General features: G+C 37.0%; 2 protein-coding genes and 1 long non-coding RNA gene across 4 annotated transcripts; 1 reads left to right on the top strand and 2 right to left on the bottom strand.

The window, feature by feature from the left end:
• Positions 1–14,622: 14,622 nt before the first annotated feature.
• On the bottom strand, positions 14,623–18,000 carry LOC142162416 (uncharacterized). The gene is made up of 5 exons (XM_075218764.1): positions 17,899–18,000; positions 16,745–16,993; positions 15,367–16,485; positions 15,172–15,318; positions 14,623–14,889 (listed from the first exon to the last, which is right to left on the bottom strand). Exons 1-5 carry the CDS (start codon positions 17,998–18,000, stop codon positions 14,623–14,625), a joined length of 1,884 nt encoding a protein of 627 aa, XP_075074865.1.
• Positions 18,001–22,448: 4,448 nt separating this feature from the next.
• Positions 22,449–28,156, bottom strand: LOC107783994 (RNA pseudouridine synthase 4, mitochondrial). The gene is made up of 10 exons (XM_016605034.2): positions 27,693–28,156; positions 26,890–26,934; positions 26,600–26,740; positions 26,400–26,447; positions 26,239–26,319; positions 25,541–25,654; positions 25,334–25,435; positions 24,222–24,333; positions 23,440–23,486; positions 22,449–23,349 (listed from the first exon to the last, which is right to left on the bottom strand). The coding sequence occupies exons 1-10, from the start codon at positions 28,131–28,133 to the stop codon at positions 22,990–22,992; spliced, it is 1,491 nt and encodes a 496-aa protein (XP_016460520.1). The 5' UTR covers positions 28,134–28,156; the 3' UTR covers positions 22,449–22,989.
• A 12,566-nt stretch (positions 28,157–40,722) lies between these two features.
• On the top strand, positions 40,723–44,511 carry LOC107783992 (uncharacterized). 2 transcript variants are annotated; one of them, XR_001647594.2, is made up of 3 exons: positions 40,736–40,995; positions 42,382–42,846; positions 42,925–44,511. It is a non-coding gene; the product is annotated as an uncharacterized LOC107783992 (long non-coding RNA). The 2 variants fall into 2 exon arrangements; XR_012693688.1 differs by lacking the exon at positions 42,925–44,511 and having other exon boundaries at positions 40,723–40,995; positions 42,382–42,842.
• Positions 44,512–72,089: the final 27,578 nt, after the last annotated feature.

Below are 72,089 nucleotides of genomic sequence, written 5' to 3'. Positions count from 1 at the left end.
GAGTTTTTCCAATTAAAGGACAATCGAAATGGGATTTATTATTTAATTCAGAGTCGCCACTTGGGAAATTTATGGTGTCCCAAGTCACCGGTTGAATCCCGAATTGAGGAAAAGATTAACTCTGTATTACAGTCCGCGAACCAGAAATCCGGGTAAGGAATTTTGTTAACCCGGGAGAAAGTGTTAGCATTCTCGAGTTCCGTGGATCTAGCACGGTCGCTCAACTGTCATATTCGGCTTATTTATCTAATTTTAATTCATATTGAACCTATGTGCAAATTTAAAGTTTTTACTACTTTTATTATTGTTATTTTTTTTTCAACGAGAATTGCAGCGTCGTGAAAATACATCTCGAACCACGTCATATCAATACACCCGTGGTTGTTGACACATCTCGACTCCGTTGAGATTTGTATTTGGGTCACATAAGTGTGCACCCGAGTTTAAGAAAGTAAATTATTAAAGGCGTGCCTAAAGCGACTAGCGTATCATTATTTTGGGTAGCCGTGAAATTTTGCTATACGGCCTATCCCGAAGTCTAAGTAATTTTCCCAACACGTATAGAGGGCCCCACAGCTTGTGTATTTTTGTTTGTCGAGGCTCGTCTTACTCATTATTTTTAAAAGAATTTACAACGTCGGGGAAATGCATCTCGAACCACGTCACAATCAATGTACCCGTGATTAGAGACACATTTCGACTTTGTTGAGATTTGGATTTGGGTCACATAAATGTGCACCCGGGTTTAAGAAGGTAATGTTATTAAAGTACGCACCTAAAAAGACTAACACGTGATTATTTTTGGGAAGACCATGAAATTCGCTAAACGGCTCGCCCCGAAATCTAAATATTTCAAATATACATTTGATGAGGGCCCCGCAACTTATGTGTTCTATTTAGCGAGGCTCATCTCATTTCATTTATAGGTCCATCCTAAAGCAAACTAAGATTTTCTAATTAATTTGTCTCTAAAAATATGGAAAAATCCTAATCGATTTTGTCAAGGGCCTAAAACAATAATTGCAAACCAAATATGTCTCAGGGCTCAAGGATAAGCCCGAAAAATGTGAATTGGCACAACCAAAAGCCGGCCCGACGTAGTCTTTGGCCCAGGCCCATGCGAGTATACAAATAAGGTAAAACCCGGGCCATTCGTTAAAGCGCTAAAGCTTAGATGGCCTATAATTAGGCTGACCACTAGACCGACGCAGCTTCAGTTGAATCAAATCAAGTACCCATTGAAATTACTGCGTCCTTTTACTCAAATGAACAGAACATAGTTTGAAGATTAGATTATTTTAACTACTTAACTACTGGTCCGTTTTTACTAAAGGTGAAAGAGCAAATTAAGAGTTAGCTTTGAGTTCGACAACAAGATTGCATATCAAGCCTTCAAGGATTAGACTATTGGTCATACACTTCTACCAACGCTAGTTAACACCTATATATTAAAAACTAATCTGCATGATATGAGTTACTGCAATACAATACATGCTCAATTGAACATCAAACTCGATTCCAAATCCAACTGTTTCTGACTTTTCTTTTTAAACATAAATGAACACTAAACTACACATACACCCATTGTACTGAATTGCAGTTAGATACACGAATTTGAATTGGTTCGAAGCAGTTCAAAGGCAGTTTATTACAAGCTGTAGATTCAGCCATTCCAAATTACTTAAACAAACAGTCCTAATTACAATTCAAACCATTACATTCAATTATAAGGAAGATATAGTAGCTACTGAAGTTTTCCAATGAAGTTAGGTTTCCATTTCATTTTATTTCAACCAAACTCTACATGATGTGGAGATTTAACATGTACCTGGATTGGAAAACAGGACAAGAAAAAGGAGAAGTCAGCAGCAGGTAAGCATCAGACAATACAGCAGCAATGGGATTCAGAACAGCTCCAAAACCAGTTTTAAAACTAGAATAACACTCAACCACAACCCAGAATGAGTTTGTCAACCAACAGCAATACAAACACCCAAAACAGAACAAACTGAACTCGGATAAGTTCAGAAACAGAATCAATAGACTGCCAAATAGATTCAACAATCAAAAGGGGCAAGAACCAGTGCTTGGAATCTAAATTCTGCCTAGAACTCAATGGAACAGTATCCTTTCTTTTAAACTCTCTCTTAGAACTGATTCAAGACTCAAAAATGTTCTCTAATTTTTTTTTCAATGTCTCTACTGATCTCTATATTTATACCAAAACATTAAACCCTTTCCAGCCCCTCTCTCTTTTTTACAGTTGTAAAAGAAAACCTTTTATTATTACCCCTACTCCTTTTTACTTTCCAGCCTTAAATATTCTTCTACTATGTGAACATTTTTAACCTTTCATCATTACTTACTATTTCTGATTTCCAATATAGTAAAAAGCATTCAACAGATTATTACTCTCATAACCCATTAGATCCCTACTTATTACTTTGTGGCCCCCCTATTAATAAACTAAAGCATTAGTTTAAAGGTACATCAGGACCCTACTAGACAGACTACCCAGTTAAACCCATTTTAAAACCTTTGAACTCCCAAATTACCCCCTGAAAACTCCTGTGATTTACCCTAGAATCTCCTACTGTAAACCCTTTAATCTATATTACATCTTTCAACTATAACCAATTCAATTCGAGTTCAAATAACTGTTCGAACTAGAATTTAAATCAAATCAAATGGCATCAACATAAGAACAATGATTCAGGACGAACTCCTATTGAACTGTCAAGGTTACGGATACATAGAAATGAACTAACACAATCCTAAATTGAATCCATACAGAAACAAATGAATCATTGTAACGACACTGAATTCATATGCGACAAAAATGATAGACAACACAGATGAAACAATTTGAACCAAATAATAGCACCAAACCATTATAGGAATAATCATGGATTTATACCAGGCCTTATTGACACTGACTTTTACAACCAAATTAACGGACAAACATACTCAATTGATTCAGCATATGCCAACCAACCATATGAGAAAAACTGGACCAGAAAAAGGTCCGAAAAAGAAGAGAGAAATAAATTAAAAGATGATGAAATACCATGAAGCTTAAGCAGATAAATAACAACAAAAATAGAAAAGAAAAAGAAGAAAAATACCTCAAAATTACAGGCTAACTCCAAACAGTTCCCATTTTAGACTTCGACTCGAACTTTTGAGGTCCAAACGGACCTTAATCGAGTGTTCTCGACTGAAAACACTCGACTAAAATCGATTAAGAACCTCAAATTTCCCCTTTACTCGGACAGGTTCCAGGTTTTGGCTCTCTAGGGTTCTACAATTGATTTGAAACTCGACCAGTTCTAGCAAGATTCGAGCCAGACCAAGGGCATTTTAGGCACGAGGGAGGTCAGGTAGATAGCTGGTGTGAGTTTGGGGTTCATTAGATGAACTAGGGTTTTGGGTACTGAGCTTCGAGCGAAGATTCGAAAAATTCAGGGATGATTCGAGGACAACGGAGTGGGGATTTAGGTTGAGGGTGGTTAGGAGGCTTAGGGGTGTTAATTTCAGGGTCATCGGAGAAGGTGAGGTTTTAGGTTGATTCTGTGATTGAAGATTCGAGAAGTTGTGGCGTGATTCGAGGTTAATAGAGTATGGAATCGTGTTGAGGGAGGTTAGGAGGTTCAGGGGTGTTATTTGCGTGGCCGGCGGCGAAGGCATGGGGTGGCGGCTCTAGGGTTTTGAGAGGTCGTTTGGTCTGTGGTTTAGGAGACGAAGAAGAAGGGTCGGGAAATGAGGGGGGTAAGGGGTTTAGGAGTTTGGTATATTGAGATGGTGAGATTAATGTGGTCCGTTGGATCAATGAAGATTGACGGCCTGGATTAATTCCCTTAATGGGAACGGCGTTGTTTGGTGGTAACGGGGTCGGGGCGGGTATAGGAACAGGTAAGGGAAATGTTTTTGGACCGTTGATCAATTTAAATCAACAACCCTGATCAGGGCTTCCCCAAAACGATGTCGTTTGGGGTGTCTTTGAGATGGACTGGACCGGGGTCATTTGGGCCTGTTTGAACGGGCAAAACGGGGTGGGTCTAGGCCCAATCCGACTTTTTTTTTCTTTTTCTTGTTTTATTTGTTTCTTTTTCTTCTTAAACTAATTTTCTAAATTAAAAACCAAAATCCTACATTGATTTATAAATCAAATTAACTTATAAAAATGCTAATTAATTATCACACATAATTGACTAACAAATGGGAAAACAAAATAGCACAATCGGACATCAAATGCTAAAAATGCACAGTACATCATTTTTGTGATTTTCGTTCTCGCAAAGCCAAAATTGCTTTAATTAATTCCTAATTGTAACATTAAATCCTAAATGCACAGGCAACACATATTTTTGTATTTTTCATTAATTAAAATAGAATAAACATTGACACACAAAAATGCGAATAATTATCAAAAAATGTCACGCAAATCCTCAAAAATTGCACACAGAGGAAAATTATTTTATCTTGAATTTTTGGGAGTAATTCTCATAGGGCAAAAATCGCGTGCTCACACAAACGACATCGTTCCTCTTTAGTGAAGTGATCAAGGTCGTTGATCGTGAATGATCCAACGGCCAAGATCAAATCCCCACCCCACTATATATTCCTAAAAACCTCACCCCACGCCCCCTAAGCCATACCCCCCGGTCGTCTCCTTTGTCTCCAACCTAGAGACAGGCCCAACACCCTCCGCCTTCAACCACCGCCCTCCGCCCACTGGAAATCGCCTCACGACGGTTTTGGTGGTCCAAACAGGCCCAAAATTACACCACAACCTCCCCACGACTCCTCTTTCCAAATCCCGAATCAGTTTTCTTCGAATCAGTACCAGACGTTTCGAATCTTAGATCGAAGAATCGAACCAAACCCTAATCCGTTCAATAGCCACCAAGTTCACACCCCAGCTTCCCCTCGACCTCCCCAACCTAACCCCTCTAACCATCACCCTCGAATCGTGGCCGATTGCTTCGAATATCAGATCGAAGGCAAGACTTCAAACCTCAAACCTACCCAATCAGTCCCAAAGTTACACCATTGAACCACATAGCTACCCTCATCCCAAATCCTACCCCGGTTTTGTCCAAATCTTGTTAGAGCCTTTCAAATTTCAAATCGAAGGCAAACCCTAGAGGAACCAACTTCAGACTGTGTACGAAGTTAAAGGTTTGAGGTCTTAACCGACTTTAGTCGAGTGTTCTCAGGCGAGTACACTCGATTAAGGTCCGTTTTGGCTTCAAAATTTCAAGACGAAGTGTCAATGAGAACGGAGTTCATTTGGGTTTCTGATTTTTGAGGTATTTCTCCTCTTTTCCTTTTTATTTTTTGATTGTTGTTTGTTGTTTGCCTAATTAGGTTTCATCGCTATGTTTGTCAATTAATCCTCCTCCTCTTTCAGACCTTTTTTTGGTCCAGTTTTCTCATCTTGGTCGATTGGCATATGTTGAATCAATTAAATGGTCTCGTCGATTGACTCGTTCATGTACATAGTTCAGTTGTTCTCCTCAAGTTATTGGTTGTTGTTTTATCTTCCGACCTTGGTATTTTCAGCCTCATGGCTCATAGCCAGTATACTTGTTGTTCCAGCATTTTGTTCGAGGTTAATTTAGAGTTGTATTTGTTCCCAATATAGATAGCTTACTCTCATGCATCTGTATGAATCAATTTCTTGACCTTAATAGTCCAGTCTGACTATTGTCCTGAATCATTAGATCCCCATCTTGGTTGAAATGTTGTTGTTTTTTATTTAAGTTCAATTGTAAGTTTAATGATTCGAATCTACTTGTTTGTTCTATTAAGCTTGTTCTGATATGAATCTAACCTTGTTGAAATTGTCCTAATGTTGTTGATTGGGAGTTAGTTTCATGTATCTAATTAGTCAATTAATAGGCTTAAATTGGCTATAGCTAAGGTTTCATACAGGTTTGAAGTGATCGGGGTAGGACAGTAATCACAGAGGTTTAAGGGGATAATTTGGGACTTAAAAGTTTAAAAGTGGTTGGTTTAAGTGTTCTGTCCAGTAAATGCTAAGGTAACATTAAATTAATGCATTTGTTTAGTGCTAATGGGGAACAAAACATAATGGTACGGGGAGGCTTAAAAGGGATTGATAAAAATATGTTGCCCATACTTGTTTGAACTTTAAATAAAGAAAAGGGTTAATGGGGAATAAAACATACTTTAGTGGAGTGCTAAAGGTATCATGGGCAGAATTAGTTTCTTAAATCTGCCTAGTGCTCTTACGGGCTGGCAGGGTGAGTGTTTGGGTATAAAGGGAGGAGTCCGGGATCAGTCTAAGGGGGGAAGAAAAACAAAAAAAAGCAACCTGAAGGGAGGGAGGAGAGAGAGTTTTACTGTTTGATTACCTTAATTAACTTGTCAAAATCTCAGCCAATAATCCAGCTCCCTGAGAATCATAAACAGTTTTAAAATTCTCTGCTTCAAGTTTCAGAGATCACTTTTGAGAGTCTTTAATCAGTTAGAGAGGGTCCTGAAAATCAGTTTCTAAGGCTTAAAGATTGGAGAGCTTGTTTCCAGTTTCAAGCCTGTTTACTGGAGTGTTTGAGATTCACTGATTGGTTTTCTTGTTGAGTTTGAGGTCCAATTAGTTGCCCGGAGTTATTTGTTGTTGCTGTTTGGTTTTGTAACTGGTTAGGAGCTGTGGTCAAGTGTTTTTCTGATTTGAAACTGGGTTTGGAGCTGTTTCTGAATTCCAATTTGTGGTCTGCTAGTGTTATTTGCTGCTGTTGTTGTTTGCTGTGTTATCTGTTGCTGCTAATTATTCCTTCTCCTCTTCTTATATTGTCATTTCCAGGTACACAGCTTGATCCTGGTTAATTGTAAACTGAAAATGTGAAGAATGACATAGAAACTGAAGCACGAGATCATGCGATTTAGTCATTTGATTTATGTGTCAGAATGTTTGATTTCTTAATATATTAAGACCTTTGCTTGAAGTTGTACTAGTAAGACTAAAATTAGTTATGTAACAATAAACTGAAAAACTGTTGGTATTAGCACGGACTGTTAATCGTTTTGCCCCGAAATGTATGTAAGTTTTCTGCTTTAGTTTGAGTGTTAGTTGTAATTAGGTTCAATATAAGTTGGTATAATAAGTTAGGTTAGCTTCAGCCAGTTTCCTATCATGTGCTTCCTTTGTAAATATGTTTGAAAAGCCAAACCAACAATAAGATAAACTTTCAGTAGTTATCTTTCCTTTCATTTGTAATTAAAAGGAATTTGGGGTGTCTCATTTCACATCTACTCTAATAACTGGAAGCCGGAAAAAGAAAGTATAACTTACAAAGCGAAATGAGTCCATTGCTTAATTATGTCTGATTAAATGACGAACACATCGGTGAGCCATTTCGTGGCTTGCCCAGCTACAAGGGTTCGACTCCTTAACCTCGCCTGGGCGGTTCCGCCCCATCCAACTTGGGTCCCGTCCCAAGCCCGATATCATGCCTATTAATGAGACTAAGTTCAAACATCTTCTTAAACGAGACCTTAACCTTTGAGCGTTTTAATTAATTAGGTTTTTTTTCTTTTAGAGACAAAAGTAGAAAATCATAGTCACTTTAGGATCAACCTTTGAATAAAAATGAGACGAGCCTCGCCAATTAAAAATGCAACTTTGCGGGGCCCTCAATAAATGGTTTAAATAAAATATTTAGAATTCGGGACGGGCCGTTTAGTGAATTTTACGGCCTTCTCCAAAATAATAATGTGTTAGTCTCTTTAGGCGCGTATTTTAATAACATTATCTCCCTAAACTCGGGTGCACATTTATGTGACCCAAATCCAAATCTCAACGGAGTCGAGATGTGTCAATAACCACGGGTACATTGATGTGACGTGGTTCGAGACGCGTTTTTACGACATTGTAATTCTCTTTTTAAATAATAATAATAAAGCGGTAAAATGTTAGAATTTGCACATAGGTTCAACATGTATTAAAATAAGATAAATAAGCCGAATATGACAGTTGAGCGACCGTGCTAGAACCACGGAACTCGGGAATGCCTAACACCTTCTCCCGGGTTAACATAATTCCTTATCCGTATTTCTGGTTCGCAGACTGTAATATAGGGTTAATTTTTTCCTCGATTCGGGATTCAACCGGTGACTTGGGACACCATAAACCTCCCAAGTGGCGACTCTGAATTAAATAATAAATCCCGTTTCGATTGTCCTTTAATTGGAAAAACTCCCTTACGCCCTTTGCGGGCGCAGGTGAAAAAGGAGGTGTGATAGCTCCTACGCGTTGGGTCGGTACAGCCTCTTAATATAGGCTGGCAACAATGTATTTTATGCGTTGGGTCGGTACGACCTCTTAATATAGGCTGGCGACAGTGGCTCTTATGTGTTGGGTAGGTACAACCTCTAATATAGGCTTTATTTTTCCCTTGCTAAAGACTTTTTAAAGTTTTTGTGTTCGCCGAATCTTCGACGGCGTGATAAGAGCCTCGATTGTGAGTCATTATGTAGCGATAAATGAGCATCTCAGGAGGTTTCACTCGATGGCTGAATTGTTTCAAAGCCTATTGTTTGGAGCTGATATAATCGAAGCTCTTTTGCTTATGCCGAGGATAGCCTGATTAACCGATTCTTTTCGAAGTTTTTTCGAAGTAATTGAAGGCCTGTGATTTTATAGCGACGGTCGGGCATCCCCGAGTCGCGTGAGATTGGCCGGATCCTTGTGACCGGGGCATTTGGCTGGAGCCTTTCAGTCCCCGAGTGAAGTAGTTTCGGCGTTTACATCGAGGGTATGCCTTTTTAGGGGTCTTACAAGTTCGAATAAATAGCCTTAACTTTAAGATCGAGATTTATGGCTTTTGTAAGGTCTTATAATTTTTAACATGCCTTACTTGAGGTCTTACAGATTTGGTTACTTAGTACAAGTATAATTCACTCCTTGTTTGAGGTCTTACAGATTTGGTTACTTGGTACAACTATAATTCAAGCCTTGTTTGAGGTCTTTCAGATTTGGTATTGCCTTATGAAGTCCTTACGAGCTCGAGGTTGCCCACATGGGGTCTTATATTATTGATAATGCCTCATGGAGGTCTTACATTTTCTAGTATTGCCACATGGAGGGCTTTCAGGCTCGAGGTTGCCCACTTGAGGTCTTACGGCCTTGAGTTTCTGATAGCTCGATGGGGTGATAATCGACGACAGTCCCTAAAACGTCGAAAGTTTTTTGGCTTCTGGAGTCGTTCGTTGTAAACTTGGTGTTGCCTCATTGAGGGCTTATGAGTTCAAAGTTTCCGACCTGGAGGTCATGTGGTCTCGAGTTTTTGGCGTCAGTCCCCGAGTGTTTGGGAATTTTCTGGCTCTGGAGCTGTTTCTTGTAAAAAGTGGCATACTTATTTGAAGCGCAAAGCGTTTTGACGGAGGGGAAATATTCTTTGATTACTTGGTACAAGTATACATGTTTTTGCCTTCAAGGGCTCAATTATTCTATGCGGACACGGTTCATTCGACCGATTGACGCGATACATCATTTTCCTATTGAGACTCTTTTTGGCCCATCTTGACTTCTTTGGGAAGGTGATCTTCTGGGGGGATGCCCCCAGTGTTCGAGGTTGATTCAATAGAAGCCTTGAACACTTGTGAAATTCTCCTTAGGTAGCATATAGATGTTGCCTCGTTAAAAACCTTGTCGATAAAACCCCGATCGAAGGAAAAGAGTGCAACATGTGCTTTGAAACCTTAAGGTCTTCGAGCTGGACAGCGCTTCGACTGTTCTGATCGGACATCTGCACAAAGGTTAGTGTAAGATGTAAATAAAAAGGGAGATGGTTTTACCTTAGTGGTGATGGCACTTTGAGCCTCGATATGCTTCAAACATTTGCTTCAGGGACACGACACGGTCCTTTGCTTATTTTATTTGGGTATAGCCGAGAATGTGTCTCGTGATTGCTACTTCACTGTTTGCTTATCCTTTGACTCCTTCGATTTTGGAGGTGTTGATGTTGGTGCCATATTGTGCATTGCGAACATTTCCCTTGCTGCATATTGTCCCCCATACATATTTTTATTCTGTCCTTCATTGGGAACTTCATCATTTGATGAAAGGTTTATGGTACTTCTCTCATGCAGTGTATCCATGGCCTTCCGAGCAAGGCGTTGTACCTCATGTCTCCTTAGATGACATGGAATTTGACATTTTAGATCGTGCTGGCCACGTTGACTGGGAGGGTGATTTCCCCTTTCATTGTTTCGCTTGCCATGTTGAATCAATTGAGGGCTCGAGAGGCGGGCACGATCTGGTCGAGCAGTCTGAGCTGCTCCACCACCCTCGACCTAATAATGTTGGCCGAGCTACCTGGATCCACAAGCACACGTTTAATTTGAAATGTATTCACAAGAAAAGAAATTACCAAGGCATTGTTTTGAGGTTGAGACAGGGTCTCGATGTCCTCGTCGCTGAATGTGAGAGCATCTTCGGGTATGTAACCCCGAGTTCGCTTCCCCCTGGTGATGGATGTTTTTGTTCTTTTGACAATGGGTTACTGCGGGATGTCGATTCCTCCAACGATCATATAGATGACATGTTGCGGCTCATCTATTTCATTATTCCTGTTCGCCTCTCTTTCCCGGAACTGGTGTTGGATCGGTCGCTAAGGAACTCTCGGAGGTGCCCTTTGCTGAGTAGCCGGGCTACTTCTTCTCGGAGCTATCTGCAATCTTCGATCCTATGACCGTGTGCGCCATGGAATTCACACACTAAGTTGGGGTTCTTCTGCGATGGGTCTGATAGTACAGGTCTTGGCCACTTGGTGTCTCTGATTTTACTAATGGCAGATACGATGTCTGAAACGTCAACGTTGAAGTTGTATTCTGACAGGTAGGGTGCCTTTGTCGGTCCTCTATGTCTGTCGAATTCGGCTCTGCTCACGAGTCCCCGAGGATTCTGACCTCGATCTGTCCTTCGATTATTTCGGGGTATGTTACGCCTCAGGGCATTTCTCCTTTCTTCGGTTTATGGTTGGTACCTTTCCTTGTTTGGCTTTGGCTCCTTTTCCAGGAGTCTTCTTGGATATACCGAGCTCGAGAGGGCTCCCAATTGGTCATCCTCGACCCTAATCTTCGACTGATATCGGTTGTGGACATCCGACCAAGTCACGGCGGGGTATTCAACGAAATTATGCTTCAGCTGCTTCGAAGCCACCGAGCTTCGTTCGTTCAAGCCTTGGGTGAAGGCCTGTACTGCCCAGTCATCGAAGACCGGTGGTAATTCCATTTGCTCTATTTGAAAGCGGGATACGAACTCCTGCGGCATCTCATTTTCTCTCTGTTTGATTTTGAAGACGTTGGATTTCCTTGTAGCCACCTTGATGGCACCGGCATGCGCCTTTATGAAAGAGTCTGCCAGTATGGCAAATGATTCTATCAAATTTGGAGCTAGGTTGTGATACCATATCATGGCCCCTTTCAAAAGTGTTTCTCCGAACTTTTTTAGCGGGACCTATTCGATCTCGTCGTCCCTCAGGTCGTTGCCCTTCACCGCACGAGTGTAAGCAGTGATGTGCTCGTTGGGATCCGAGGTTCTGTTAAACTTCAGAAGGTCGGGCATTCTGAATTTCTTAGTGATGGGATTTGGAGCGGCATTTGACGGGAATGGCTTTTGTATTTTCTTTGAATCAACACCATTCAGGATCGGGGGTGCGCCCGGGATCTGGCCAACCCTTGAATTATAGGTCTCCACCTTTTTGTCATTATCTTTTATCATTTTTTCGCCCGATTCAATCCTCTTTGTGAGGTCCTCGAGCATCATCATAATAGAGGGGTCGGCTGCTGACCTGCTATTACTCGATCTTTCCAGTACCTGTTCGACTCGAGGAGTCATTTCCGGTGTCATTGTGCTTGGAGTTTTTTGGTGGCTTTGCATTTGAGAAATCGCCAGCTATTGTGCCTGTAACATCTCAAAAATAACGTGAAGGCTAACCTCTTGTTCGCCTCACGCTGGGATTTCCTGAGCTTCTTGTTGGTTTTCTTGGCGTATACTTTTGCCGGTATGGGAGTTGATGTCGATGTGTTGAGCATTGAGCGAGACCACGTCTACGGGAATTGGTTCTGGTGCATCCTCAAAGTTTCGCAGTGGTACACCAACACCTGAAATAGCTACATCATTCTCTCCATGGTCCTCAAGACTGTTGTTTTCATGTACGTTTACTGAGTTAGACATTTTGACCTGAAATCAAAGATTCTTGGACAAGAAAAAGCATGAAAGATAGCTTGTGTTATGTAGTAAACTAGCAAGAAAAAAACCACTATTATTTTTAGCCCCACGGTGGGCGCCAATCTGTTTACCTTGAAAATGGTAATTATAATTAGATTTGATTTTGTGGTTCTAAAAATATGTGATTTATTTTTATGCTAGTTGTTAAGCAGTAGATGCTAAGTGTGAGACTAGAAAATAAGATAAAAACTTGAAAGCAGTATGTTTAAGCAAATCGAGCGGTTGAGAATCGGGGCCTCGAGCCAGATTTAATAGGGCCTCGAGGTCGAGCTAGATACTAAGTTGCGGACAGCCGATGAAGGACTAACAGTTTTGAGAGCTTTGATGAAGGCTCTTCAAGATCAATAGTGAGTAATAAATGAAGAACAATTAAAGAAATACAATAAATGTAAGCAATAAATGTAAGTAATAGAATCAAGGGGGAATGTGTTTAAGTTAGAGAGCAGAGAATGTACTTGTTCTTGTATTAAATGTTGTATATATTTACAAAATGACAAGGGCTCCCTTTATATATGAGGGGGAATCCCAACCTAGTACTAATTAATTTATTACAAAGATATATGGCTGGTACAACCATTTAATGCAACGGTACGGGCTCATACTAGCCTAATAGACTTGGTCAGCCTAAATCACGTGCCTTGGGAACTTCCCATTTTTCCATCATAACTACCGATCTGCACTGCCCTGAGGTCAAACGTCAATAACCCCTCGGGGTTGAACCTCGACCATTATCTCGAGCCTTTGGAGACGTGCCTACAAAGCGTCATAATGACTATAAAATTAGACCCTCTGATTTTTACCGCATACATATACAATGTCATTTTCCCAATAAAATATGACAATCCTATTCTTAGGAACATTGAGCTTGTCTTAGGGCTTGATAGGGCGTCAACGCCAAGACTAGTGAAGAAGCCTTTCGTTATCCGATTAGAGAAAAATGTAGGAAATTTTACCTCTATAGCAAAGATATACACCATAATTATTATAAAACAATATGGCCTCCCGGCCACCTAAACTTGCATCGGATTTTAAAGTCGATATATGAACTTTTGATTCTCCCATTTTAGCACCTTAACTCAACTAATTGCTTATAAGTAAGCACATTTGACATTTGACATGCTTATGTGGAAATGGTACAGCTGGCGTAGTCAAAGTGCGTGCTAATCACGCAAAAAAAAGGGCGTGGTTCGAATTACCCTATGTAAAAAAAAATTAATCTGAATAAAAAAAGTTAAAGTAAATAAAAGATAAAAAAATAATAATAAATAAAAATCCTAAATCCCTCTGGTAAGCCCTGATCTTCTTCTTTACCTATCCCCCTCTCCTCCCTCTCCCTGTTAGATCACAGAGATTCAAGGTAGAGGTTGAAATTTGGAGGGAAACCCATAAGACTGAACAAAGAGGGAAATGAGCAAAGAGAGAAAAAGATATTTTCTATTTCTTGTAAAATGAATTGTCCTGTACAAAAATGTAATTAGTTGTTCTTTTATTTTCTACCATACAATGAATAATGAAATGTTCTTAAAACTAATTAGACTGGGTCAACACTTATTGTTGGGCTTGAATATTCTTTTGAGTCACATTCATGTTTACACCCCCTCTCCCAGCTTGGACAGAATATCCCGATGAACAACACCACACAAAGACTTAGTGAAGAGATCAACTAGCTGCCTGTCAGAAAGAACAAAGGTCAAAGAAATGAAGCCAGACTGAAGACAATCACGAACAAAATGGCGGTCAATATCGAAGTATTTTGCCCTCTCGTGAAAAACATGATTCTTTGCAATGTGGAGAGAAGCTTGACTGTCATAGTGAACAGAAACCGGAGATGAAATGAAGAAGCCAAGATCACCAAGTAGTCTACAAAGCCAAGACAGTTCAGCCACGACCATCTTCAAAGCCCTGTATTCTGTTTCAGCAGAGGAAAGAGAGATGATAGGTTGTTTCTTACTCTTCCAAGAAATAGGACTACCCCCAAGAGTGATGAAGAAACCGGTGACTAACTTTCTCGAGTTAGCACAGGCAACCCAATCAGAAACAAAATATGCCTTGAGAGAAAAATTTGCAGACTTGGAGAGAAGAATACCCTTATCAGGGTTAGACAATAATTACCTTAGGACATGAATCCCAGCCATCATATGAGGAACTTGAGGCTGTTGCACTTAAAATGAAATATCAAGCCTAGTATTCTGGAGGAAATTCAGCTTACCAACAAGCCACTTATAGGTGCTGACATCATCCAAAGGCTCACCCATGTCAACCAAAAACTTGGTAGAAGGGTCAAGAGGAGTGACAACGGGAGTAAAATGGTCACAATGGAATTCAGAAAACAAATCAGCAGTGTATTTTTGTTGGCTCATGAGTTACTCATCAGGATGTTGAGTAATCTCTAGCCCTAGAAAATAGTGAATAGTCCCCAAATCCTTTATTTTAAACTGGGCATCCAGAAACTCTTTTAAACCATTCATCGCAGAAAGATCATTACCAGCAAGTAGGATATCATTAACATACATATCCAAAACCACCAAAGAGCCATTAGAAGGCTTACTAAACAGGGTGTAATCATTTTTGTTGGATATGTAACCCCTAGCAAGTGCTTCAAAAAGTTTGGAGAACCACTGTCTAGAGGCCTGCCTAAAGCCATAAAAAGATTTTCTGAGTTTGCTAAGAGCAGGAAGAAATAACAAGGCCAGGAGGAACTTTTATGTAAACCTTTTCACGAAGATCCCCATGAAGGAATGCATTACTAACGTCAAGTTGAAAAAATGTCCAGTTTCCTTAACAGTCAAGGGAAAGTAAACATTTGATAGTGGCTAGTTTAACTACAGGGGAAAAAGTCTCGGTGTAGTCAATCCCTTCCTTTTGTGTGTCCCCTCTAATAACCGATTTAGCCTTGTATCTTTCAATAGTACCATCAGATCTTTGTTTGATCTGTAAACCCACTTACAAGGGATGGCCTTCTTGTGGAAAGGGATGAGAACCATATCCCAAGTATGATTTGCATCAAGATCTTCAAATTCTTTTAGCATGGCAGCCTTCCAAGCAGGTTGAGAAGCTGCCTACTGATAAAACTGAGGTTCAAGCATGTGTATTTCAACAGTAGATACCTTGGCACTGGGAAAAACAGGGGTAGACTGAATAGAAGAACAGACATAGTCAGAGATGTAAGAAGGAGTGGTAGTAGGCCTAAATGACTTCCTAAGAATGAGAGGAGCAGGCTGTTGAGGAGGTGAAGGTGAAGGAACAGGTGGAGAGGAAAAGGAAGGAGGTTGAGGTGCGGGAAAAATAATCTGTGAGGGTGTAGATTGAGAAGGAGAAAGAGAAGATAGAAAGGAAGAAGAAGCATGTGTAAGGGTAGGAATAAGAGGTATATCAAGAGGAGGAGAAGGGGAAGAAGAATGGGCAGAAATAGGTTGGGATGTAGCAGAAGGAGGTGAAATGTCAACAAAGGGAGATGAAGATGGATTAGAGGCAGGAGGTTGATAAGGGAAGACATGGTCATGGAATATGACATCCCTAGAGTAAAATATTGAATGATTTTGTAAGTTCAAAAGTTTGTACCCATTTTTACCACAAGGGTAACCAATAAAAACTGCAAATATGAACCTAGATTGGAATTTATCTCTACTATGTATTGGGGAAGAAGCATGGCATAAGCACTCAAAACATCTCAAGTGACTAAGAGAAGGGGAATGGCCATGAAATTTCTCAAAGGGTGAGGAATTGTGCAGAATAGTAGAAGGAAGTCGATTAATAAGATAAGTTGTAGTCAATACACAATCCCCCCAATACTTTAGGAGAAGGTTAGACTGAAACAACAAAGCTCTGAAAACTTCAAGGAGAAACTTATGCTTCCTCTCAACCACCCCATTTTGTTGAGGGGTATGGGGTATAGAAGTCTGGTGTAAAATACCATTGGCAGAAAAAAACTGTTGGCATTCAGAACTCCCCCCTAATTCAAAAGCATTATCAGATCTAAAAGCTTTAACGTGTGATTGAAAATGAACCTTGACCATAGAGACAAAGTCTTGTAGTACAGAAAGAGCATTGCTTTTGCAAGATAATAAGTGAGTCCAAGTAACTCTAGAGTAGTCATCAACCAGAGTAAGAAAATACCTAAAATCATTATAGGTTTTGATGTGATAAGGACCCCTTATATCAATATGAACAAGTTGAAAGGGAACACTGGTATGGATAGAACTTTCAGAAAAGATAATCTCTGTTTCCTAGCCATGAGGCAAACAAACAAAGGAAAGCCTATTTAGAGGGAAGCTTATCAGACAAACAGGAGTACCTTTCATCTTGTGAAAAGGCATGTGTCCCAATCTTTGATGCCAAAACACATCAATTTTATTATCAACAGAAAGTGGATTACAAGGTACATAATGAGTCACAGAAGGAACTACAGATAAGCATGTCATTGCATCTCTCCCAAGCGAAGAAATAAGAAGAATCGGGACTTGGTTGGGGATTCCTTCCAATTACAATCCCTAGCTTGTTTTTCGCAAATAGAGCAACAAACATGTTTCGCCTCCAAGCAACAAAACCTCGACCATCGAAAGGAGGTGAAACTAAAGGATTATTTGGGTTATCGGACGGATGAATGTAGAAAGGGTGTGAAGGATTAACAGAAAACGGAGTAAAGCCCTCAGACCCATAAGATGACGAAGACTGTGTAGTATCCGAAGTAGTAGCAGAAATAGTACTCATTGTGCAGTAAATCGACAAAAACCACTAGTAACAATCAAAAATACCACTGAACTATCACAATAAACCACAAAGTATGTAATAAAAACAGAAATTGTATTGTACTTCCTCTACAACCCGAAGAATCAAATGTCTTGTGAGAAAATTAGAGAAATATGAAGAAAACCCTAATTTTCGTGAATCAGAATTGATGTCGCCGGAAAGTACCACCAGAACACCAGCGAGGGTAGGATCGATCGAATACGGAAGATGAGCACTGCCGAATTCACCGCTCTGATACCATGTTAGATCATAGAAATTCGAGGTAGAGGATGAAATTTGGGAAAAACACATAAAACTGAACAAAAGAGGAAAATGAGCGAAAAGAGAGAAAGATATTTTCTATTTCTTGTAAAATGAATTGTCCTGTACAAAAATGTAATCATTTGTTCTTTTATTTTCTACCATACAATGAATAATGAAATGTTCTTAAAGCTAACTGGACTGAGTCAACACTTATTGTTGCGCTTGAATATTTTTTTGGGCCACATTCATGGTTACACTCCCCCACTTCCTTTCTTTCTCCCCACGTGTTCTCGTTCCTCCACCTCTACCTTCTTTCTCTTCATTGGACGACCCCTTGGATAGTATTCGTTTCGACACAAAGTAATCATTTTGACGTTGGTCTATCTCATTTTTTCAATGGTTGGCAGAGCTATGGTGGTACAGTAATTTTGGTGATCTTCTTTTCTGGGAAGGCGAAATTGTTTGACACTTTTAGAGTGGAAATCAATAGGTATAAAAAGGTCTGTTAGTTTGATTTGATGATTGTCGCCGAGGTGCTATCTTTTTCAAGGGAAACCTTGTTGGAACGATTCTGAATTTTTATGAGAATGGAATGAATTTGAGTTGTTAGAAGGTGAAATTGATGTCTGTTTGCATCTTTTGCACACCTTCTCTATGCTTTGATTCCCTTTTGCTTCTACTATTTCCTCTTTCTTTTCTTGCTTTTTTTGCCATGCCCAAATTTGTACAATCAATTGGATTTTTACCATTGAAAATGGTGGTTGGTCGGGGCAAGGTTATGGTAGAGATATAGCGAAGAATAAAGGAAAGAGGTGAAACATTAAACAATTGGTAAATTGGTCTTAAAAAAAGATGGGACCCACAAATTACAAATGGCCGACAATAAATGGTCTTAGCATCTGACGTGGTATTTATGTCAGGCAATTGAGATACACGCTCTGAGGGAGGAGTTTATAATAAGTATTTTTATTGAGTTGAAGTGCTAAAATAAAAAAATCAAAAGTTCATATACCGGCTTTAAAATCTGGTGCAAGTTTAGGTAGTCTGAGGCCATTTTGCCTTATTATAAATCAAAATTATTTTAAAATATTATTTTATGTAGCTAGCTTTTATATTTTATAGCAAAATGAGTATTTATGGTATATACTACCATTGAGGCATGAACAAGGCCGACTCCATAATAATGAGGGGTAAGGCTTGTGCCTTAGGCCCCAAAATATTTTTTAAAAATAATAAGTTTATAAGTATTTAAAAAATAATATTTAGTACTTTTAATACAGAAAAATAGAGTTTTTAATATAAAAGGAAAGAAAGCTTTTTAGATATATAAATGAGGTAATAATTTGACTTACTTAAAAATGGGTAGATGAATAGTTTTTCCAATGTTTCAGTTTTTCACTTTTTACTCCTTCATTAAAAATTTTGCTCTATCTTCCTTAATTTGTCCAAGTCAATCTTTCTTTTTTCTAATCTCTTCATATCTCAGAAAATCCTATATATTCTTACTCACTTTCTTTCTCCAAGATTTCATTACTCACTTTTTTTCTCAAAGATTTCATTAGTTCAAGTGTTCAACAATACTTTTAAGTTTTCAATAGTTTTATACTTCTATTGCTTTGTAAATTTTATCTAAGATCAACAATATCTCAAGAAAGATTAAATGAGTTGGTTATCTGATCAATTGAACATGAACTATTAGAGAAAATCGATTATAAAAAAATTATTAACAACTTTGTATCTCAAAAAGTTAGAAGAATAGACTTCAAATAAAAAATATCTTATAACTTTTGAAAAAAAATTTAGGCCTCATATTAAACCATGGCTTTAGGCCCCGTATATGTTGAGCCGCCTCTAGGCATAAAATATGCTATTTATGTTTTTTTCTCTCTTAGACAGTTGTTTAAGGTGATTGTTGTTATTGTATTCATGAATACATGGCGTGAATACATGTGAATACATGCGCGTACAGCTGGACTACCCTGATTTTAGGTGCTTTTACAGCTGTATTCATGAATACAGCAGCGCGAATACATGTGAATACATGCGCATACAACTGGACTGTCCTGATTTTAGGTGCTTTTTACGGCTGTATTCATGAATACAACAGCGCGAATACATATGAATACATGCGCATACAGCTAGACTGCCCTGATTTTAGGCGCTTTTTGAATACAGCAGCGCGAATACATGTGAATACATGTGCGTACAGCTGGACTGCCTTGATTTTAGGCGCTTTATACATTCATGAATACATGACGCGAATACATGTGAATACATGCGCGTGCAACGGGACTACTCTAATTTTTAGGCACTTTTTGTTGTTGTATTTGAATACAGCGAATACATTACCATAACAACTGAATAGTAGCTATAAGAAGTAATTATGTATATGGTAACTATAGGAAGTTAACAGCCACTAAACAATAGTGGTTTCTGAAAATTCCTCTAAGTTTTATAAGGGGAGAAACTGACCAGTTACATAGGCCTGAGTCCATGTTCGTGGCTAGTATTACATAGATTATACAATAATTATACGATTGGATGATCGGCTATTTAGGATAATTCTTCATGTTATACTTTCTACCAAAAAAGGGGGCATTTGCATCTATACCCGCTTTTTGTGTCACGTTTTAACTTATGCCTGCTTTGCAAAAAAAATTGCAAACGTACCCGCTTTTTCGCATAACTTCAGCATACGGGGCTGAAGTAGCAAAGACAATCACGCAAAACTTCAGCATTCTAGTAGTCGGGCCTGAAGTTCAGCTCTAGAGCTGAAGTTTTTATTTTGTAACTGTCGAACTTCAGCTCTAGAGCTGAAGTTTTTGTTTGTAAGCTTCAGCTCTAGAGCTGAAGTTTTTGTGTTGTAACTGGGAAACTTGAGCTCTAGAGCTGAAGTTTGAGGCAATCACTACTGTTTTCGGTGTTTCGCGGTTGATCAACTAGAAAGAAAAGAGAACTAAATAACTTCAGCTCTAGAGCTGAAGTTTTTGTTTTGTAACTGTCGAACTTCAACTCTAGAGCTGAAGTTATTTAGTTCTCTTTTCTTTCTAGTGCTTGTATGTTCCAGTTCTTTTCTTTCTTTTTCAGCTTCTGCTTTTTTGTCTTTCGCTTTGTAATTTTAAACTCCAGTTATTTCTTGCTTACTGAATTATTAATACTCTTAAATTCAAATTTTATTTTAAACAAGTTCTCTTCTAAACCTACCTGATAAAGATAAAGAACTATCAATATACAAGCGTATTCAGCATAAATTCTTATTATGAGTAGAACAACAACTTTAAAGGTATTATATTACAGAATACAGATGTACATTTAAAGCAAACATAAATTATTTCAATATGTGCTGAGCACCAAAAATAAATACATACTACATAAAAGGTAAAAGTTAGAAGGAGGAGAAGAAAGGGGAATGAGGAGGAGAAAGGGGCTGAAGTTATTTAAAAAATAGGTACAAGTTAAAAGTTTTTAAAAAAATAGGTATAGGTTAAATGGGGCGATCAAATATAGCTCAAATGTATCTTTTTTGATTTCATTAGTAAAAATAGCGTGTAGTAGCCACTAATTAAGGGTGTCTTTAATTTTTATCCACTAATTATAATGCTCAGCAAAAATAGCCACTACTAATAGAAAAAAGACAATTTTACCCTTTCTTCCTCTCTTTCGCGTTGCATTTTCATCTGGAATACCCAAGGTGATTTCATGGTCAGCATCCTCCATGCTTGGTCAACAGCATCAATCCCTCAATCCCTTATCTGTGCACATCAATCCCTCAATCCCTTGTCTCTCTCTCTCTCCAAAAGAAAATGTCGGAACCCCTCTTCATTTCACACACTGTTGTTGTTTCTCTCAAGCACAAACTTCAACTTCCAAAACCCAGAAACTTTATAATAAACCCATGGATGAATTGCAGTTCAGTTCGACTCACAACTACTGCCGCTGCCACTAAGTGTAGTGGAAAAGTGAATAGATGGTCCCTTTATGGCATGAATGCTCTTGTAACTGGTGGCACTCGAGGCATTGGGTACTTTTTCATTTGCTAGTTCATGATTTATGTTCTGTTTCAAGATATTTATAGTCTTCAGTTCATCTACCATTAAAAGCAACTATTATGCATATTGTTTCCATCCTACAAGTCAAGAGAATAGGAAACAAAGGACATACGTTATAAAGCAATCCTTGTAGAATTAAGAACAAGTGTACTGTAAGTGCATGACCAAGATAAGGACTGTCTGTCCTTAACATTTAAACATAGAATTAAAAGTTAAGGACTTCCAGTCCTTAACTTTTGAACAAGAAATTAAAACTTAAGGATTGCATGTCCTTAACTTTTGAACCAGAAATTAAAACTTAAGGACTGCATGTCCTTAACTTTTGAACCAGAAATTAAAAGCTAAGGACTGTCTGTCCTTTAACATTTAAACATATAATTAAAGTTAAGGACTATCAGTCCTTAACATTTAAATATGGAATTAAAAGTTAAGGACTGTCAGTCCTTAACTTCTGAACCAGAAATTAAAAGCTAAGGATTGTCTGTCCTTTAACATTTAAACATGTAATTAAAGTTAAGGACTGCCAGTCCTTAACATTTAAATATGGAATTAAAAGTTAAGGACTGTCAGTCCTTAACTTTTGAACAAGAAATTAAAAGCTAAGGACTGTCTGTCCTTTAACATTTAAACATGGAATTAATAGTTAAGGACTGCTAGTCCTTAACATTTAAACATGTATTTAAAAATTAAGGACTGTCAGTCCTTAACATTTGAACCAGAAATTAAAACATACAATTTGAAACTCAAGCTACAGGACTTTGTATACAGAGAACAACAACAAAGTGAAGGACATTTTGTCCTTAAGTTTTTTTATTCAATTTGCAAAATGAGGCCAGTAGAATCAAAGTTAAGGATATAGTGTTCTTATTTTTTTGAATTCAATTTCTAAAATGAAGACATTAACTGATGTTGCTGCTCGCTTCTTCTCTTTGTGTAACTGCTGCTTGTGTTGATAGCGTAGGTATAAGTTATACCAGAAGGGTATTTTCGTCCAGTCAGGTATAAATTTTTTAAAGGAGTGGCTAAAGTCTAAATACATTGAAAACAGTTGCTTTAAAATAAAAGCCACTGCTTTTAGTGGCTATTTGTGCCGTTCGCCCCAAAAAAGGGACACAAGGCTAATTTCAGGCAATGGATCCAATTCATGCAAGCCCAATTTCACGTTATGGGTAGAGTCCATTGAGGCCTAACCATATAAGCTTCTGGTTTATGAATAACTGGTCTTCAAAAGTATCAACATACAACCACAAGAGTTTTATAACTGCCAACTCTAAAATAACTATAAACCAAGCCAAAAAGAATAGAAGAAATTTGTGGATTAAGAAAACTTTAGTATGCCAAGAAATTGCCAAGGTACATCTGCAGCACCAACTAGAGTAAAGCTTCTGCCAACTTTCAGCGTAATGAAGCATGCTCTCACTCTCTAAAGCAGGAAGTCGGTAGGCCAAGAAACCATCTTCATTCAGCGATGATCTGATTAACTACTCCCAAGTGCCACATTCGTGAATATCGGCCTCCTCACTTTTATCCCTTGTTAGGAGTAAACCCTTGAGGGGAATCAAAGTTCCAAAAGAAAACATGATGTCTTCTCTCAGAAGAAGTAATAATATAACCATATATTCTCCAGTCAGTATCCTCGCTCCAGTTCTGTAGTGCTCATCAGTAGAAGCCAATCCATTCTGAGATAAATCAAGAACTCAAGCAGTCCCAACTTTTTTGCATGTGGGAGGGCAAAGGAGCAACCAGCTTGATACTTTCAACATGTACGAGATCAGCACCTGAAACTACTCGAGCTTGTTGCAAAGCCAGAGAAAAATTGGGCAAAACCATCTCCTTACAGTGAAGATGAAGATGAGGCTGCTTGTCTGAAATACTTCCATTCCCTAAACGAAGGCTGAATGGATCTGCTTCTTGCTCGAGAATACGTGCACCTAGGTTCACAATTGAAGTGGACGAAGACAGATGTTTCAACTTTCTATGAGCTTGCCAACCATACTTGTAATCCCCTACAATTGGCGTCCCTAATACCTCAGCACAATGAACGCGTAACTTCAATACAAAGATAGTGAAATAATCAGTTTCACATTTACTAGCTAGCAAAAGTTGAAGCTAGCATCATAGAAAAGCTGTTCTGCGTACCTGGTGCTTTCTGCCGGTAAGTGGAGATAACTCTAGCCATGTGTAACCTGCAGTTTCAGCAACAGAAAATATATCCATAAACAAAGATGTTTGAGAAGATATGAGAATATATTTATTAAAACTGAAGGAAGAACTTTCTGTCCACCAATACAAGCAACCAGTTCTCTAGAATTGATCCTGTAAATAATGCAAACCAGTAACTATCTTTTAGCATTGGCACAATAACTCTTGTTTAAGCAACAGAAAAATGAAGAATGACCAGGACAATATGTGCCTACGTACATTGTGCAATAAGAAATCTATCCCCCAACAAGTATCTTATGGAGACCCTTTACCATTTCCCAATACAGAATATTCATGCAGTGTGAACAAGCAATGCAAAAATCACATAGGGCCCTACAAGTTTCAACTATCCAACCTATATGTGTTGCCTCCATACTGAATTACTCAAAATTGAATGTCAGTGCTTTTTCCTTGAAATGATTTACAAAGAGAAGTTTCTCTCCTACAGATTACAGGTCTAGGTCACGGGACTTGCACATTTCACATGAATCATTTTAGATCTTCAATAATTGACGACAAAAAAATTAAGTTGAATTCCATCTAAAACCCTTGTGCTTTAAGTAACTGTGCCAAATGTTGTACTGGAATAAAAGTAAGATATCGCAGCCCCCACCCCCCAACCCCACCCCAAACCCTTAGCAAAAGAGGAATTACAACAAGAGCTCTTGCAGAAACTTCTCCGAGTAGCCCAAAGAAAATGGTTAGCATTCAGAAGCAACCTTTTTCAGAGGATCCAATGATCCTATACTCTGTTACGGCAAACTGTGCTGATGGCTCTCTGACATCAGACATAATTGTGATGCGCTCAGATTTTCCATTGTCCAACACCACCTGAAAGATGGAAACAATATGAAATCAAGTTTACAGAAAACTTATTCTGTAGCAAAAATGTTTAACAATGCATTAAACAATTGATGAAGGAGAAAGAAGATAGCAGGTTTGAATTTCAGTTATGAAACACCCCCTCCCTGGTCCAAATAAACCTTGACCCCTTGAGCATTTAAATATCGTTGAAGAGAAAATGTAACAAAGCTAAAATTACGGAAAATATAAACTGATGGACGAATTGTGGCATCACAAGATGTAGTTGATAAAGTCAATCTTGACCAGAGTTCTATAAAGTGTTGGATGCCCTGCATACCAGCATGCCATTTACACAGCAAAAAGGAATCGTGATCAGAGCTCTTTAATGTGTCGTTCTTGTTAAGAAAGTTCTTGTGCATTATGACCTCTCAACTTTCTCTTTCTGCCAGTTTTTCTGCTTGAAAGGGAGAATTTTGACTTAAGCTGAGTTATTGAGGTCCAATGAAATCAGTTGCTCCTGACTCTCATAAAATGGTCTGACATGATAACCTTTTTTCCTACATCTGCCCATGAAACAATATTCCCACTTGCGTTACCACTCAGCCTTGCACCATTCCGTGAAAATTGGGATAATTGATACTATCTAATAAATCCAGGATAATGTAAAAGCTTCCATAGAGACCGTCAAGATTTGTGAAACGTGATGCTACCTCCAATACCCAAGACTCCACCGACACTTTCAAAATGTTAAGGGGCTTCCCCCTTCTTTCCCTATTTGTTATAGAGGGAGCTCCCCTAATTTGTCATAAAAGATGAACTATTTGGTATTGGAATGAAACATATTCAAGGAGACCACCTCTTTTTTGTAAGTAAATAATGCTCAAACAGACTGGACTAATAGAGAATTTTCCAACTATTTCAGGATTGGTGCAGAGTTGATTGATAAGATTGCTTTTTGATAAGATTAATAGATAGATCGTTATACAGGGAGGTGGACAAATACGCTAACAAGATTAGATTGCCGAACCTTTCCCAGTGGTACTGATATTAACCCTTTGGAGCGTCTGGGACATCCTATGACAAGTGCCCAGTACCTCTTCTGCAACACTCTTTTCTTGCTTTCAAGATCCTTTAGAAGTGAAAGGTAATAAATCAGGTTTGGAAAAGCAAATAGACTTCAACCGTGCGGTCATTAGTAAGTTCTCCATAAAGATTGCAAAGAACAACAGTATACCTCAGTTTGTGTGCCAAATGTTTTCTCACGGAAGACAGAATGCAGAACTGAAGCACTTAACTGTGTTCTTCCCATCACCAATATTCCGCTACAATCTCTATCAAGTCGGTGTACCTAATAAACAATAAGCTTGTCCACAGCAGGACAGACAGACATAAGATTCGCTAAAAGGGTATTCAGCACATAAAGATAAACAAGAGGACATTAAGAGTGTCTCCAACATAAGTAGCTGAAGAGAGGGAGGAGCAATTAAACTTGACAAATGGAAGAGCAATTTCCTTATCTTACGCTATAACATCCATGAAACTCATAAAAAATATGAAAGTTTCAAACAACATATATGACATCATGTGCATATTTTCTAGATTTCAGTGACAGATTGAGAAGTTCTTCCTCTAACATCCAACAACAAAGACATGTCTCCAAAGCTGATCATTGCAAGATGCACATACCTGCAACATAGCTTAAATACTAGTAGACTTTCCTAATTTACATCCATTCTACATACATATTTCTTTTCACAGCAATGATTAGAAAATGCTGTGGTGGAATAAAATATAGACAGCTACCACTTGTTAAATATAAATTTTTCATACTACAGCCTAGACACAAGCAAGAGATATTGGTTTGAGCTTTTACTAAAGAAAGAATAACAGGCAATTGAATGAAAAATGTAAATGCTAAACCATGAAACTTACCAGGCGAGGGGCCTCCGAGTACTCATATTTCATATACTTAGCAGCTAGTTCATCTAAACTTCTTTTTATGCCAATTCCACCCTGTCCAAAGTTCCAGTTGCTGTAGCAGGAATATTAAGTTTCACAATCCCACAAAGAGAACTTGGATGTTCACAACTAACCTGAACTGGTAGTCCTGGAGGTTTATTGAGAACAATAATTTCTGGATCCTGAAAATTTTCAGCAAACAGAAGCTGAAGTCAGACTTAAAAAGCACATAGGTTGAGTTTGTCCCCCTCCATATGCTATTGGCCTAGATTGGGGAATGTAGCAGGAAGGGGAAGAGTTGGGAAGTTCAAAAATCAGCTACTAAATTTCAGACCTTATACAATTCAAGGCTATGAAGAAACTTCATTTCTTCTTCACTAGAAGGGTAATCCTCTACTTTGTCGGAGGGAAACTTCTGAACAGTTATTGGAAGAAATATTCGATCCCCAATGTTCATCGACTCCTTGGCAGCAACCTTCAAGAAACATGAGATATCAGATTAAGACTTTGTAAATCCATAAACTGGTCATATAGCAGCAGAAGTCATCTTATGTCAAGAGATGAGTCACATGATATCTTAATTGAGAATCAACAAATAAATCCCGAAAGAGAAATAAATTGTACCCTCTTAGGCCGTTGTTCTTCAACATCAGAAGATTCTCTGCGAACCTGAAACGAGGATATTGCTAAATCAACCATGTGATGTAGAAGACTTGTATAAGGTTTTTTTTTTTTATAAGACAAGTAATACATAAATTCTAGTCAATCTCTTTTCGTGAAAGCTCATCCCAGACATTAGCTTTATACATGTCAAAAGAACAAGAGTTCTCTAACTTGATACTAGTAAGTGTTGAACAACAAATTCCATGTACATATATCCTTATTATCTTACAGCAATTAGCTTTGTCTTAATTTTGGTTTAAAGAAACAACTGCAGAAAAGGAGTTACTAATATCTTAAATAGCTGCACATTAGTGGAACTTATTATGCCTACTAATGGTGACTGACTGTGTGAGGAAATAATCTGCAGAATCAGAAATCTAGAATGAGATCATATACTTGCTTATTATTTGGTCAAATCCGCACGACAACATCTAGCACTTCAATGTTAAAAGACAACGATTCTCTTTTACCTATTAGTTCAATTATAATTCTTAATGACATAAATTATAAAATAAAACAAAATTCCTACAGTATAATTTTTGACAAAATAATCCTAATTAAAGATTATTACTTTGTTGTTCAATTAATAAAAAAATCTTAGAATCTGCATAATGATGATGCAAAAGCAACTTATGGGAGAATGAATGAAATTTTAAGCAAAAAAAGATTGTACCTTCAATATCTTTTCTGATTTAATCCCTAGTAGGAGAATATGTAAATAAACAAACATTAAGAAAATGTAATGATTGTAACATGTTTGGGACCTGTCTTAAGCGAAAAAGCTTCTGTACTAATGACTGCGGCAACTCAGGGCAGCAACGCTGAACCCATTTGAGTGCTGTCATAGTGTTAGTGGATTTGTCCATTTTAACTCCGGCGAGTTCCTTCCCTAAAGCAGCGCCGTTAACGGTAGCAGTAAAAGGTGGTAGAGTGAACCACTTGCCTTTCTTGCTTTCATTCCCATTATTATTATTATTAAAGCCTTGAGCATCCGCTGCTATGCTGGCGTAATTGTATCGACACTGATAAAGGGCTGAATACTGCGTCTTGGCTTCGTCGGAGAACCGCGGAGCGCGGTGGAGGAGTCGCCGCAGTAGGCAAGACTCTGCCATAGCGGTGGTTCTGGGTCGGGTTTTCGGTTTTAGATTCGTAATTGGAGAGGGTTTTGTATGACGAGGGTAAAATTTGCTGAAATAAGCCCTCATCTTTGCGATGTTACAGTTTCATCCATGAACTAATTTTCACTTTTATTGTTTCCTCCGGTCATTAACTGAGGCTTCCTCAAATCAAAAACAGTACAGTAGTACTTTCTGTTTCTCTTTTGAGTTGTTACTTAGTGAGATAGTGTTTACCCTCAAAATCGGATAACAATTTAATTTATACGTGGTTTTAAGGATACGTGATATATTTTGATACAAATTGAGAAAAAAGATTAATATTGAAATCAATGACAGAAAAATAAACGCAAACCACACAAGGTGAACAGTGTTAGCCTTGAAGGTTGGCCACCCTCGAGCCAGAATTTGCCTCAATCGATGTCAGAACAGTGTAGCAAAGTAACAAGAACTAGAAAATAATAATGTATTGCCTTTTGATGCGTGTTACAATTGTATTACAAATAATCAGACATCCTTTATATAGTAGGAGAGTCCTACTTTAGATACAATTCTACAAAAGATAAGAAATCTCATGATTTGCTAATTAGTGGGTCTCTCGTTGATACGTGTCGAGATTCCCTCCATGATACCCGACCAGTTACGGATATTACAGCCTTCAGTTTTTTGGTCTGATAATATTTCCTTGAGCTCGATCAGAGTCGAGGTCGGTTCCGGAGTCACGGGCTCGATTATCTAATCGTACATTGGTTCGCTATAATCTGAGGTCGAGCTTCAACCCATCATGTTTCAATCTCGACCTATCATGCAGTGGACGAGCCCGATTTTGATCGTATGCAGATAGTCCCCTCGTTTTTCGGAGAGTAAACGACGAGAAACGATATGAGCCCTCGATCGTCATCTCGATTCTTCGCGCCAGAAACAACAAAACTAACGAAACGTCTCGTCAGTAACATCTTAAATGGCATTAAATGCTCTTCAGTTACTGGTCGGCCATTTCGGATTTTGAACTGTCGTTTGCAAACTATAAATACCTCCACATTATATCATTCAAATTTTACTTTCAAAACCTCTGCCTTCGTACACTAGAAATTTCTATTTCCCCAAATAACAATTTTCTGATTATTTTGAAATCTCCCTATAAGAACTTCTATTCTTCATCTCAAAATTATTTAGCACATCATTTTAACTTCCTCTCTTTCCTTTAACTTTTCATAAAAAATGGCGAAGACCTCTAAGTCTATTCCCCAAAAAGAAGCTCCTTCTACTTCGCGACCGGCTGAAGAGAAAAAAAGTTCCATCTATTGCTACCGAAGAGAAGACACTAGAGCCTGCTTTGATTATGTTTGTTCCTTTGAGTTGCCCAACCGATGCTGGCTTTAAAGTCGAGAAAACCTCTTCTGTACCGGGTCGATGCGAGCCGGTCTCGAGATACATACGTTCGATCAATGACAATCTCCTCTCCAAGGTCAAGGAAGACCGCAATTAGGCCGGTAAGCACATGGTGGTGCCTGCGCCCGAGGAATCGATTACTATCCACGTGGAGATTTTTTTAAGTGTTTACACTTATCCCTTCCCGTTGGACCCTTTGGATCCGGTCATCGTCGCCTTCTGTAAGAAGATGAGGTGACCCTTGGACAAATTCACCCCTCCTTCTTGAGGATAGTAATTCTTATCCGCTTCTTCGTAAGTAAGATCAACAAGTCTACTTTCATTACCGACCACCTTATGCATCTGTATAGTCTCCGACTGTATCAAAGGGGATTAATAAAGTTTGCCCGTCGGGCCTCTAAGACCCATACTCGAGCATAGACGAGGATCAAGACCGAGGCTGGTTGAGTCGATTCGTTTGAGTGAGGACCTCAGATTTAATCCCGGCTGAAGATATGCCATTTCCCGAGAAATGGAACATGAAACGTAAGTATAATTTTGTGTTTAAAATTTCATTTACTGCCTTTCCCTTTTCCTTCCTTCTTATCGATGTTTCATGGTGCAGCTGTTGCTCAGATGCCAGATGCAATTCCCTGACTCAAGGAGTGGGTCGAGGGCATTGTATCATAGAAGTGCTACTCTGAGCGCTCGTGGCGTAAACTTTTAAAGGGCCATAGGCGGCCCATTCTCATGATGAGATTCTTTCCAAGAACAGACATCGCTTGGGCTTCTTTTCGAGCTTACTCATCTTTTTTCCTTTGTAGGACTTGGGAAGGATGTTGCAATGAGGTCCCCATCCGGTGATGAAGATGTCTTTCCCAAATCACCTGCTCCGAAGCAGGATAAAGAGGAGAAGAGAAAATGGGCTCCGAGTTCCCCGAATTCGGAGAAGCAGAAACCAAAAAAAGAGGCAGGCGGGCAAATAAGGAAGAAGAAAATTCCGAGCTGGTGGCTCGGGTGCGATTCTACGCATTATCGCCTTAAGCCAGGGAGGCTGCTGATGGGCGATGATCGGGGTCCTTGAACCGAAGAGGGGTGAGGACGCCTTGCCCCAAACTGAGAAAGAGGCCACGGCCGGCACTATTTGGGTAGAGGAAAGTGCCCGAAAAGATGCGTTTGGGGTGATTGATATCACCGGGTCCCCTTTATTCTTTGATTGCATGATTAACGAGGCAGACATGCTAAAACAGCGTCCACACGAGAAGCCTCAGGGGGTGGCAGATATCAATCATTTCTTTGAATGTTTAGATTCTACCGCTTCGGAGGATGTCACCAAGTTTGGGGACTTACCGATGCCAAAGAAAGCACTATCTTCTGATGCCAGTGGATCTTCTTCGAGTTCAAAGTTAGTGAATCGGTTCCCGACTCCGAGTGATGATCCTGACCGAAAGCGGTTAATAATTATCTCTATCTCAGAGGACGCCCGGTTCTCTCTGCCCCCCTAGGGTTGCTAGCTATCTTTGGTGCTTGGTGAACGAAGAGGACCAAGCCAAGATGGACGTAGTGGAAGCATCCTACATGTTCAATGAAGCTCAACAGGCATTGAATCGGGTAGCTTCGAGTGCCTCTTTACTATGTACTTTAGATTTTAAGTTGCAAATGATCGTAACACTTTTCTTTATGCTTGTTGGCCTCAGTACTTCATAATGAAACTTTCCTCCTATATATGGAGGAGTTAACCCAACACAAGGTCGAGGTTTGGGAGCTTACTGAGAAGAGGGATACCTACAAGCTTCTCAGTGAGAAACTCCAGGCCGAGCTAGACGTGGCTCAGAAGGAGCATGCCAAATAGGTCAGCAAGTAAGACGAGTACTTGAAGATAGTGATGATGATTTGGACACAGTGGATAATGGTCTGAACCTGCAGGTCAAAAAGAGGCTTGAACAGATTGGGTAGCTCCATGCGGTGGTGGACTCAGTAAAAGCTGAGGTCTGAAAGAAAAACATATACCTCCTAGCCTCAGAAAAAGAGACTGTCCAAGCTCAACTGGCGTCGACGGAGGCCGAGTTACGGGCTGCAGAGAAGAAGGCCTCGACCCGGGCTAAAACAATCGAGGAGATCAGGTCTCAACTGAGCTCGGGGTCTCGAGCCAAAAAAATTTGGCCAATGAACTTGAGGTGGCCAGGTTAGAGATGATGAGGTCAAGGCCGAAGCTGATGAGAAGGTGGCCAGCATAAGGTCGATGCCGAGGCAGCTTAGGATCAAGCGAAATATTTGGTGGAGCACATGAAGTGGCAATCCCGAAGGGAGGCCCTCGAAGAAGTTCAAGCTCAGGGTTTCGACCTGATGGCTGAGATCGAGAATGCTAAGATATCTGAGGCCAAGGCCAGGAAGTTGGCTTATCCCGAGGAGAAGGATTCTGAGGGGTCTGAAAACTCGGATGAGCTCGAAGGTGGTGAATACCCCGAGGGTGAAGATGCTGCCCCCGATGAGGACCAGGACCCTTAGGCCTTTAGATGTTTTTGTTTCTTGTTTGTTGCAATTTTGTTGAGGGCGTTCGGCCCTTGTCAAAATTTTATTGGGCTGTTTGGCCCTTGTAAAAAGAATTGTGTCATGAATATATAAGGCTTTATTTCCCTTTCTCGGCTTTTGAGTTTTTCTCTTTAATTTCTCATTTATATTCACAAAGATCAAAAAGCCTTAGCACGAAATAATCAGTTTATGTTCAAAGGTTCAAACAAACTTTACCTTTACATTAATCTGTTTCTAGGCATTTTGGGGGTTCGGTGTTATCGGAAACTTCCTCCCAAAGTAAGTAGCTGAGATTGTAGTTTGCCGAGGGTAACCTTTAGAACCGGTTATGAAAATTTTTCTTTTTTGAAGGCCTAGTTTTTGAACGGGTCTCGGACGTCTCTGAGCCGTGTTAATATGATTGTAGCCTTTTAGTTCGGGAGTCGCCCAGTGGACCTGCTTTCCCGAGTTATCTAGGCTTGCCTAAGATAACACTCCCCGAGTGGAGATGGTTGTGGCCTTTAAAATTTGAGGGTTGCCTAATAGGTCTTATGCCCTCGATGTCTAATAGCTTGAACTGTCCGAGTTTGTTTTCGGACGGCAGTCCTCGAGTGAGAGAGTGATTGTTTGATCTCAAGTTAAAGTGACCCTTGGGTTCATTACCTTTAGGGGTCGGAAGCAGGAGAAAATCCTTAAGAAATGTAAATAAGAAAAATAATTGCAAGGAAGATACTTCTCTTTATATTTGTGTAAAATAGTCATACATGCGTGCATGCTTTACTCTAGTGTTCAAGCAATCTATGCGGGTACGGTCCGTTTAACCGTTTGTCCCTTACAATAAATCCTACATATCGAGGCCCTTCCATCACGAAGTAATTTCTTTGCTAAAGTCGATATTCGAGGGTAATGCCCCCTAGTATTTGAGGTTGATTATAGAAAGAAGCCTCGAATACTGTTGATGCGATCCTTAACACCGATTCATGATCGGTATTTCATTCTAAGTTAGCACGATCCACTGTTGCCTCGTTAAAAACCTTGCCGGAAAATCCATTTTGGACAAAACCGGTTCAAGGGAAAAGGAGTGCAACGCGTGCTTTCATACCTAAGACTTTGTACGGGTCCTTATCGGTCACCTACAAGTGTTAGTTCAAAATATAAATAAAAGAAAAATGAATAGGGTAGTACCTTAGCGGTAGTATCGTTTTAGGTGAGTTACATTCCAATTGCTCGGTAGTTGTTCTCCGTTCATCGTTCCGAGCTTATAGGATCCTTTCCCGGTGACCTCGAGAATTTGGTACGATCCTTCCTAGTTCGGACCCAACTCCCCTTCTTTCGGATTTTGGGTGTCTAGTGTGACCTTCCTTAGTACTAAGTACCCGACGTTAAAGTGTCAAAGTTTGGCCCTTCTATTGTAATATCTCTCTATCGTTGCTTTTGGGCAGCTAACCGAACAAGGGTGGCTTCGCGTCTTTCATCCAATAGTCCCAAGCTCATCTTCATGGCCTCGTCATTTAATTACTTTGGTGCATATTGCAATCCGATACTTAGCTCTTCAACTTTGATCTATATTAGAGTTTTGGCGCCGTAAACCAACGAGAACGGAGTGGCCCCGGTACTGGACTTCGAGGTAGTACGATATTCCCATAGGACTTCGGGTAGGATTTCCTTCCATTTTCCTTTGGCATCGGTCAACCTTTTCTTAAGGTTTTGGAGTATGGTTTTGTTGGCCGATTCGGCTTGTCCGTTCCCACTAGGGTGATAAGGTATCGATAGGATTCTTTTAATCTTATGATATTCGAGAAACTTGGTCACTTTGATACCAATAAATTATTTTCCGTTATCACACACGATTTCGAATGGCATTCCGAACCAACATATGATATGGTCCCAAATGAAGTTGATGACTTCCTTCTCCCTGACCTTTTGGTACGCCTGTGCTTCGACCCACTTAGAAAAATAATCAGTCATAAATAAGATAAATTGAGCCTTACCCGGTGCCTATGGATGAGGGCAGACGGTGTCCATTCCCCACTTCATGAATGTCCATGGCGATCGTACCGAGTGCAGCAATTTCCCGGGTTGGTGAATCATCGGAGCATGTCTTTGGCATTCGTCAAATTTTCATATGAATTCCTTCGCATCTTTTTCCATGTCGATCCAGTAATAGCCGTCTCTGATTATCTTTTGAACCAATGATTCGGCGCCTGAATGATTTCCGCAGGTGCCCTAGTGGACTTCCCTCAAAACATACTCGGTATCTCCTAGTCCTAGATATATTTCTATTGGGCTATCGAACATCCTTTTGAACAAGGTTTCGTCCTCGAACAAGTTGAATCGAGTTGCCTTTGTGCGCATGACCATCAATTCTTTTGGATCTGAGGGAAGTTTCCTGGTCTTCAAATACTATGCGTATTTATTTCTCCAATCCCAAGGTAAGCTTGTGGAGTTTATTTCGGCGTGACGTTCTTCCACTACCGTTCTCATGAGTTGTATGACTGGCCCCGAGTTGAGCTCGTCATCTTCAATAGACAACCCTAAGTTTGCAAGTTCATCGGCCTCACTATTTTGATCTTGAGGTAAGTGCTAGGGCAGTGCATGAATCGGATCGGATTTAGCACATTTCGGATTCGAATTTCGGATTTCGGATTCTAGAAAATGCAATCTGATTCCGATCTGAATTATATCGGATCGGATTTCGGATCGTATTATTATGCCTCAAAGTTAAACTAATATGTATATTTTCTTTATAAAAGAGGCAACACATTAAGAAAAATTCATGTTTATGCAATTATGAGAGTACTATGGTGCCAATATAGCTAAATCTAGCAATTGTAAAGGTAATAACTTGAAGGTTGATGTAAAGGAAGTATTGACTATCCAAAATTAAAGTGTAGTATTTATACATGCCGTAATAATTTTGAATTTCGGATCGGATTAAAATATACCAATCCGAATTCGATCCGAAATCCAAAATTTTAATAAACACAATCCGAAATCCAATCCAATCCAAAATTCGAAATTCGAAATTGGATGGATCAGTTTGGATTTTGGATATCCGATCCGAATGAACAGCCTTAGTAAGTGCTGCAAAGTCCACTCTTTGAGTCGATGTAACGTTACATGCAACTTATCTAGGTACCTTTGCATTTGTTTTTCTCTGACTTCGAACATTCCATTAACTTGGTTCTTCAAAATGAGGGAGTCACACTTAGCTTCGATCACCTTTGCCCCCAAGCTTTTGGCCAGTTCGAGACCTGCAATCATGGCCTCATATTCGACCCCGTTGTTATTCAATTTCACAGTTCTAATGGATTGTCTAACTATATTTCCTGCGGGTGGCTTCAGTACGATGCCAAGTCAGGATCCCTTTGCGTTCGATGCACCATCCGTAAAGAGAGTCCAGATTCCTGAAGATGTCCCCGAGTTTACCAACAACTCTCTTTTGACTTCGGATATTAGGGCCCTCGTAAAGTCGGATACAAAAGCTGCCAAACTCTGAGACTTAATGGTTGTACGAGGTTGATATTCAATATCGTATCCGCTGATTTCTATGGCCCATTTGGCCAATCGTCCAGAGGTTTATGCATTATATTTCGTAATGGGTAAGTTGTCACAACACATATAGGATGGCACTGAAAATATGGTTTCAGTTTCCTAGAGGCACTTAGCAAAGCAAGCGCCAATTTTTCTAGGTAAGGATATCTAGTTTTGGCCTCACCTAAGGTCCTGCTAACATAATAAATTGGAAATTGTGTACCTTGTTCTTCCAGAACTAGGACTCCACTTACTACTATTTTCGATACTTCCAAATACAAGTATAGTTATTCGTCTGCCCTCGACGTGTGAAGAAGTGGCGGGCTCAATAGATATCGCTTAAGTTCTTCCAAGGTATTGGCATTCTGTAGTCCATGTGAAGTTGTTTTTCTTCTTCGGTAACGAGAAAAATCAGTGGCTATTATCGGAGGACCTCGAGATGAATCTCCCCAGGGCAGCAATACGCCTGGTTAGCCTTTGCACGACTTTTACGTTGTACACTACCGTGATATCCTCGATAGCTTTGATCTTGTCAAGGTTGATCTCGATTCCTCGGTTAGATACCATGAACCCAAGAAATTCACCTGATCTGACTCTAAACGCATATTTTTCCGGATTCAGCTTCATATTGTACTTCTTCAATATACTGAAGGTTTTTTGCAAATGCTTTAAATGGTCCTTTGCTCGCAGGGACATAACTAACATAGCGTCAATGTAAACTTTCATGGATTTCCCTATTTGTTCTTCAAACATCCAGTTTACTAGGCGCTGGTAAGTGGCACCGGCATTATTTAATCTAAAGGGTATTACGTTATAGCAGTATGTACTATACTTAGTGATGAGGGGGGTCTTTTCCTGATCATCCGGGTTCATTCATATTTAGTTGTACCTGGAGTAGGCATCGATAAAACTGAGGATCTTGTGACCGGTTGTGGCATCAATCATGCGATCGATGTTAGGCAAAAGGAAAGAATCCTTGGGACATGCCTTATTTAAATCTTTATAATCCACACACATTCTCAGTTTGTTCCCTTTTTAGGGACTACTACTATGTTTGCTAACCATTCTGGTATTTGACTTCCTAAATAGACCCTATTTTAAGGAGTTTAGTTACCTCGTCCTTGATGAAAGCATGTTTGATCTGGGACTGGAGTCTCCTTTTCTGCTTAACCGGATGGAATTTCAGATCCAAGCTTAGCTTGTGAGTAGTGATCTCCGGTGGGATCCCTGTCATGTCGATATGGGACCAAGCAAAACAATCTAGGTTAGCTATGAGAAATTGAATGAGTTCCTGAGCTCGGAGGTTAACCTCGTGCTCGGATATACCTTCCGATCGAGTAGATGCTCGATCAAAATGACTTGTTTCAACTCTTCGACCATTGATTTTGTAGCATCGAAATCATCAGGGACAATAAAAGATCTGGGAACCCCGTAATCATCATCTTCGTCGGTCCCCTGTTTATCCAATTGGGTCGTGGATGGTGTCGATAATTGAAATTTAGTTTCCCGCTTTGTGTTCGAACCCGGTTCATTTGACGTTGTCAGTGTTGATATTGGAATCACTTCTTCCACTGCAAACATTTTCTTTGTGGCCATTTGTTCCCCGTAGATTATTTTAATCTCTCCCGGTGTCGAGAATTTTAGCACCTGGTGAAGGGTGTCGAGGGTACTGCCCTCATATTGTGAATCCATGGTCTCCCGAACAGGGCGTTATAGCTCATGTCCCCTTTGATCATATAAAACTTGGTTTCATGGATGGTCCGACAGCATTCACTGGTAACGTTATTTCTCCCTTATTAGTTTCCCAAGCCATATTGAACCCGTTTAGCACCCGAGCTGCAGGCACGATTTGGTCCTGTAGGCCGAGTTATTCTACGACCCTCAATCGAATGATGTTGGCCAAGCTACCTGGATCTATTAACACATGTTTAACTCGAGATTTATTCATGAGTACAGATATTACTAGTGCATCATTGTGGGACTACATGATTCCTTCTACATCTTCATCGCTAAAAGACAAAGTTCTTCTAGTATGTAATCTCGAGTTTGCTTCTCCCTCGTGATGGATACTTTGGTGCTCTTTAACATCGAACCCTCATATGATCATGTGGATGACGTGTTGAGGTTCTTCTTGCTCGGTTTGTTTATTGGAGTCCCTATTTCTGAAATGATTCTTGGATCGGTCACTCAAGAATTCTCGAAGATGCCCGTTGTTGAATAATTGGGCTAACCCCTCCCTCAATCATCTGTAGTCTGTTGTTCTATGGCCGTGAGTGCCATGGTATTTGAACATTTGGTTCGGGTCCCTTTGGGCTGGGTCAGATTGTAGAGGTCGAGGCTATTTGGTATCTTTGATGTGTCCGATAGTCGATACTATAGCAGTACCATCTACGTTAAAGTTATATTCTATCAACCTCGGTGCTTCTTTGGTTCTGATAGGCCTGTCGAAACCATTCTTTCTCATGAGTCCTGATTGTTTTGGCCTCGATCGTTTCTCCTCTCATTTCGTATTAGAACTCCGTCCGGACCCATTGCTTATTCGATCCTCATTGTATGATTGGTACCAATCCCTGTTCGACCTTAGTTCACGATCAATATCTCTCTTGACTCTGTCGATGGCTCTAATAGGATAAACGGACCCAGAAGGAGCTCCTAGTTGATCATCTTCGATATATATCGGTTATGCACATCAGCCCAAGTGACAGTCGGATATTCTATCAGATTTTGCTCAATTGTTGTGAAGCCACTAAACTTCGAACATTGAGTCCTTGGGTAAATGCTTGGATGGCCTAATCATCAGCGACCGATGGCAGGTCCATCCGTTCCATTTGAAATCGAGATACGAACTCTCTAAGAATCTCGTTATCCTTTTGACTTACCTTGAAAAGGTCTGATTTCCTAGTTTCGACCTTGATAGCCCCAGATTGTCCTTTCATAAAAGGGTCTGCAAGTATAGATTGCACATATCATGGCTCCCTTCGACAGGGTTTTTCTGAATTTCTTCAACAAGACAGACTCGATCTCGTCATCCTCCAAGTTGTTTCCTTTGATGGCACATGTGTATGAAATGACATGCTTGTTTGGGTATGTCGTTCCATAGGAATCTCGGGCATGCAAAACTTTTTGGGGATCGGCTTTGGAGCCGCACTCGGAGAAAAGGTTTTTGTACAAACTTCTTGGAATCCAAGCCTTTCAATATCGGAGGTCTCTCGGGATCTGGCCGACCCTAGAATTGTAGGTCTCCACCTTTTTGCCATTTACTTCGATTTGCTTTTCCATTGACTCTATTCGTTTTGTCAGCTCTTCGAGCATCTTAATGATTTCGGGGTTGTTTCCCGACTTGCTCCCATTCGACCTTTCCACGACCGGCTCCTCCCTACGTGTGATTTCACGAGATGGATCGGGCTCAATCATGCTCGGTACGCGACTCTAGTTTTGTAGCTGGGATATTGCCGCATGTTAAGCCTATAACATTTCGAATATCATCCGTAGATTGAACCCGTCTCCTTCATTGTTTTGAGTATTCTGTCCCGTTCATCGAGCTCCACCACGAATGCTATTCTCGGGGTCAGTAGGGAGGCTAGTGTTGATAGCCACATGCAAATTAGCATCCAATGGGTCCGCAATTGGAATTCTAACGGGATCAACGGGTGGTATCTCGTTATCGGGCGCTATGTTATTGTTTTCACCGCGGTGACCAAACTCACCGTTAGTAGGTAGAGGTGCTAATTATGAGTTTGACATTTTTAGCTTAATCGTGGAATGAAAGACACTTCAAAGAACAAGTGAAAAATAGTGTGTGTTATGAAAATTCGTATCAAATAACCACTATTATCCTTAGTCCCACCATGGACGCCAAACTGTTTACTCTCAAAATCAGATAACAATTGAATTTATACGCACTTTTAAGGATACATGATATATTTGGCACAAGTTGAGAAAACAGATTAATATTGAAATCAATGACAGAAAAATGAACGCAAACCATGTAAGTTGAACAATGTTAGCCTTAAAGGTTGGCCACTCTCGAGCCAGAAATTTCCTCAATCTATGTTAGAATAGTGTAGCAAAGTAATAAGAACTAGAAAATAATAGTGTATTACCTTTTGATGCGTGTTACAATGTATATTACAAATAATCAGACCCCTTTTATATAGTAGGGGAGTCCTACTTCAGATACAATTCTACAAAAGGTAAGAAATCTCATAAATTTGCTAATTAGTCGATCTCTCGTTGATACGTGCCGAGATTTTTTCCGTGATATCCGATCCGTTACGAATATTTCGACTTTTTGTTATTTGGTCCGATAATATTTCCTTGAGCTCGATCCGAGTCGAGGTCGGTTCCGGAGTCGCAGGCTCGATGATCTAACTTTGTACCTTGGTTCGATATAATCTGAGGTCGAGCTTCAACCCATCATATTTCATTCCCGATCTATCATGTAGTAGACGGGCCCGATTTTGACCGTATACAGATAGCTTGCAATTCCCATCTCATATTTGTTTTTTGAGGTAAAGCTGAGTATAATTTGAGAATATTTTTCCAAAACTGTGAGGGGTCGTTTGGTAGGATGTATAAGAATAGTGTGGAATAAGGTGTATTAGTAATACATGGATTAGTAATGCATAGATTAGTAATGCATGTGTTAGTAATGCAAGCATTAGTTATGCAAATATTATTTCTTATCTATTGTTTGGTATGGTGTATTAAAATTATAATGCATTGCATAATTTTTAAGAAAAATAGTTGCTTACAAAAATGCTCTCCATATTCTCTAGCTTTAAGGGACTTTAAGGATAATTTTGTCTTTAACCATGGTAATGCATGCACTAAAGCCTTGGTATTACTATTGCCATAGTTTTCTATGCATTACTTATGCATAAGATAATGCCAAATATGATGTATAACTAATATACAAGTTGAAAAAATATACCAAACAAGGTATTAGTAATGCATAGAGCTAATACTTGCATTATTTTTTCTAATATCTCCTGCCAAACGACCCCTGAGAGTTCAAACTGTATGTAAAACCCATACAAGAATGAGACTTGAGCAGATTTCTACTATATTAGAAGTGCGAGTAAGTAGTGAAACTGACAGCACTTCATCGACTTCCCTGCTTGCCGACAAAAAATATTTTTGAATTTTCCGGTTTAAAATATCAATTATGCCCTTCTAATATTGGATTTTTGCACCTACGAAAAGGATTTTATGGTAATTTGTATGTAAGCTGAAATTGTCGCCGCTTCAAGTTTGCATTTATCCTTTCCTTTGCGTTTTTTCTTCCGCAGTTTTCTCTGGTTTTCCTATATAGATAGCTTCTTCCTACTGATTTTCACACTCTCACCAAAAAAATTAAATTCAACTTGGATTTGTTAACCTCAAGTTGCATAATCGAGGTTTGCAGTGATTATTTACTTTCAGTCGTTGATTTCTCTGAAGAACAAAGTTCTAATACTCAGATAGTTACAGAATCTTTTGGGCGTTTTCTTCTCGAAAAATATTCAGCTACTTATATATCGTTATCCATTTCATTGTAAGTTCTTCAACTTCTTCGTGATTATGTTTTCTAATCAAAGTTTGATTGTTCAACTCCGTGAGAAGTTGTTTTTTTATTTAAACATTGTGAAAAGTTTCTTTGTTGGTATTGAAACACAATGCTTTTTAATCCTTTTGTTTTAGTTGGGGTTGATGATAACACCAACTGATCTACAAGCCTTTCTTGGTTTATACTTGCTACCTGTTTTAAATGTTCGTAGTTTGACTTTGAGATATAATTGATTTGCTCCATTGTTTTGTCTCTTCAATCTTAGAATTTGCTTAGCTTTGGTGTTTCGTCGCATATAAAGTTGGTGTAGTATAATATAATGGAGAGTAGAGGTAGCAAATGCTTCGATTTATAGAAACATAATTTTCAGTTCTAGACAACCAAATACAAAGTATTTCAAAGAAAAATTATTTTATATCATCCTAAATAGGGCTAAGTGTTTTATGTTTTATAATCAGATTTGTTCTTGTATCACTGTGCATTTCACTATAGTAGTCTATTTGTCATATGGAATGTTATTTGTATTAAAAATGTCCATAAAAAATGGATTGAAGGATCCATGTTTTAGCTTTTGATGGCTAAAATTACTTTGGGATTAATTCCAGTTGCAAAAATAGCAGCAAAAGATTACTTCGTTAGTATTGTGTAATTCATCAGTTCAATTTTCCCAGTTTGATTGATTAAGATATTTAAGAAGAGTCAAATGAGCTAACCCATTAGGCAAAACTCGACAACGTCCATTAACATATAAAATTGCTTCCTTTGACTTATCTTTTATCCTTTCCATTTTACTCTCATCTATCAATGAACCCATTTTTAAAGATTTAATTTTTTATGAAAAATTATTTTGTCTTTGATGATTGAAAGAGACAAAAGAAAGAAAAGTATAGTTTATATTACTGAAAAAAAAATTAAAAAGAGTCATATGTTATATGTAAGTTACATAGGATTTTATTTGAATCATAGTCAGTTGGTCTAGTAGATAGAAATGAGCTATCCAATTATGCTATATGATACTACAATTAATTAACACGGAGGATCATGATGGGAGGATTATGAATTTTTACTCTCAAGTCTTAATTAAATATTACGAGTTCGAGTCATAAATATGGTTTCTTCACTCTTAGTCAAATATCCCGGGTTCAAGCTATGAGGCAAAAATAAATTTGCTCAGCTATGCTTCTATTTAAGATATCCATGTTTTAACTTTTGATGCCTACTACATTACTTTATTTTACCACGTTTTATCCAAAGTTTTTATCTATTTTAGTATGTTCTGTTTAATATCACCATAACGAGTGATGATATTCTTTGGTTTGTAGTGCATATATTTTACTTCTAAGTTTTCATTTGGTATATGTGAAACTTATGCAGACCAAAGATGCCAAATTTTAAAAAACTTGTGGATTCAACATGCTGGAAACAAAAAGGGAAACTTCAATGCTCTGAAGAAGAGGCATCCAAATTAAACAAAGAGGTCGCGAAATGTATAAGGCGAGGTCGGCTGATAAAGAGAACTAAATTTACTGGAGCGCGAATGACATACCTTCATTCTAGAATGCAGAATCCAACTACTGATTCCACTGAAGTATCAGCTTGCTACCAATTTAATAGAGAGTTAGCGAGGCAGAGAGCTGCTCTAATATGAGCCTCATCTTCTACCTTGAGAACATGTTTGTGCGTTAAGATTTTGTTACCCTTAAATAAACTGTGTGATACAGATATTTTTTATGCTTATAACTTGCTCTTATGTTTTAGTAAATGTGTTCACAGTTAATGATTTCACTGTTTCTGATAATGGAAAAGATCTACATGGTCGCTCTTCCGTTTTTGAAGTTGGTAAGTGCGAAAGTATAATGTTGAAAGTTGTACAATCTTTCAAGACCCAGATTTATATGATAATTCGTTTTATCTTAGGGTCTACATCAGGAACGTGTAGTGAACAATATAATATTACCATGCGTAACGCTACAAGAAAAGGTTCGTTTCCATTTAGCTTTAATGTCATTTCAGTCATTTCTTTTTCAGGACTGGCCTTTTTTCATTCTGGCAAATCTAAAATATATAGGCCTTACATCTAAAAAAATGTGTCTCTAGAATACTAATGACTTGCCCAGTAGCCCTTTTAGACTCAAAATTATATCAAATTGTATATTTTGTAGAGCCAAAAAATTTCAGTATGAATCACCGGAATTTTGCTATGACAGTGGATTCGTGAAATTGATTCACTATGGACTGCCTTGTGAATTGCTAAATCTTTATTTAGGAAACTCTGAGGAGTCCAAATATTTTCGCACTTATGTTAGATTATATAACAATATGTTTGCATTTACTTCTCTTGGAGTGAATTATGACAGAGATTTAGCGAGAAGAAATTGTGGTATTTATACGTTTAGAGTTCAAGGAAAAATGTATCATTTCATAATAATCTCCTACCTTCGAGCCAACCAGCAAAAATCTGCAGTTATATTTCTATGATACTGATAATGAACTAGCAAATCGGATGGCATTCTCTGACAAGCTTAATGAATCGGTTATCAAGACTTTGATGGACACATTAAAAGTTAATACACACTCTATCTTTTTGAAATCTTTAACAGATATCCCAGAATTATTAAACTTTTACGTTGCACCTAAGTCTGACTCTGGTTTAGATCAAAGAAAATATAACTTACCTACATCATCTGAAGTAGCAGCAATATGGATAGAAGATGAAAGTATTTCTCTACCACATATTCAAATTTACACATATAGTAGCAAGAACCAATTGGTAAATTAGTACTATAGCTATTATGATCCATTACAATATCCATTACTATTTCCTTATGGACAGAACGGATGACATTATGGTATTAAAAAGATTATTCTGACGAATAATACTATTAGCAGTGGAACTTATTGTGAAAATGAACAACTACCGAGTGTAGAAAACATGTGTTCAGTCGACATGCTACTTGACATGGAAGCAGAACTTTTGGAAAAAAAGAAATGAAAAAGAAATACTGTGTCATGCCATGAGTATTACTATTACAAGCTCCAAATGAGGGTCAATGAAGTAAATGGAGTTTTGCATGCTGGAAGAGTGTTCCAACAATACCCAGTTGACGAATTCATCAAGCTTAAGACTCAAAGGTTAGATTTCTGTTCATTTAATCAAGATTTATTTAGAATTGATGCGTTAGCAGGGATTCTTGATGTTCTAAGACACGGAGAGAGAGAGAGAGACATGCAACATTGGAAGACAAAGTTTTCTTCCTGCAAGTTTTATAGGAGGTCCTAGGGATATGCGCCGACGATATATGGACGCTATTGCGTTAGTGCAAAATTTTGGGAAACCTGATATATTTTTGACAATGACATGTAATCCATCTTGGCCAGAAATAGAAGAACATTTATTGGTAACAGATAAGGTTCAAAATAGGTCCGATTTAGTTAGTCGTGTGTTTAGAGCAAAGGTAGAGGAGATGAAAACAGATATTCTAAAGAGAAATATATTTGAAAAAGTTGTTGCTTTTATGTACACTATTGAATTTCAAAAGTGTGGTCTTCCACATCCTTATTTTCTTATCATACTCAAAGACGAATATAAATTGTTAACTCCGGAAGCTTATGATAGAGTTGTTTGTGCTGAAATACCTGATTTTGATGAGAATGATTACTTGTATTCAGTTGTTACTAAACATATGATGCACAAACCTTGTGGTAGTTTAAATCCTAAATGTCCTTGTATGAAGAACCGAGAATACTGTAAGTTCAAATATCCAAAAGATTTTGCTGATCATACATCAAAGGGAAAAAAATGGATACCCAATGGCAAAATAACGGTAAACGTGTAAATATTAGAGGACAATTTCTTGACAATTCGTGGTTAGTTCCTTAAAATCCATATCTATTGAGCAAATTTACTGTCATATTAATGTTGAAGTTTGTTCTAATATTAAAGTTGTCAAATACCTTTATAAATATATCTGCAGGGGACATGATAAAATTACCTTTTTCGTACATGTTGATGATCCAAATATTGAAATAGAAGAGATCAAAGAATATCAATCTGCTAGATGGGTATCTCCACCAGAGGCAACTTGGCGTTTATTTGATTTTCCCATTAGCGAAATGACTCCATCTGTTTATCATCTTCAGCTACATCTTGAAAGACAATAATTCATCTCTTTTAAAACCACACAGGCCGTAAATGCAATTATAAATAATCCCATGATTAGGAAAACAATGTTGACAGAATTCTATTTGATGAGCAGAGAAAATCAAGATGCCAAGAAACTAAATTTACTCTATAAAGAATTTTCAGAATATTTTGTATGGTCCAAACAATATAAAATATGGACACATCAACAACAGGACACTGTTATTGGACGTATTGTGACATGTCATCCAATAGAGGGGGGAAAGATATTATCTTAGATTATTATTAATGAATATTAGAGGACCAAAACCATACCAATATTTGCTAACTGTAAATGGAATATGTTGTAGTACATTTAGAGAAGCCGCCGAAAAACACGAATTATTACAATGTGATAATAACTTGGTTGACTGTATGTCAGAGGCTGTAAGATATCAGATGCCTTATAGTTAAGACGTTTATTTTCTACAATTTTGGTATATTATAATCCTGCTAACCCAAGAGAACTTTGGTACCGATTTGAAGATTCTATGTCTAAAGACTTCAAGATTTGCCACATTTGAACGAAAAACAAATTCGTCGTATGGCTTTAGATCATATTAACAACATTTTGCATTCAATGGATCGTGATATAAATGAATTTGCACTTGTACCAGAAAGAGTTTTAGCTTCATCTGCTGCTAGGGAGGCTCAAAATTCTCATTTTGAAAGAAATATAATTGCTAGAGAAGAAGTTTTATTACTAGAAACAAAATTGAACAATGAGCAGCGAAAGCATATGATGTAATCCTTGATAGAATATTTAGGAATAAATCTGGAGCTTTTTTTATCGATGGTCCTGGAGGAACATGCAAAACCTTTTTGTATCGTGCATTATTGGCTGTTGTACGATCAAAAGGATTCGTAGCTTTAGCAACAACAACCTTTGGTGTTGCAGCTTCAATTCTTTCCGGAGGACGGATTGCTCACTCCCGTTTTAATTTTTCTATTGATATTGATGAACAATTCTTCTGTAATATTAGTAAGTAGAGTTCGCTTGCATCACTGATACGAGATGTCAAACTAATTATGTGAGATGAAGTATCAATGGCCAAAAAATAATTGATAGAAGCTTTTGATTCATTACTGAAAGATCTAATGGATACAAACACTCTTTGGTGGAAAAGTTGTCGTTTTTGGCGGTGATTTCAGACAAACTCTTCCAGTTGTTCGGAGGGGAAAAAAGAGGATTTCATAGGAAAAATTTATTGTGTTCTGAAATATGGAACCAACTTGAAAAATTGCGATTATCAGTAAATATGCGAGCAAGAACAGATCCTGCTTTTTGAGAATATTTGATGCGAATAGGGTGTGGAAAAGAAAAAATAAATTGCCAAGATAAGATTGAAATTCTTGATTGTTTCATTGTTCCTTTTATAAGCGAAAAAGAATCGTTGAATCTTTTATTTAGAATATTTATCCAGATTTATATACATCTGCTTGTAATATGTCTTCTACAACTTCTCTTGTCATTTTGACAACAAAAAATAATTTCGTTGACGAAATAAATGATATGTTGATAACTCAATTTTTGGGTGAATCTAGGACATATGCAGCGTTTGAAGAAACTATTGAAACTACCGATCAAAGTCAATATAAAAATTTCTTGCATACTTTACACCAGCTGGCTTGCCTCCATATAAATTAACTGTGAAAAAGAATTGTCCCGTTATTTTACTGCGTAATTTGAATCCGTGTGAAGGTTTATATAATGGTACACGACTTGTATGCTGTAATTTCGAAAGACATGTGATAAGTGCTAAAATTGCAAGTGGTGACTTGAAAAACACACATGTATTTATTCCCATAATACCTTTGTTGTCTTCACAAGATGAAAAACTGCCTATTCCTTTCAAAAGACCACAATTTTCTATTAGATTATGTTTTGTTATAACGATAAATAAAGCTCAAGGTCAGATGTTATTTGTTGGAATTTATTTACGAGAGCCTGTTTTTTCCCACGGTCAGTTTTATGTTGCTTTATCACGAGCAAAAAACTTAGTTTATGTGAAATTATTGATCTGACCGCCAACAGCTGATAGCAACGATGATCATACAACACACAATGTAGTATATGATGAAATCATTCAAGCGTCCCTCTTGTGAATTAACAGTAACACTATGAGCAGTCACTTATTTGAGATTTGATGTACATCTAACTGATATCCTGCAAAAAATTGATCCTCAGAACCTACAAATTGGATTAATATCAGATAGATGTTGACAGAGATGTCTCTGCATCTTGAATCCTTGCTTCATTAAAGATCCTAAAGGTGGAATACTACTTGAATATTGCACTAACTATCCGATGTAAATTTTTTCTTGAATATACATTTAATACTTGAAACCTTGCTTTGATTAATAATTTTGCGTATCATCTATATGTTTACATGTTTGCTTAAAGTGGACATATATGCATGAATGCATGCCGATCAATAATATTCATGTTAAGAAGTTTTCTGTTATTTCATATTATTTTGCTCCTTTAGATAAATAAAAATACCTTATGTATTCTGTAGCTTACTTAAGTTTACTTGCTCCAGTTTGAGTCCTAGAATTTTTTTTTATTACAGATATTATGAATTCAATTTAACGGTTCTGAAAAGCTTAAAGTCTGAATCCTCATTTTTGCTAGGTCCACGCGGATTATCTTTTCCCTTCAGTTCACCCCCTTTTCATTCAGTTGCCCTCTTTCAAATTCTTTTGGAAAAGATTCGTTACCTGATTGTGATTTGCTTTTCTCAACAAGCTACTAATTTGAATGGACGCTTCCTCTGAACTTCAGTTCTCCTCCTTGGTTTGCCTGTGCATGTCTTTGAAAACTTTGGTTAAATTAGTACTTAGAAATAACTTTATAGAATATTCCTCATAAACTATTTTGGTTTAGATGTAGTTTCTATTCATTCTATGTCCGTGATTTACAGGTATTAACAAACTACAAGGATGATCATATGTTATGGCTGGCTAGCAGTTCCAATACTAAGTACTCTACCAGTCCATTCATTCTCTCTTTAAATTTATTTAAGAACTTAAGTTTTGTTACCTTTACAAATTATCTTTCATCGGATCTAATTGGAACAATTAGATTATAATTCCTTGAGCCTTCGCTCCAATAAATAGTGTGTTATGAAAATTAATGTTTTTGAGATTTTAGACTTAATAAAAAAAAAATTATTTGCATGTTTGCTTGTGTGACGACCCGACCCGTCGTCTCATGAATTACTACTCCGTTTTCCCCATTTTCAGCTTCCTTATGCTTCATTATCCATATCTTGTGTAATCGAGTTGATTTGAAGTGGTTTTAATAAGAAATGAGACACTTAGTCTCTTTTAAGAAGCCTTAAGTTGGAAAAGTCAACCGGACGCTGACTTATGAGTTAGAGTGCTCGGAGGTGAATTCCGATGGTTCGGTTAGCTCCGAGAGATGATTTGTGATTTAGGAGCGTGATCGGAAGTGATTTTGGAGGTTCGGTGTAGAAGTTAGCCTATTTTGGCGAAGTTAGGATTTTGGCGAAATCCAGTTGGTATGCGAGATTTTGATCCGAGGGTCGGAATGGAATTTCGAGAGTTTCTGTAGCTTCGTTATGTTATTTTGGACTTGTCTGCAAAATTTGAGGTCATTCAGACTAGTTTTCATGTGTTTCGGCATCGGTTGTGAAATTTTAAAATTAAATAAGTTCTTAGGCTTGAATCCATGCATAATTGGTGATTTTGATGATATGTGATGTGATTTGAGGCCTCGACTAAGTCCGTGATGTATTTTCAGACTTGTTGGTGCTTTTGGTTGAGGTCCCGGGGGCCTCGGGTGAGTTTTGAGCGAGTACGGACACCCCGGAACTTAGAAAAAGGGAGAGGGCATCAGTGGCGGCGCGAACCGCGCTCCTTCTCGCGCTGGGCGCGCGGCCGCACAGGGGAAGAATCTGCAGGTTGCTGGTTCTACTTAGGAAGCTCATATCTTTTGATCCATAAGGAATTTTGAGGTTATTAAAAAACGAAAGTTGTAGCCCTTCGTGTCTAGTTTCCAGAAAGGTAAAGATATCGCAATTTGGACACATGTAGCGAAAGTTATGGCCAAAATACTGAATCCTGTCACTGCAGTCAAAAAGCTGCGCGGCCGCAGTCATTTTTGCGCGGACCCCGCTGATTTTGCGCAGGCCGCGGTCATTTGTATGCGGTCAGCGGTGTCGGAATCCGAAGGGTACTATATAAATACGAGGTTTTGAGTTTTATTTAATGTTTTGACCTAGAGAGCTCGGATTTTGGTGATTTTTCGAAGGTTTTTCAAGGAACTCATCGGAGTAAGTGATTTTAACTCAGATTTGGCTAGAATACAAGAATCTATCACTGAATTCATCATTTAATTCGTGATTTGAGATGGAATTTGGGAAGAAAATTGTGAAACCTTTCAAAAGTGTAAAATGATGATTGAAGGACCAAATGGTATCGGAATTGGATAATTTTGGTATGGTTAGACTCGTGAGCGCATGAGGATTCTAAAAATGTAAATTTTACCCGATTATAAGACATGGGCCCGGGGCTCGGGTTTTGCTAATTTCGAGATTCTTGATATTTTTTGATTGTTTTCGATTGGGTATTGTCCCCTTAGCATATTGTGATGTATTCGCTCTGATTTTGGTTAGATTCGACATGCGTGGAGGCCGATTGGAGGGGCAAAGGCGTCGCGAGCTAGAGATTTCACCAGTTCGAGGTGAATAATACTTGTAAATGATATCTTGAGGGTTTGAAACCCCGAATTTGCACATCATAGTGCTGTATTCAGGTGACTTGCACGCCGAATATGAGCGTGGGGTAGAGCACCGTTGGGGATTGTGACTTGGTCCGTCCCGGTTGTTGATTTTACTGCGTATTTGACTGAAATTACTTGTTATCATCATAATTTGGGTTGATTGCCATGTTTGGGGTCTTGTGCCGACTTGTAAAATCCTTCGATGATTGATATTACTACTTAGCATGATTTGCATATCATCTAACTTCAGTCCAAGATTTTAAATGTTGTTTTGCAAACCCAGTCGTATTTCTAAGTTTTGAAAACTTAAATGATATTTTAAATACATTTCGGGTTGGAAACTTCGATTTTGTAAATGCCCAAAGGGCTTATTATATTATTTTCTGGACTGATTATAAAGTGACTTGAAACAGTGGTAACAATGACACTGTGTGATATACTTGAAACAGTGGTAACAATGACACTGTGTGATATACTTGAAACAGTGGTAACAATGACACTGTGTGATATACTTGAAACAGTGGTAACAATGACACTGGATGATATACTTGAACAGTGGTAACAATGGTACTGTATGATATAAATTGGTCAGGTAACAATGGCTGACCGGTCAGGTAACAATGACTGACCAAGATATTGCGCTTGGGCTGTAGGAGCCCCTCCGGAGTCTGTACACACCCCCAGTGAGCGCCGTCGACGATAAATAAATATGGATGGCTCGGGCTGCACGCCGTAGTGGGTACTGGAATGTACCATCATATGCATTGCATTGCATTCATGCATTTGTTCATTATTTGTTGTTGTGATATTTCTGGAGATATTTATCTGCTTTTGCTGGTGCTGTCTGATCCTTAAGTGTTGGGGCCCGAGTGGCTGACCAGGAACGAAGATATTGCCCGAGGGGCGGGTTTCTGTGCATAGTGACACTGATGGCTGAAATTATTTTGTAACTGTTAAAAAGATTATTTTCAAAAGAGGTTTAAAACTGAGTCAGATATTTTATAAAGGATTTTCATGGAATTACTGTTTTCAAAAAGGATTGTACCGTCTTAGATAGCATGATGAAGTGTTCTTACGTGATTTCTTATCGCTCAGTTATTATTTACTCTTATTACCACTGAGTTGGAAGTACTCACTTTACTCCCTGCACCTCGCGTGCAGTTGCAGGTACTGTTCACCCGGTAGCGGGTTATTAGCGGACTGAAGGTAGACTATTGTAGTATAGCAAGGTGACCGTCAGCGTTCACGGTACCGTATTTCTTCATTGATTCTAAATTCCATTCTGTATATTGCTGGTCTTGTATTAGTATTTAGATCTTTAGATGCTCGTGGCTTGTGACACCCCGATTTCGGGCTGAGTCGGGATGGTTTCCATTATTCTATCATGTTTACTTCGCACTTGTGATTATATTATCTGCGAATTAGACTTATTCCTGCTAAGTAATTATAAAGAGATGTATTATTTTGTTGTTGGCTGGCCTTGTCCCCACGAGAGGCGCCATCACGACCGGGTTGAGATTTTGGGTCGTGACAGCTTGTTTCCGGACAGATTCCAATAATATACCAAATAAAATTCTTCTTCTTCTTTAGCTGTTGGAAATATGATATCTCCTTATCTTCTCCAGAATGAATGAAAGAGCTTGGTTTAGTTTCTGCAATGGAGATCTAAAATGAATTCGTTCAATATCCGCTTACTTCATATAATACTCCACAAAATTACTTGATGATTTCAAGGTAAGTTTCTCTTTCTTAGTTTTAACATGTTATTTGACGAAATTTTCTATATTGTTTGAGTTCTTTAAAAAAGTATGATATCTTAATATTTTTATTTTATCTTTTCAGTTTTCTTTAACTGTATAGTTTTTTTGCTGAATACTTTTGTAGGTCCTGAAGACACATTTGAAAAAAGAACTACTATTCTCACAACTTCTTGCCATTATTGGTTGCAATAGTTCTGCTAGCTTTAGGTTTGGGCATCATTCAGTGTAGACATAAAAGAACAAAGAGTTCAATGCTAACAAAGATAAAACAAAATATACTACTTCGGTACTTGGCAACCACAACCAGATAATCAAATAGTATTCTTCTCTAATTGTTTAGTTTTCTTGTCAACTTTATGGTCTAAATTCCCTACTTGTATAAACATATTGCAGGAAAATTGGCCCACAACCATAACAAAGATCATAGCAGTTCATTGCTTGGTCTGTTTTCTACTTTGTCACAACAATTTATAATTCTTGATCTGGGTGCAGAGCCTCAAGAAATCAGACGTTTAGCATGCCAAATAGTAAGTATTTCTGTGATAAATTCAAGGTTTTTTACTAGACTTAACGTATGTGCATGCATAAATTAAATTTAAGATATTGTATCTTATTATTTTTTCAGTTTCTACCCAATTGAAACCCTTTATGTATGAAAGATTATTTTTCCTAAAAAAATATGGCTAACAATGTGGAATACGATTGATATATGAGAGAACTGAATACTTCTGACAAATGGATTTGACAGCTCACAAATTTTCGTAAATGTATCTCTGAATAATTTAAGCAGGATTGATGTTAATCTGAAGTTGTCAACCTAGCAACTTTAACTTTTTCATCCTATGAGAAACAGAATATGTGAATTAGTTATTCCAATTGCTAAATATTCTAATCGACATTTTTACACATCCTAATCGTGCTGGACAATTTACCTATTGTATTCATGAGTATGGAGTTTATCAACTTTTGCTTAACTGCCTCATCATTAGGTAAGACACAACACACTCAGTTACTTCATGCAATCATTGACCAAACTATCTATACATTCTTCTTTTGTTGGTTTTGTGAAGATGGATTTGTTCCATATATTGATACACTACCTCTGGTAGAAAAGATCCTGACGTGGGGCTTCCCTTTTTGTAGAGATCAGTTTGCTTCACTTGCTTCTTCGAGAGTCGATTTGTTTATGCTTATGCCTGCTTACCCCTATATATATACAAAAAATTTAATTTTACCGTATTTGTACACTATAATTTCAACAAAAGGTTTCATGTTGAACAATTTCACTTAAGCACAACATATATATTTGAGATTAAGGTATAGTAAATGATGATCAATATTCTTTTGAATGCAGATTTTTTGTGAATAGGGTTTCAATAAGGATATACAAGAATGCGAATCACACGAACAATTTTGTTCCAACTGAGACGCCAATGTACGTATTTTCTAGCACATGGAAGAATGTAGATAACAAGGGTATAAAGTAGATAAGCGCACCATTTTGTAACAAATTATAAGGATTTTAGTTTAGATGCACTGCTAGAATTCGGCCAAAAAGCGACCAAATATTGGCGACCAAATTTGGTCTGTTAAGAAAAGCGACCAAAGTTGGTCGCCAAACTACCGAAAATAATAAAAAAAATATTTGAAATAATTTAGCGACCATAGTTGGTCGCTATTTGGACGCAAATTTAGTCAAACTGTTGACTGGACTGGTCAGACTTGCTTGGTCAAAGATACACTGAGTTTAGCGACCAATGTTGGTCGCAAAAGTGGGACCCACACAAATTTTTTTAATAATTTTATTATTATTTTATAAAACTTATAAAATATAAATATATATAATTTAAAACTTGCGACCAAAGTTGGTCGCTAACTGAAGGATAAGAAGATAGCGACCAACTTTGGTCGCTAAAGTGGGACCCAGTTATAATATTTTAATAAATATATATTTATGTAAAAATTTTATAAAATATAAATAAATATAATTCAAAATTTAGCGACCAAAGTTGGTCGCCAATGTGGGACCCAGTTCTAACGTTTAATAATTTTTATTATTAATTTAAATATTATATAAAATATAAATAAATCTGATTAAATTTTAGTGACCAAATTTGGTCTCTAATTTAAATTCATGTACATTTAGTGACCAACTTTGGTCGCTAAGTTAAATTCATTTAAAGTTAGCGACCAAAGTTGGTCTCTATATGGTCAAATTTAAAAATCACTTTTGTGTTTACTATGTAAATAATATAAATGTAAGTCGTTAATAATTTTGTAATACAAGGGATGAATAGTACTACGAAGCGGGCGTGTGTGTCTATATATACAATATATGTACTTACGCTATACTATGCACTAAGTATAAGTGTATGAGGTAATACCGTATCGAATATAGCTTATATATATATATATATATATATATATATATATATATATATATATATATATATAATATATGTACTTACGCTATACTATACACTAAGTATAAGTGTATGAGGTAATACCGTATCGAATACAACTTATATATATAATATATATACTTACGCTATACTATGCACTAACTATAAGTGTATTAGGTAATACCGTATCGAATACAACTTATATATATATAATATATATACTTACGCTATACTATGCACTAAGTATAAGTGTATGAGGTAATACCGTATCGAATACAGCTTATATATATATATAATATATGTACTTACGCTATACTATGCACTAACTATAAGTGTATTAGGTAATACCGTATCGAATACAGCTTATATATATATATATATATATATATATATATATATATATATATATATAATATGTACTTACGCTATAATATGCATGCACTAAGTATAAGTGTATGAGGTAATACCGTATCGAATACAGCTTATATATATAATATATGTACTTACGCTATACTATGCACTAAGTATAAGTGTATGAGGTAATACCGTATCGAATATAGCTTATATATATATATATATATATAATATAGCTTATATATATATAATATATGTACTTACGCTATACTATGCACTAAGTATAAGTGTATGAGGTAATACCGTATCGAATATAGCTTATATATATATATATATATATATATATATATATAAAATATATACATACGCTATACTATGCACTAACTATAAGTGTATGAGGTAATACCGTATCGAATATAGCTTATATATATACAATATATATATATTTACGCTATATTATACACTAAGTATAAGTGTACTAGGTAATACCGTATCGAATACAGCTTATATATATATATAATATATGTACTTACGCTATACTATGCACTAAGTATAAGTGTATGAGGTAATACCGTATCGAATACAGCTTATATATATACAATATATATACTTACGCTATATTATGCACTAAGTATAAGTGTACTAGGTAATACCGTATCGAATACAGCTTATATATATATATATATATTATATATATATAATATATGTACTTACGCTATACTATGCACTAAGTATAAGTGTATGAGGTAATACCGTATCGAATATAGCTTATATATATATATATATATATATATATATAGCTTATATATATATATATATAATATGTACTTACGCTATACTATGCACTAAGTATAAGTGTATGAGGTAATACCGTATCGAATATAGCTTATATATATATATATATATATATATTTTTTTTGAAATAGCGACCAACTTTGGTCGCTATTTTGGTCAAACGGTCAGAATATAGCGACCAAAGTTGGTCGCTATGTCTAAAAATTCAAAACTGTTTTACCCACCAAAATAGCGACCAACGTTGGTTGCTATTTTAATTACATAACTCTCAAAACCGGGATCCCCTCCCATTCTTTCTAAAAAATTCCCAAAATCCCTCTTTTCTCTCTCACCCTCAAACCCCACCCCCCTTCCAACTCCCACCACCAGGCCCCACCCACGCCACCAACGACCACCGCTTAGCTGTCGCCGTCGCCTCTGCCGTTGTTGCGTCTCTCCTTTTCCACCTCCTAAAAATTCAAGGTTAGAATTACAAACCTAGGGTTTCAATTAGTGTTTCAATTGTTTATTGTTTCAACCTAGAATTAGTGTTTCAATTGATTATTTAACATTGTATTTTATAGAAACCTAGGGTTTAGATTGTATTTATCATTATTTAACATTTTATAGAAATCTAGGGTTTAGGGTATGGGTTGAATATTTAGGCTAGGCTTTATTGAGTATTTCTCCTTCAATATTTTAGTAAGCAATAGATACTAATTTAACGTCAAAGACTTGATTCATAGGTAGATATATATTAGGGTATAAATTGAACTTTTAGTTTAATCTTGATTAGTTTATAGGTAGATATTTAATGTAGACACATGATAGTATATTTGGATTTTCTCTTAAAGTTCAAGACAATGTTAATGTTTAAGGCCTTAAGCGAATCGTTGCGTGGCTCTTGTTTGAGTACAACGAGTCGCCCACTTTTAGGATATAAATTGAACTTTTAGTTTAAGTTTAAACTCGTAGGATACGAATATAACTTTTAGGATATAAATTGAAGCTTTTGTGTATGAGTTGAACCCTTAGGATATGACTTGAACTTTTGTGGATATAAATTGAACCTTTTAGGATATGAGTTGAATTTTTAGGATATGAATTGAATCTTTTAGGTATGAGTTGAAGCTTTTAGGATATACATTGAACTTTTAGTTTAATTTTGATTAGTTTATAGGTAGATATTTAATATAGACACATGATAGTATATTTGGATTTTCTCTTAAAGTTCAAGACAATGTTAATGTTAAAAGGCCTTAAGCGAATCGTTGTGTGGCTCTTGTTTGAGTACAACGAGTCGCCCACTTTTAGGATATAAATTGAACTTTTAGTTTAAGTTTAAACTCGTAGGATATGAATATAAGTTTTAGGATATAAATTGAAGCTTTTATGTATGAGTTGAACCGTTAGAATATGACTTGAACTTTTGTGGATATAAATTGAACCTTTTAGGATATGAGTTGAATTTTTAGGATATGAATTGAACTTTTTAGGTATGAGTTGAAGCTTTTAGGATATAAATTGAACTTTTAGTTTAAGTTTAAACTCGTAGGATATGAATATAACTTTTAGGATATAAATTGAAGCTTTTATGTATGAGTTGAACCTTTAGGATATGACTTGAACTTTTGTGGATATGAATTGAAGCTTTTATGTATGAGTTGAACCTTTAGGATATAAATTGAACTTAAACTCGTAGGATATGAATATAACTTTTAGGATATAAATTGAAGCTTTTATGTATGAGTTGAACCATTAGGATATGACTTGAACTTTTATGGATATAAATTGAACCTTTTAGGATATGAGTTGAATTTTTAGGAAATAAATTGAACTTTTTAGGTATGAGTTGAAGCTTTTAGGATATAAATTGAACTTTTAGTTTAAGTTTAAACTCGTAGGATATGAATATAACTTTTAGGATATAAATTGAAGCTTTTATGTATGAGTTGAACCTTTAGGATATGACTTGAACTTTTGTGGATATGAATTGAAGCTTTTATGTATGAGTTGAACCTTTAGGATATAAATTGAACTTAAACTCGTAGGATATGAATATAACTTTTAGGATATAAATTGAAGCTTTTATGTATGAGTTGAACCGTTAGGATATGACTTGAACTTTTGTGGATATAAATTGAACCTTTTAGGATATGAGTTGAATTTTTAGGATATGAATTGAACCTTTTAGGTATGAGTTGAAGCTTTTAGGATATAAATTGAACTTTTAGTTTAAGTTTAAACTCGTAGGATATGAATATAACTTTTAGGATATAAATTGAAGCTTTTATGTATGAGTTGAACCTTTAGGATATGACTTGAACTTTTATGGATATGAATTGAAGCTTTTATGTATGAGTTGAACCTTTAGGATATAAATTGAACCTTTTAGGTATGAGTTGAACCTTTAGGATATGATTGAAATTTTGGTTTATGTTTTGGAATTTTAGATTGCGGGAGGATTTTGTAGAAGAGGTTGATGACGTTATTAGACATGCAATGGAACTTCCTTCTCGACCAAGAAAAATGTTTTAGGATATGAGTTGAATTTTTAGGATATGAATTGAAACTTTTAGGATATGAGTTGAATTTTTAGGATATAAATAGAAATTTTAGGATATGACTTGAACTTTTGTGGATATGAATTGAACCTTTAGGATATAAATTGAACTTTTAGTTTATGTTTAAACTCGTAGGATAAGAATTGATGAACTTTTAGTTTTTAGGTTTTGTTCTTGTGAATTGAACTTGTACGATATAAATTAAAGCTTTTATGTATGACTTGAACTTTTTAGAATATGAATTGAAACTTTTAGGATATGAGTTGAACTTTTGGGAAATAAATTGAACCTTTAGGATATGTATTGAACCTTTAGGATATGACTTGAAGTTTTAGTTTATGTTTAAACTCGTAAGATATGAATATAACTTTTAGTTTTTAGGTTTTGTTCTTGTGAATTGAACTTGTAGGATATAAATTGAAGCTTTTATGTATGACTTGAACTTTTTAGGATATGAATTGAAACTTTTAGGATATGAGTTGAACTTTTAGGAAATAAATTGAACCTTTAGCATATGTATTGAACCTTTAGGATATGACTTGAACTTTTAGTTTATGTTTAAACTCGTAGGATATGAATATAATTTTTAGTTTTTAGGTTTTGTTCTTGTGAATTGAATTTTTAGGATATGAATTGAAACTTTTAGGATATGAGTTGAACCTTTAGGATATAAATGGAAATTTTAGGATATGACTTGAACTTTTGTGGATATGAATTGAACCTTTAGGATATAAATTGAACTTTTAGTCTATGTTTAAACTCGTAGGATAAGAATTGATGAACTTTTAATTTTTAGGTTTTGTTCTTGTGAATTGAACTTGTAGGATATAAATTGAAGCTTTTATGTATGACTTGAACTTTTTACGATATGAGTTGAAACTTTTAGGATATGAGTTGAACTTTTAGGAAATAAATTGAACCTTTGGGATATGTATTGAACCTTTAGGATATGACTTGAAGTTTTAGTTTATGTTTAAACTCGTAAGATATGAATATAACTTTTAGTTTTTAGGTTTTGTTCTTGTGAATTGAACTTGTAGGATATAAATTGAAGCTTTTATGTATGACTTGAACTTTTTAGGATATGAATTAAAACTTTTAGGATATGAGTTGAACTTTTAGGAAATAAATTGAATCTTTAGCATATGTATTGAACCTTTGTATGAATTGAACTTTTAGTTTATGTTTAAACTCGTAGGATATGAATATAACTTTTAGTTTTTAGGTTTTGTTCTTGTGAATTGAACTTGTAGGATATAAATTGAAACTTTTAAGATATGAGTTGAATTTTTAGGATATAAATTGAAATTTTACGATATGACTTGAACTTTTTACGATATGAGTTGAACCTTTAGGATATGACTTGAACTTTTGTGGATATGAATTGAAGGTTTAGGATATGAATTGAACTTTTAGTTTATATTTTGGAATTTTAGATTGCCAGAGGATTATTAAAAGAGGTTGATGACGTTATTAGACAAGCAATAGAACTTCCACCAAGAATAACTAAGACACAGTACCTGGCAAAGTGTGCCTTTAATTATTCTTCTCATTAGCGACAATGATGATGAGAAGGCAATGACATGTGTTTCAAATAGTGATGGTGTAGGTAGGAATTAAGTATTTTCTAAGTAGATAAAAGAAGAGCTTATAGAGTAATTCTGTACTTCATTTTCCATGAGGAAAAGAAGTTTAATTGAGAGTGATAAGGTTGATCAAGACGGAATGTGTTCCGTTGGTCATGACAGTTCCCATAGAATGGGGATCATAAGACTCTATGATGACAGAGATTATAGGAAGTTTTGTTCTAAACTTTCTTCCAAGTCTGATCCGTACTAGCTTAATGTGATATTAGTGATATTTCTTCTGATTCAGACAATGATTTGACCGACAAAAGTATGGAAATGCTCTTAAAAAGAATTAAAGGTAAAATGTTTTTCTTGGTAGAGAAGGATTCTGAAAAGATTTTACCTTTAATTCTTTTTAAGAGCATTTCCATACTTTTGTCGGTCAAATCATTGTCTGAATCAGAAGAAATATCACCAATATCATATTAAGCTTGTACGGATCAGACTTGGAAGAAAGTTTAGAACAAAACTTCCTATAATCTTTGTCATCATAGAGTCTTATGATCCCCGCTTTATGGGAACTGTCATGACCAACGGAAAACATTCCGTCTTCATCAACGTTGTCACTATCAATCAAACTTCTTTTCCTCTTGGAAAGTGAAGAATTCCTTTATAACCTCTTTTATCTACTTAGGAAATGTTAAATCCTACCTATACCATCACTATTTTGAAACACATGTCGTTGCCTTCTCATTATCATTGTAGCTATAGAGATCAACAATTGATCAAAGACACACCCTGTCAGGTACTGTATCCAAGTTATTCTCTGTATCCAAGTTCATTCCGAGTAATAGTACCACGAGGATAATCACCAAAGCCACCAGACAGCTTTATGATGCCAATGAAGCAAGATAAGCTATTCAATGAAACTCGTATTGTAAAGAAGAAGAAAGAGACTGATTCAGAAAGGAGGGTCGAACCTCGACTATATACATGTAAGTTTTTTACTTTTCATTAAGTATTTTGATTTACTTTTATATAAATTTTGAAATACTAATTCAATATATATAATTTTTCATATAGGTTCGCTTCACATGCAGCTGACGTGGGAGAATTCATACGCAGTCAACTACCTAATGAATCGGGCGAGACAATCCAACTTTCGGACGAGGATGCTGAAAGAACACTCCTTGAGTACTTTATATACTTTGAACTAGACAAAAAAATTTAGTTCTATTGTGTTAGTTCTTTTTAGTTCGAATGGGCTTGTAATAAGCGTTAACTTAGTTTTGTTAGCTTAATGTGTTAGTTCTATTGATTGTTGCTTTTAATTGTTGTTGTTGTTGTTGTTGCTGGCATAAAATGCCTGTTTAGGATGTTTGGTAAGCTGGCAGGTGGTGTAGCTGCCAAAACAGGCAGTTTCTGCCAAAAATATACCAAGAAAAGCGACCAACTTTGGTCTCTATTTGGTCGCATTTCACTATAAAAAAAATAATTTTCTGGGCAATAGCGACCAACCTTGGTCGCTACCTGCCCAGATTTCTATTAAAAAAAATACAATTTCTGGAAATATAGCGACCAATGTTGGTCGCTTATCTTTAAAAAAAATTAAATTCTTGAATTTAGCGACCAACTTTGGTCTTTATTGTCCAGATTTTAAAATATAATATTTGGATTAGAGACCAAAGTTGGTCGCTTTCTAATGATTAATGATAAATTAAAAACAACGTATTTCATATGTAGAGACCAACTTTGGTCGCCAAATTTATATTATTAAATTAATATAGCGACCAAAGTTGGTCACTAAAGTCAAAATCAGAATATTTGGTCCTTTTACCTTAGAGACCAAAGTTGGTCGCTAATTAGCGACCAACTTTGGTCCCTAAAATAAAGGGACCAGCAATATTGCGACCAGGCATGTTTGATCGCTTTTTGGTCGCTTTTAGGCCTATAAGCAACCAACTTTGGTCGCTTTTTGTGGTCGCTTTTTACCGGATTTCTAATAGTGATGCTTGTCAATCGATAGATCCTATTCCTACTTCTGTTTCCATCACTACTGACCATTGTTGGGATCACAACTTCTTGCTTTCTGTCAGAGTACTACTGAAGGGTTAAACCACATTTGGATTTACAATTATACTTGTGCAAAAATCAGGTAGCAAGCATAATTGCTCAAGAAATTGATACTTTAGCTCTAAACTGCCCCGTGCAATCTCTTTTGAATCTGCTGCTTCAAATAATCATAGAGGACGTACAAAAACTTTACAACAGCTTTAACTATGTATATTGGGTTATATGTACTTAGTTAAAACTTTGCTGACCGCGTCTAGTTTTATCGGTCATGTTCGCTAGCTGCGATTTCGGATTTGCTGCCCGGGATTTGCAGGATTTTTATGCAAACTACATGCATTTCCTAAATGGGCTGAACAAGCACGTGCTTCGGACAAACTCAAGCCTATCTGTAATGGCCTGCACTCCACTCACATAACCATAAAAAGCCCGGCCCAATATTGTTCGCACTATAAAAAAATATGGGCAAAATTTAATAATAGCCAGATTTACAATTGATAATTAAAAAATAGCCACAGTTTCAAAAGTAATCGAAATTTAGTCATTTTTAGTGTAAAGATAAATCTGAACGAAAACACTATTCATAATCCGAAAAATATTCCGGCATAATATACTAGAGTTCTAGTATAATATACTGGACTTCCAGCATAATATACTGGTCCAACATAATATGCCGAAAGTTCATATACAAGTACTCCAATCTCCAGTATATTATGTTGGAACTTTTTGTGTGTTGGAGTTCCAGCATAATATGCTGGAAGTTAATACGCAGGTGCACCAGTGGCAGATCCAGGATTTATAGGTCGTGAGTGTTTCACTGATTTTAATTTAAATTCCAGATGGCCAAGCATAGTCATAGTGGGTGCTCATGTTCAATTAGTGAAGTTTGTAGGTATTATTTATGAATATATTATATAATTTAGCCAAAGCCAATGGGTGCTTCAGCACCCATATGTCCAAAGGTGTATCCGCTACTGAGGTGCACCAGTCTCCAGTATATTACGCTGAAACTTTTCGTATTGCAATAAAATAATGGCTATTTTTCAATTACTTTGCAAACGCTGGCTATTTTTCAATTACCAATCCGAAAAATGGCTAGCCCGTTTCTATTTTCACAAGAAACACCATTAAGGTTTTGCAAGGCAAGCTAACACCATCCCTAACCTGATTGAAATTCTTCGTCATTTTCCTCTTTAATAATTATCGTCTCTAACTATATTTTTCAAAAAAAAAAAAACGGTTTTTTATTATTTGAAGGAATTTAAAACCTTCATTTTCTCATATTTGAAGGATTGAAACAAAATCTTTCATTTTCTTATTTTCTTTTTAGCAAGGCTTTTGCTATTGTACATATTAGTTTTCAATCGAGTGAAGAACATTGCTCACTCTCTCACGACCTCTTTGCTTTCCCGTGTCAATTTGAAATAGCGGCTAAATATATATACTTCCTCCGTTTCAATTTACGTGAATCTATTTCCTTTTTGGTCCGTGCAAAAAAGAGTGATCCCTTTCCTTATTTGGAAATAATTTACTTTTATGCAATGATTTATAGCCACATAAAATATATGTGCCTCATTTTACACCACAAGTTCAAAAGTCTTCTCTCTTTTCTTAAATTTCGTGCCCAGTCAAATGGGTTCACATAAATTGAGATGGAGGGAGTAGTAGGCTAATCGAAAAGTGTCATTGTCTTTTAAAAATTAGAGAAGTAACTTAACTGTATATATAGTTGAAAATTTGGTGGGATCAGTATACATTTTCAACGATTGATAGCAAATATATGGCAACTGGTGGTATACAACAACAACAACTTCGGTCTTCCTAAGATCAATTGACGAGCTAGTTTTATTGATAACCTGCGTACTTTTTGCATTATAACTATATCATATTTCCTTACGTTTGAGAAGAACCGGAACCAGTAATAACTTTCTTTAGAACATTTGGGTAACGTAATTTTTGAGGAAGTTTATTACTTGTTCCCCACGCCAGGACTCGGACCCGAATGCAGATCATCAACTTCAGCATCTTCAGTATTAATACGTTTCTCAAAATCTTCATATTCATTATGGCCAATGCCAGGACTAGGCCCAGAATTATTCACCACCACTAAAGGTTTTCTACGACTTTGCACCATTATTGGCCTGGCTTCTGTGGCACGAAGCAAAAGAATGGAGCTCAAAAGGAGATGAAAAAAGAAGAATATTGCAAAATATTGAATGACCCTAGCCATACCTAAGTTCTTTCGAACAATGAATAGAAAGGATATCCTTTTATGCTTTTTTCTCTTAAGAATGGTGATACTACCAGAATTTCATGCATGGGTATTTATACAGAAAGGAATAAGTTTGCATGTATACTATCAATAGCGACATAAGTTTTGACTTATAAAAGGATGATTTATGGTCGTCCTTGAATATTGACAAGTAGCCAACTCTTGAGTAAAGAAAATTGATACATTACCCAAAGAGTCATGTATTTAAGAATGTCAAGTAAAAGATTCAGTTTGGAAGATGACTACTACAATTTGTCCGTGGAATATTTTCATTAAACTGCATTTGTCAACGTTTTGTTAAGTTCCAAGGTCACGTGGCATCTAAGTTGCTATGTTGAGCATGAAATATATGTCATTTTCTGAGGGAATAAGCGAGGATATTGATCAATTTAGCTAGAGATCACTGTATTGGGGGAGTTTCTTTTATGGTTGGTTAAAGAAATGCAACAGAAGAAAAAAAAAATATAATTAAATAGTAGTAGTAGTTTTGAAGTGAAGGCTTTCCATATGCTTTTTCATAAACTTAAAAATCAACAAGATAAAGAATGTGTGAGCCCTCGCAAGATTCATGATTTAAATTTTATGGGTTCAATTTTATAGTTTTTGGCATTGAACCAATTATATTTTTAAAGTTATGCGTTCATATATCTAGTAGTACTATTTTTTATAATTTCAATTGAATTTTACACATTAAATTTATACTACGCATCGAAAGTACACAATCCGATAACATCACACATAATCTACCCCTACTCATGATAGGAGAAATTTTTGGTAAAGAACCCTTCCCCATTAAAAAAGTGTTACACAATACAAGTCTGAGTTAGTGAGGTTACACTACTAGAAATTCGGCAAAAACCGACCAAGATCGACCGACCAACTTTGGTCGTTTTTCAAAATATTTTAATTTTTAATTATTTTTTTTTTACGAAACCGACCAACTTTGGTCAGTTTTCTTTGGAGCAAAAATACGGAAAACTATTTTTGAGTCCCGCGAAATTTATTTTTCAAGAAACTGACCAACTTTGGTCGGTTTTTCATTTAAAATAAATTAAAATTAATAGTGAAAAAACGACCGAAATCGGTCGGTTAATTCGGCCGGTCATTTTAAAAAATCGACCAACTTTGGTCGGTTATTTTCGTGCGAAAATACAATTAAAGAGTATAAATGAAATAAAAGACAGTCTTAAAACAAAATGCACCAATGGTCTAGTGGTAGAATAGTATCTTGCCACAGTACAGACCCCGGTTTGATTCTCAGATGGTGCATTTTTAATTACATAATTACTGTTGGATTTTCGGTATTTTTTTTAAATTTAATTGACCGATCAAAGTTGGTCGGTAATTTCCGACCAACTTTGGTCGGTATGCCCTTCCGACCTTCAAAATACCGTCCATACGTAAATGGTCGCGTTTTGGACGGTTATTGGCCATCACCGATAAATTTTGGTCGGTTTTTTTGGACGATTTTGCCCGAATTTCTAGTAGTATTAGTGGATTTAATAGATAAACAAAAACTAATATCTTTTTATACTTATGTATCTTGTTTTCATTGCTTCGTACCTGTTTCCTTTCATGGCGATCCTTTGACGTAGAATACAGCATGCTGAACATTGAAAACTATTGCGATCAAATCCGATACACACAAATTGAAAAAATTAACCATCAAATTACTTGAAAATTAGAATGGGTTTTAAGGATCTTTAATGGTTAAATATCCTAATATTGGCTAATCAGTATTTCTTTTCATTTTTCTCTAAAAACTCGCGCTATACATAGCAAAAATTGCCCAGCATGCATCTGTCCACGTATATCCTAGTAGTATTTTGTAGAATTAGCATTGTCTTTTTTTTTCCTCCTTTTCGTCAGCACATTTATGCTTAAAACAATTATGATAACCAAATCGTGTTTTTTAAAAACATTTTTTTAACTATTTGTAAACAGTAATTTAAACCTTAGAGACTAGTAAAAGTAAGTACGGAGTATTTATTTTTTACTCTCTAAGACTAGTGAATGGTTGACCGAAAAAACTTAGCCACATCTGATATATACACCAAATCTAATTAGGTTAATCATAGAAAATAAACTACAATAAAAGATAAGGTGACGAATGTCATTTAATTACTGGCTATACCTGGTGCAGGTAGTTTTTTCCGATGGTTGACTAACAAAGAGGAAGTGGTTTTAAGAACGCAACGTACCCGGTCATTTTATTGAAACTTGTAAGTCGTTAAAAGAAAAAATGACTATATATGGATAAATGGCAGACCAACTAATTATCACTGTGTTAAAATGAAAATTCGAATTTTTGGGACTGTTGAGATCTCGCGATTAAACAATCTTGGAAGCTAAACTATAGGAAAAGGACCTAACTTATTTAATTCCCCTCCCAAAGAAGGGGATGGGTAGTGAAGAAAATTGGTGTGATACTAAAGTAAAGGCTTCACAAAAGAGTTTAAGTTATGTATATTTATATAAGCGTATAGAGTTTTTTGTGCCATCAAATTAAATTAAATTATAACAACATATAATTTTTCATAACAGGTCTAATAAGATAATTTGGAATATAAAAAGAATATATTATATATATACTGATAGTGTAAAATTTTCTTGCAACATCTGTACACGTAGAATAACCTAAATCCTTCACTAACAATAGCTATTGGGATTGTTTGACTTGATGTAGAAGATACATAAAATGTATTCAAATTTTCTATAGAATTGAATAGACTATTATCAATTATTTCTTTTTATATAAAAATGAAAAAAGTTTTTTTTTTCATCTTCTTGAGCAGATGGTCTATTGGAAACAATCTCTTTACTCCTCCGGAATAGGGGTAAGATATGCGTACATACTACTCTCCCCAAACCTTATTTGTGATATTCTACTGAGTTGTTGTTGTTGTATATAAAAATAAAAAGATTTATACCTAGCATTTCATATTAAGGTCAAGGGGGGCTGTCTATTTCATTGAAAAGGTGAAGAGTATCATATTATAATCCAAAAGGCTAAAAAATTTAGGTGGAAAGGATTATATTCGACACATGAAATTGAATTATTTTGGTAAAGGTCCAAATTTTCCGTTGAACTATGCAAAATGGTCCAACATAGTCCTCCGTTAATAACTGGGTTCAAATGAGCCCATTGGCAAAAGCACAAAGTACATGATTTTGGTAATAGGGAAGCAACAACAACAACAATCCCCTGTGGATTCTCACAAAGTGAAGTCTAGAGAGGATATGTTGTACGCAGTCTTACTCCTATTTTGGGAAGGCAGAGAGTTTGTATCGGTTAGATCCTCAGCTATAAAAAGATAAAAGAAATACTAACAACAAGTAATCACAATACAAGATATTAAAAAAACTGAAGGTAAAATAGCAAAATAGCTATATTTAATTTGGTTACAAGGAAGATCTTAGATTCTTTTTCCTTGGGCATCCCCCTCTTATTCCCATATAGGATTTTGGATATGATTCCAAAATAACCTAATTATTTCGTTGTCAGTATCAATCGGGATTGTTAAGGCATAAAAACTCTATTTTCCAGGCTTTAGTTGGATTAGTCGGCCGGATCCACATTGTAAAGGAAACAACAACAATAACTGTAGACGTGTGATTTTTGACCCTCCCCGAAATTTTTTATATTTTTGGCGTAAAATATTTAATTTAGCCTTAATAGAGCTATTTGAGCTAATTTTGACTCTTTAACTTTATTTCGTTACAAAATGAAAAATTAAAAAAAAAAAGTATATAAATTTTAGTTTATGTATTTCTCATAAGCTTGAAAAATACAAAAAAAAAAATAGTACCTTATTTTTATCTTTATATAATTTTGAAAATTACAAAAAAATAGTTTCATTATTGTTTTGTAGTCATTTTAAAGTTAAAAAAAATACAAAAAATAGTATTTTATATTTTTATCCTTATATAAAAACGAAAATTGCAAAAAATAGTTTTATTAATATTTTGTAGTTATTTTAAATCTTGAAAAAATACCAAAAATAGTTTTGTTCTAATTGTCAGTCTTATTTTGATAGTTATTTTGCTTATGTAGGATTGATTAAATAAAATCATGTTCTTATTCTAGGTTCTGGGCAAATAATAACATTTGGGTTTAAACGACCCATTTTTAGGCCTAAAATTCATACATAGCCCATAACAATCCTAACTCAGCACACCTTACACGTAACACAAGATAATGGGGGACAGAACTCTTGGACACCCGTGAGACACGGTCAGATTTTTAGGAAAAAAAACAAAAAGACTCTCAATTCACGGACACTGGGGACATCTTTTCATGAAAAATGGGAGGAATACACGGGAACACTGACTTTTCTGCTTTTTCTTCATTTTAAAAACACAATACACGAATGAAATGTGGGGGGACTAAAGATATTCTTGGTGGGAGATTTTTGAAAAAACTTAGACATATACACACACCTAACTACTGTTCGGTCATAGTTCTCCATTTGGAGAACAAAGAAGACGTGCTCTTCGTCTTCTTCGTAAAGGTTGACGACGGAAAAGAACCAAAAGAAACCCTACTCTTCGTCTTCTTCGTAAAGGTTAACGACGAAAAAAAAAACCTCGGCTCCCTCCATCGCGTCCAGCCCCGTCGACCAAACAGTCCACCAGCCTCATCGTCCCACATCGTCACCCACCAGCGAACACCACCGGAAAACCACGACCACTGCTGCTTCACCATCTCCAGTCCAGCGATGCCTCCAGCCAGCGACACACCCAGCCATACCCACGTCGCCATAACCAACCAAACGACCACCCTGTGTCGTATCCTCTTCGGTCGAGCAACAGCCACAACCGGCGTCACACTGCCTTATCGTCCACCAAACCTCCAGCTCAACCTCACGTCAGTCATCGCCCAAACAACTAACAGACCGTCAAGGTCGTCGAGAGAGAGAAGGTGAGCGTCGAGGTCGTTGACAATCTTGGTTCGAGTTTTCCGTTTCCGTTGAGGTCATCGTTGTTCGTCGAGGTCCGGTACGTTGAGGTCGAAGAAAGGTATGTTTCTGTCCCTCTCTTTTATTGATCCATAGATATATTACACGATTCCGTGAGTTTTGGAACCTACTGTGATTCTAATGTTGGTCATTGACTGTATTTTGTTTAAGTTGGGTTTTAATGGTTGAACTATGTGTTGAAGGTTTTATTCAGCATATTTCAAAAAAAAAAAATGAAAACATCACAAGTGTAAGGTCCAGTTTTATTCTCTCTTTGTTCTGTTCTTGCATGATTACATTTTTAGTTGGAGTGATACTTGAATCTCGAATGAATACATGATATTGCTTTAGTTGTAAAATTTCCATCTTTTGATTCTCTGTTTCGGGCTTTTCTTTTAGCATGCTTCTAAACTTCTGTGATTGAGTGATGAAGCGTGAATTTAGGTTGTGAATGAATTATGAAACTGTTAATTCTCATGAACGAATGAGCCTTGATCGTTATTTTTATTAATTATTTTTCGGTCATTATAAACATTCGTAGCTTAGTTTAGGCATGTAATTAAATCATCATCGTGATTAGGGGTACGGTTCCCGTGACATGGTTACGATGTTTAAAATTCGGGTTACATTTTATGTAACCCGATTATAATGATTTTAGATAATCTTAGTGAATAAATTAGGATTTTTTTTAGAGACAGATAAAGTAGATAATCATAGTTGTTTTTAGGCTTGCCTTTAATAAAAATGAGATGAGCCTCATCAAATAAAATGCACAAACTGCGGGGCCCTCATAATTGTATATATTAAAATACTTAGGTTTCGGGACGGGCCGTTTAGCGAATTTCACGGCTTTTCTCATAATAATAATGCGTTAGTATCTTTAGGTGCGTATTTTAATAACGTTACCTTCCTAAACTCGGGTGCACATTTATGTGACCCAAATCCAAATCTCAATGGAGTCGAAATGTGTCAACAACTACGGGTGCATTGATGTGACGTGGTTTGAGATGTGTTTTCACGATGTTGCAATTCTCTTTTAAAAATAATAATAACAAAAGCGGCGGAAAGTTAAAATTTGCACATAAGTTCATAAATGTATTAAAATCAGATAAATAAGCTAAATACGACAGTTGAGCGACCGTGCTAGAACCACGGAACTCGGGAATGCCTAACACCTTCTCCCGGGTTAACGGAATTCCTTATCCAGATTTCTGGTTCGCGGACTGTAATACAGAGTCATTCTTTTCCTCGATTCGGGATTAAAATGGTAACTTGGGATACCCTAAATCTCCCAAGTGGAGACTCTGAAATAAAGAAACAAATCCTGTTTCGATTGTCCTTTAATTGAAAAAACTCCCCCTTCACCCCTTGCGGCGCGGCCGAAAAAGGAGGTGTGATAGCTCTGGCGACTCTGCTGGGGATGGAACCCAGAATCTTTGGTTCAGGGTTCAGAATTCGAGCTTAGATAAATTGTTGTATTTGATTGTATCTGATTTTCCTACATGTTTTATGCTGAATGTGCTAAATGTTACCGCTTTGATATTATCTGAATTGTATATAAACTGTGCTGACACCCTTCTCTCTTCACCTCCGAGGATGTGCTTACTGGTTGAGACTCCCTATTATGTTAGTGTCATACCATGAAATAAGAAAGAGGCCGGACAAGTTACTAAGCTGGATGGCCCTTTGGTTACCGGAAAGTTGCCCCCTACTCGATTCGAGTTGTCCGCTCGGGTACACAGTCTAGAACACCGACTCAGGTTTTGAACATAGAATAACATGACTTCATGCCGGATTCCTAGTAGGAACGATTATTTGCATCATGTTGCATTTGACTTAGGCGACTAGCCATTCGGCGATTGTCAAATGGATTTTTCCTCAGTGGAGGAGTATTGTACAAAAGAACCCCGGATTTGGGATTGCTGAGATGTATAGACGCCAGTCAAGCCACGACAGTTATGACAGAGGTACATGCTGGAGTCTGTGGGCCCCATATGAGCGGATATGTATTAGCAAAGAAGATCCTTCGAGCAGGGTATTATTGGCTCACCATGGAGCATGATTGTATCAGTTTCGTGCGAAAATTCCATCAGTGTCAGATACACGGAGATCTGATTCATTCTCCGCCGATAGAATTACATACAATGTCAGCGCCATGGCCATTTGTGGCGTGGGGCATGGATGTCATTGGACCCATTGAGCCGTCAGCTTCAAACGGTCACAGGTTCATTCTGGTAACCATTGATTATTTCACCAAATGGGTGGAGGCCAAGACTTTCAAGTCAGTGACCAAAATGGCGGTGGTGGATTTTGTTCATTCCCATATCATCTGCAGATTTGAGATCCCGAAAGTGATCATCACGGACAACGGTGCTAATCTTAACAGCAATTTAATGAAAGAAGTATGTCAATAGTTCAAGATTACACATCGTAATTCCACCCCGTATCGTCCCAAGGCGAATGGTGCAGTGGAGGCAGCCTACAAAAATATAAAAAAGATTTTGAGGAAGATGGTAGAAGGGTCCAGACAGTGGCATGAAAAGCTACCGTTTGCATTGTTGGGTTATCGCACTACTGTTCGTACATCAGTAGGTGCAACTCCTTATTCGTTGGTATACGAAACTGAAGTAGTGATACCAAAAGAAGTTGAGATTCCATCCCTTCGAATTGTCGCTGAGGCCGGGATTGATGATGATGAATGGGTCAAAACCCGACTGGAGCAGTTGAGTTTAATTGATGAAAAAAGATTGGCAGCAGTATGCCATGGCCAGTTATATCAGAAGAGAATGGCAAGAGCATACAATAAGAAGGTGCGCCCTAGGAAATTTGAAGTAGGGCAGCAAGTATTGAAACGGATCCTCCCACATCAGATCGAGGCAAAAGGCAAGTTCGCCCCGAATTGGCAAGGGCCGTATATTGTGACCAGAGTATTATCCAACGACGCTTTACGTCTGACAGATGTCGAAGGAAGATGCGTCGACATGAAATAAAAAAAATGTATTCCCGCATTATACTGGTGGGCGCCTAGGACATGAAATGAAAATAGAAATGTATACCCGCATTATACTGGTGGGCGACCTAGGACATGAAATGAAAAACAAAAATGTATTCCCGCATTATACTGGTGGGCTCATAGGACATGAAATGAAAACAGAAATGTATACCCGCATTATACTGGTGGGCGACCTAGGACATGAAATGAAAAACAGAAATGTATAGGCTGGCCTATTTGGGATTTGTGATCCAGGTACAAAATCAATTTGATGCTCAATGCCACATAAAGGTGGCAATCCATTAGGAATATCTTCTGGAAAGACATCTTCAAAATCCTGCAAAAGAGAAGAAATACTACTTGGAAAAGAAGAAGTTAGCAACTCAGAATTATTTCACCAAATGGGTGACGGTGTGGGACGATGAGTCAGTGGCCACTTAT

This window comes from Nicotiana tabacum, chromosome 7 (assembly GCF_000715075.1).
Source record: "Nicotiana tabacum cultivar K326 chromosome 7, ASM71507v2, whole genome shotgun sequence".
NCBI classification, from domain to species: Eukaryota; Viridiplantae; Streptophyta; class Magnoliopsida; order Solanales; family Solanaceae; genus Nicotiana; species Nicotiana tabacum.
This window is presented reverse-complemented; position numbering and strand designations above follow the sequence as displayed.

What these genes read in the sequence shown, in the direction of transcription:
- LOC142162416 (XM_075218764.1), bottom strand. Translation starts at nt 18,000, where the DNA reads ATGGTAAAAATCCAATTGATTGTACAAATTTGGGCATGGCAAAAAAAG. An exon ending in CGAAAAACAAGCTAGGGATT is followed by an intron (nt 16,486 to 16,744) that starts GTAATTGGAAGG and finishes CCTCATGGCTAG; the next exon opens with GAAACAGAGATTATCTTTTC. An exon ending in CTGTTTTTCCCAGTGCCAAG is followed by an intron (nt 15,319 to 15,366) that starts GTATCTACTGTT and finishes TTTTATCAGTAG; the next exon opens with GCAGCTTCTCAACCTGCTTG.
- LOC107783994 (XM_016605034.2), bottom strand. Translation starts at nt 28,133, where the DNA reads ATGAGGGCTTATTTCAGCAAATTTTACCCTCGTCATACAAAACCCTCT. An exon ending in ATAGCCTTGAATTGTATAAG is followed by an intron (nt 26,448 to 26,599) that starts GTCTGAAATTTA and finishes GAAAATTTTCAG; the next exon opens with GATCCAGAAATTATTGTTCT. An exon ending in TATCAGTACCACTGGGAAAG is followed by an intron (nt 24,334 to 25,333) that starts GTTCGGCAATCT and finishes TCCATCTTTCAG; the next exon opens with GTGGTGTTGGACAATGGAAA.